Raw genomic sequence first — 72,089 nt, 5'->3', positions numbered from 1 at the left:
TTAACAGGTAATGAACTCGAAACATATCTGGAAGAAGTAGAGGAATTAAGAACAAAGTTCATGGAAGATTTGAGATTTTCCGAACCTGTACGTGAACTTGCAAGAGAGAAAGATAAATTTCTATACAGCCTCATGGATGCAAATTCAGCAATAATAAATCTCCCAACTTCGGATGATTTGGATTATTTAGGGCGTTTGGAATTTGAGATACGCAAGTTTGCGGTAGAACATCATGGATTAACAGGTAATGAACTTGAAACATATCTGGAAGAAATAGATGAATTTGCTCTTGAAGTTAAAAAAGAATTGGCAAAAAAGTTGAAACTGGATGTTGGTACGCAAAGGGAATGGTGTTAAAGGATGGGGAACATTGTTCTACGAACAGAAACTAACTGTCCGCTTTGCCGCTATGAAGCAACAATCATCATTTTTTAATATATAGCTTTAGTTTTATTTGGTATGTATTACTATGGTTCATGTAGCAAAAAAAACCATCTTGTGATTATTAATCTTAAATATCTTGTTTAAATACTGATGAAGTTTTTATTAAGTGATTTAATAATGAAGGTTTTCTATCCAATTAATTTCTGCTGTTTTTTTAATCTTTAGATGAAATTACAAAAAGTTTGGTAGTTACGTAAATCTTGTGCATTCCTTGTTCATATGCATCTAGCATCGTCAGAACATCTATAGACGAGAGATGCCGCTGCAGAAACTCTCTTAAAAGAGTAGAGTAGCATGCTGCACCCTATTAGAGGAGGTACGGAACGGAGTTTTACTTGTGAAATTATTAGATTAGTAGTAAGCTTGGGACCATTATCGAGTGCAACACAGCTAGCTAACCTGGTCGTATAGATTTTGACCTTAACAAATTAGCTTTAGCTTATGTCGGAGCAAAGAATGTGAATAGATGTGAACGATTCGTATTCAATACTTCTTGTGAGTACTACACTCTCGAAATTTGAAAGAAGGCTGCAGCTCCGGGAAAGAAGCTTGTCTTCAACTTTTCATAAGTGACCATGTATAGTTCTTGTCCTTCCGGACTTCTGATCGAAGTTAAATTGTTATCTTTTTACTGGGTTTTATTGAAAAGCATAAAGAAGCAAAGAATTCAAGGAAAAAACTGTTGGAAAACGATTAATAAAAAATGATTTTTAAAGTTTTAATAAAACTTATAATTTATTGTTTTATTTTGTGAATGAAACTTATTAGTCCCACATTAAGTTGAGCAACTACTACATATGCTAGTAGTAGGCGTAGTAGGGTGTTTTATCCAGGAGATATCCGTACTGTGAGGGGTATAGCATCACTCTTGAGTGTAGCCGGGCGCTAGTGTCTTAAGGGTAACATGTTGAACATGTGACTCATTCTGTTTTTAATTAAAGTTTTGCCTTGTTGCGGTTGCCGAGATCTAGGGAGCTTGTCCGTTTCCTCAAACCGATCACTTCCATTATAAAGGAGCTAATAAGTATCATAACTTTTTCTTATTTGATTTTTCCTTGTTTTCGATTATTGAACCCAACAATCTTAAGACATCAGAAATTTACAATAATTATGGATGTGAAAAACGACTAACTCAAGACGAGGTGATTTCTTCCGGAACCCTAAAACAGTCCTGGTTCCTTATAAACTTGTAACGGTGTTTGTTCATAAGGTATTCGTGTTCTCTGATCACGTTGTGATGATCACCGATCTTGGTTCCCCGGTGGTGAATATGCTGACAACTAATAAATAAGTTTTCTGGAATTTATTTCGGTGATTTGGAAGAAAAGATTAAAGATGCAAGGGTGGACGACATCAAAGAAAGTGGAGACCAAGTAAGTGAAGACCACGTTTAAGGTGCTACTGAAAGTCAAACTCGTGTACGTTGTGTACATGAATAATCCTGAATTTTTTATTTCAGTTGAAACAAGCTATGATTTTGGTGTCGTTAGTTACCAGGTCTAGTAAGCTACAGGTGCTAATGATGATTTACGTGGAAACAATTGTAGAGATGATAGTGCAGACCAACACTAAGTCGTTTGTTTCTGATTAAAGGTAGAATCTAGACATACTGTGAGATGATTCGTATTTGGAAGACACGTTTGACATATACTGACGTAAGGCTGGTAGTTTCCAACTGGATGTTACTGATTGGTGTTAACAGAGGTTGGCAGAGGTTCCGACATGAAACCACCTGTGTTTTGGAAAAGCTGACTAGGTGGAGGAACATTGATGTGATTGGGAAACTACCATCTCCCTAATCAGAGTATAACCGAAGATTGTGACATGAAATTGGAAAGGGACATGACTAACGGGCGCATGTGAATAAACACAAGTCTTGCAAAGATGATAAAGACGAGAAAATCATACACGGCTCTAAGCGTAGTCTTTATAAAAAAGGTATGTTTCGTAAACCTAAATCTGACATTACGTTGATTAAGGGTGATTATTATGTTTGTAAAATTCCTGGCCATACGGGAATAAATTGTAGACAACATAAAAACCTTAATAAGTAGAAATTTAATGCTAATTTAGTTGAAACAAACTAGAACAAGTTCAATGGCATGATGTCGGAAGTTATTTTAATAACCAATGTGAGAGACTGGCGGGTGGACTCTGGAGCCACTAAGCATGTTTGTTCAAACAGAGACATGTTCACCTCTTATCAGAGGATAAGTGATGTCGAGAAACTCTATATGAGAAACTCTTCTGCGACAGAGGTTGCATAAATGGATATGTCGAGCAGAAGCTCATATTTGTAATGTTCTCACATTGAATGAAGTTTTCATGTTCCGAGCATATGCAAGAATCTTGTAACTTGTTCCGTTGTAGATGGTAAAAGACAACGGTTATAAGACTTAGGGTCTATATATGCTTAACGGAAAAAATGATGAAGTGAACTTAGTTGGTTCTTGTGTTTTTTTTTGTGTGATGGTGTGTTTTGCACGTTATACTTGGAAACGTAAAATTATAAGTCAATGTATAAACTGGCTAGCGTAGGCTGCGTACCCAAATTTAGTTTGGATTTTTGAACACAAAAGTTAAATCTTCGTAGAATCAAAATATGCTATAAAACTTTTTAGCAAAATTGTTAAGAAACAAAACCAATTAGAAGCCTTGAACATAACAACCGTATCCTTAAGGAGATGAAATTGCCATGTTGGTTAGTTCAGGATTACCTGCGGCCTTGTGGGGGAAGGCAGTCCTCTTAACTAGTATATCCTGAATAGAGTACCCTTTTAAGGATCAGATGAAACTCCATATAATTTATGGAAAGGTAGGTGACCTTCTTATGAATGCGTCAAAGTGTGGGGGTGTTTAACTAAGATTGTCATTCCTCTTCCTAAAAGAACTAGATAGAAACCAAAAATATTGATTGTGTCTTCATATAGGGTATGCTGAGTATACTTTTACATTTAGATTTTTGGTTATCTTTTCTAATTTTTTCTGACTTTGGTGTGAATATTATTACGAAATCTAGGGATGCTGAGTTCTTTGAACATGTTTGTTTTTAATCATGTACCTCATTAGAGATGTGATGTTGATCCCCTAGATTTATTTTCAAATAGTCAGAACTTATCTTAAAGGAAGATGAAGCTTAGGTTGAGCCTAAGAGAAGTAAAATAATTAGACTTGAGACTTCTTATGAAGCCGAATTCATATCATACCTAGCAATCCTTGACATCTACTAAAACTCCATTCTGGCAAGAAGCTTTATTTAGTCAAATGGACTCAGTCTGTCGGAACCAGACCTGACCATGGGTTGTAATGAGTTTCTAAGAGGAAATGTAAGGTAGATTGAACTGTGGAAAAATATACGGCTATGTTGGTAGCTAAAGGCTATAAACCAAAAGAAGGTGTAGATTTAGTTGATTCTTACCTGTGACGAGAATTACTTCTCTTGAGATACTAATTGTCATTGCTCTCATAAACATCTTGGAGATACATTAGATGGATATTAAGACAGCTTTTCTAAAATATGAATTAGATAAAGAAATTTACATAGACCAACTTGAGGACTTTGTAGTGAAAGGTTATGAAGACAAAGTTTATAAGTTGAATAAATTTTTGTATGGTTTTCAAATAAGCACGTAAATAGTGACATGGAAAATTTGATCATGTGATAATGTGTAGTGGATTTAAGTTAATGAATCTGACAAGTATATTTACAAATAACTTGTTAAGGATGCGTGTGTGGTTTTGTGCTTGTATGTTGATGATATGCTTATACTTGATACAAACATAGATGTGATTAATTCCACTAAAAACATGCACTGAATGAGAATGTTGACTTAAAAGACTTAGGCCCTTTAGATGTAATCTTAGGGATGAGGATTATAATATAATCAAATATTTGTAGTCTTAGTCTTTCTCATTATGTTGAATTTGTGCTTATAAGATACAATCAGTCTGATTGTAAGCCTGCGTGTACTCCATACGATTATTCTTGTAGACTCAAGAAAAATAAAGGTAATGGAGTATCTTAACTTGAATACTCAAGAGTTATAGGATGCTTGATGAATTAATGAACTGTAAGAGTCCATACATTGCCTATATTGTAAGTAAGTTAAGTAGATTTACTTGTTGTCCAGAGCAAGAGCATTGGGATGCACTTAGTAGAGTATTAGGATACCTAAAATACTCTATTACCTTTTGTTTGATTTATGAAAGGTATCTTGATTTTATTGAGGGACTTTGCGATGCAAACTGGATAGTTGACTCAGAGGAGTCTGAGTCTACGAGCGGATATGTTTTCACTCTAGAAAGAGGGTTTGGTTTTGAAAGATTTCCAAACAGACATATATTGCTCAATTCATTATGGAATCTGAGAGTATTGCGTTAGATAAAGCATGAGAAGGGGCCGAGTTCCTAAGATGCTTTTTAGAAGACATTCCTCTCTGACATAGGCCTGTACCAGCTATATCTATACATTGTGTGAGAGAAGCTATAATAGCTAAAGATAAAAATAACTAATCTCAATCGGCGTTATTTCTATTGACTAGATAAAGTCCAAGGAGAATATCGCACAACCTTTGAAGGAAGGTTTATACAAAGAGATAGTTAAAAGTGCATCGAGGGGGATAGGGCTTTAAGCTCATAAATTAAACTTTCCATGAAGGATACTCAACCTTGCTGACTGGAGATCCCAAGATCAAGTTTTCGAATGAGACAACTAATTTGTGGTGGGTAAAGGTACACACTGTCAGAGAATTTCATTCTCTGTCCCTTCCCTATAGTGTAGACGTGATAGTGTGGCTGCATGTGAAGGATGACTTTTAAGAAGTCTTAATGAGTTCTATAGTTTCAATTTAAGATTGAAGTGGGGTGTAGCAGTAACACTCTTTATGGAAACTCACCTATCTGAATGAGGAAGTGGGGCCGCTTCCTATGAGAATATGAGCTTTGATTCTCTAGAGCATTCTGAGAAACAGGATATGTCTAGGGCCAAATTGGAAAAAATGTCACGATCTTGGCAGCAACCTTGGAGATATCATCCGTGGTTATTATCGCGAATCACAACAAACACTGGCAGTTCAAGACATAGTTCAGTGTCTCTAGCAAGTAATTCCATTAATATCTCACTAAGCAAAGGTTCAAGACCTCATGGACACCTCTGCCTAAAATGGTATTTCCTGCGTTTTTTTTTTTTATTATATGATTTTCGTTTTTGATGATTTTGGTATTATTGGAACTTAGGACCTAAGGGTTCACTAGTTCACTCTTTTTCACTTTGGTGAAAGATACGTTTAGACTCGCCATGTGAGAACTAAAGATGAAAGCTCTCTACACTATTATAATTTCTGCAATCCATAGTATGACCCTGGGGTCAACACACTTTTGTGTGAGGGAGAGGATGTAGAAATGACTAGTATGATTTCAACACTTGCACGATCTGTCTATCTGTTCAGTCTGTTTGGGTCGTGAGATTGGGATGTTGATTTACCAGGATCTATCTGTGTTTTCATGTTTTATTGAGTTTTCATTCATGTGGGGGATTGTTGGAAAACGATTAATAAAAAAGGATTTTTAAAGTTTTGATAAAACTTATAACTTTTGTGGATGAAACTTATTAGTCCCACATTGTGGAGTTTCCAATTTTTAGTAGCTTTAAGAGACTATATAAACCTTTTAGTCCCACATCGGGGAGTTTTTCTTCTTAAGTTGTATTTGTCAATTATATAAACAAATTCACTACTTTTATAAAATCTATGGGAAAGGGGTTGCTCTATATTTTAGAGGGACCCCAAGGAAATAAATATTTTATATTGTTTTCTCAAGCGTTAGCGATTTTCCTTAAGAGTTTTTTTTTCGGAGCTGCCAAGCTCAAGTTGAGCATCTACTACGCTAGTCACTACACCAAATTCAACATTTAACAACCCATATTAGCAACAGAACTAGAGTTGTTGCTAATTAGAACAAAGAAAAGCTGTTGCTAAATCTTAGCAACTGCTATTTTCAGTTGCGGATCTCGCAACGGCCACGGTAATGTTGCTAGTAGCAACTGCGGAGATCATAAGCATGCGATTCACATGCTTCTAGGTAACACTTTTGAACTCTTTTTTCCACCCATATTTTTGATATGCTTTCAAGTATGGATATACTTTTTCCCCCTTGACTCCTTGACCCCTTGACCTTAAACAATCGGGATGTCTTATACTTGTTTCTATCAAAGAGATAAGTTTCTCTTCAACCTCTTTCTTCTTCCTTGCTTGCAGAGCAGCCACAGCCGAAACCCTCTCTTCCCCAACCCTCTTTCTCTTTATTCCTCTATCTGCAGTTTCTCAATCTCTGCTCTTCTTTCAATCTATATATCTCGATTTCTTCTTTTATTTCTCATTTAGAATTTGATTTGTTTTTGATTCATGGTATTTATTGGAAACGATGAAGAACACCTAAAACCCAGAATACAGACTCTTCTCCAAACATCTTCATTGGTTGAAGATGATCAAGATCTGGGTTATATGGGGTAACTCTCTCTTCTCTATTATTTATATCGATTTTCCCCAAAATCTTCGATTAGGGTTTCCAATTTTATGTAATTTCGATCTTTTAAAATGATTTTGTCACTTGTAATTTCAATTAGGGTTTCATTAAAAGTCAGCGTTTTTTATATGCTTATTGTGGTTTGAGATCTGTTTTACATTATGAACGAGGTGAAGAAATGGAGACTAATAGTTATTTCTAAGTGATTATTCGTGTTCTTCAGTTTTAATGTTGGTTTTTATTTCTTCTTTTTATTTCAAGAGAAAAAGCTAGGTTGACTATTTCGATTTCTATAGAATGGGTTTAGCTATTTTCTTATTTTCTACTATGTTCAAACAAAATTAGAGTTCTGCAATTTTTTCATGGCTGGTTTGAAGCTATCATTTTGTTGTTGATGAAATTTTGTTAGGTTTGTATTTTGACTAAATGAAACTCTGTTGATTAGTTGATGAAAGATGGAGTGTGCTTGTATATTTCAGTTGGTATCTATACTTAACCTGTTTGAGTGAAGTCCTGGAAGGGTTTATTCCTCTTTGGATCTTTTTGGACTTTTAAAAATAAAAACATGGAACAGAGAAGTTGAAATTGTTTAGGTTCTTGCTGTTTAGAACAGAATTTGATATGAGTTCGAAAAGAAAGTATGAAATGTCTAATGTACATGGGATTTTGTATAAGTGCAGCAGTTGTAGTTCATGAATGAACATGTTTTGTAAGTTGATGAAAATGATGTGATGTCCAAGTTAGTATCACATCTAATTGAATTAGTATGAAACTGGACATTCATCTGCTAAGGATGACACATTTGCTTATTGCAGGTTTAACTGACTAGCAGAATGAGGATGAGACACTGGCTGAGGAGCAAAATGAACAGGTTTGATCCAATTACTAGTTCTATTATTTTTTTCCAAGAATTTTCCATTTTTACCGAGAAATTGTTGCTTGCATGATGTATAGGAAATGGGCCTGAGTGACAGTGATGATGGTAACAAGAAGGTATGCTGAAGAGACATGCTGAAGTTGCTAACAAGAAGGCTCCCCCTGGTGACCTCAAAAGTCAGGTAAAAATCTTCTACCATTTTGCTTACAATATTAGATTGTTACGTTGGTGAACGTTTTCTATAGTGTTCTAATTTTCTGAAATTTTGACTTGTTTACAGTTGGTGTAGAGATATGGTGAATTTGGGTGAAATATAATTGAGCCTATCTACTGTTATGTCTAATGCGGCATTAAGTGTGAAATTTTTATTTACGTTACTTTTTGGTGTAAAAAAGTTTAATTATCACTCTGCTTAGTTATTTTATTTTTAGATATTTCTTCTCACTGCCGTGGAAGTGTTACTGGTACAGTTAGTGGCGGAAATCATCCACAACAAACACAACTTCAGATGGGAATCCCATTCTGGTTAGTATTAGATCTTATTTGTTTGATTTACCTTTGAATTAGTGTTTTGATTACTTTACTTTACTTTAGTTTAGATTTTTTTTTTTTTTTTTTTTTTTTTTTTTTTTTTTTTTTTTTTTTTTTTTTTTTTTTTTGATTTAGTGATATAAGCTATGACAGGGATTGATGAACTTTAGTGTTTCAATTGGATTCACCTTGACTGTCTGCCTCACGTAATGTAACATGCATGCTTGCTGTCCTTAAAGGTAGATAATCTACTAAACGGCAGCTTAATTGGATACGGATTACCAAATGACAGCTTGTTGTGGTGGCGAAACATGAGTATAGGCATTCTTCTAATGTAATCTACTAATGCATGTTTTTCTTTTATGGCCTTAATAACAGTTGTTTAATGTAAAATCGCCAAATGGATTAATGACAGGGCGGGTAAAAAAAGTATAACATGTGAATGCTTCACATTGTTTACCGTGTTGGAGACTTGGACAAGACCATAAAGTACGTTTCTTAGGGGTATACATATCCTACTGCATGTTTATTAGTTATAGTAGATGTTTCATAGAAAAATAATGTATTGTTTTTTCAGATTCTACACGGAGTGCCTTGGGGTGAAGCTGCTAACATGATATACTTGAATAGAGATACACAAATGCTTTTCTTGGTTACGGTCCTAAAGATTCACATTATGTGGTTGAGCTCACTTATAGTAAGTAGTCTAATCCAGTAGCTTTCTTCAACATTATTTCGCAACTCTGCCAAATGCTAGAAGCAAGTGAATAACATTTTCATAATTTTGGAATGTCAACGGTGTCTTGTTGCCTGATCGTTTTATACGATTTTGTAGGTTATGGGGTCGACAAGTATGATATCGGAAATGGTTTCGATCATTTTGGTATAGCAGTTGAGGATGTAACTTTATCTTGCATAAAGTACATTATTTCTCAGTTATTTGCATATTATCTACGACATATGCTGCAAAGGTTTCTTATTTATTTACCTTGACACTTCCGTTATTCTAAAATTCAGTTTGCACTTACGAAATAAGCACTTAGGTATACTGAAGTAATGAGAAAAGTTGGTCTTGTCAAAGGTGGCAGTACTGTAATTGCGTTTATTGAAGATCCAGATGGTTACAAGTTTGAGCTTTAGAGAGGGGACCTACGCCAGAGCCCCTGTGCCAAGTAATGCTTCGTGTAGGTGATCTTGACCGCGCCCTAAGTTACTATGAGAAGGTAAGTTTTGTTCGTTAAGGACATGCAACCATTTTCAAGTTATGCTTTGAATGCACCATAATCTCTTAGTACATATTTATGCTTCTTGTAATAGGGGTGCGTATTCCTCCCCTTCACATTTACTTCAATGTCTATAATTTCTCTCTCATATCCTGTATATATAGTAAAAATATGCGTATCTTATGTTGTCCTATGCACATATGTACTTTGATGGTATTGTTTGTTGATCGCAAGTTTGTTACCCAAAAGTGTTGTGGATGAGAAACTTGCTACAATGTGTGTGTTTCCGTTTCTCTTAGAGGGATTCTTGGTTGTTTTAACTATCTCCTTGAATCAGAATTCAGTTTTAACTATCTTCTTTAAGTTAGCAGCGGCTGTGAACTTCTTGGCATATGTTCCAGTACAACACTTTGATGGAGGGATGGTCAACAATTTGAGTCATGGGAGGCTCACTAGTATGCAGTACAAGCAGCTATCAAGCCACAAAAAGACTTATTAATGGTACAATATTTCTTCTGCTAATGGGTGTCCTTAACTGAAAGCTGCTTGCTAAGGTGAGAATATTATAAACTGTTATAATAATGGAAAATCCCCCCTTTTTCAGTTTATAATATACTAAGATATTAGGTTTTATTAAATACTTGATTAAATGAGATTCATGGATTTTCCTTGATAATCCTTCTTATACTTGCGCAGAAATCCAATTCTTTACCTTTAGCCAAATGAACGAAGCTTTCACATGCGTACACAAAGCACAGGGCATCCGTCTTTCTTCCTTCCATTCCATGAGCACGAGGTGCGATTATTGAAACTCTAATGTCAATACATTCACTCCATCTCAGTTGTATTAGACCCTCAAATCTTAAATGACTTGAGATTATTTCCAAATGCATCATTTGTTTCATGACTCCAGTTCACGGCCTCATAGCCTTAACCTCAAACTTTACTCTTCCAGTACTAAGGGTCCCTTGATGGAAGAACTTAAAGTTATTTGGAGCAGAGGTATTCATACAGTATTTCATCTTAACTAAACAGTATGGGCAGGTACTTCATGTATTTGTATTTCAGTTATTATTTTTTTCTTAGAGACATCCAACAATGTAGAGTCCATTTTCCCTTTGAAACATTTTGTAAGATCCCTTGATGTAATGTTAAGTTAATACATATATCGAGATGACAGTTCTTGTTGTTTCATGAGTTTTGTGTTATGTTTCATAGTTCAATTATAAGTTTGTGTTGAATGTGAGGGTTATTTGATTGAACTATCACAACAGGAAGTATCACGGCAATTACAGGGAACTGGGGTATCGCAACACAAACTGGGTTGGGGATCGATTTTGACTAGGTCAACGAAGACATGACCTTTTTTTGTTGTTTCAAAAATTTAAGAACGGCAAAATCATGTTGCTAAATCTGAACCAGAACAATTATATCCAGTTCTCGTAAAACTAACCCAGAATAGCTCTAAATTTAGCGACAGATATTCTTGTTGGTAAATTTTAGTTTCGCAACAGCTCACTACTGTTGCGACTGCCGTTGCTGACCGAAATTAGCAACAGAGCTAGAGCTGTTACGAAAATCTGCGACATGGTGTTTAGCAACCGCAGAATTCTGTTGCAACGCCGGTCAGCAACATGTTTAAGGTGTTGCTAAACGTTAAATTTGGTGTAGTGAGTAGTAGGTGTAGTAGGGTGTTTTATCCTGGAGATATCCGTCCTGTGAGGGCTATAGCATCACTCTTGAGTGTAGCCGGGGGCTAATGTCTTAAGGGCAACATGTTGAACATGTGACTCACTCTGTTTTTAATTAAAGTTTTGCCTTGTTGCTGTTGCGGAGATCTAGAAAGCTTGTCTGTTTCGTCAAACCGATCACTTCCATTATAAAGAAGCTAATAAGTATCGTAACTTTTACTTATTTGATTTTTCTTTGTTTTTGATTATTGAACCCAACAAAAACTGACCTTAGATTGAATGCGACTCATGTAGGTATTTAAGAGATAGCTTAGACTTAGAGGTTAAAAGGCAAACTGTAAGCTACTGTTATTACAATACTAATCAATTGCAGCAAGGTTTTGTTTTCTCTTTCTTTCTTTCATTTATCTGATGCTTCCAGCCTTCCGATCACTCTACTGTCTTTACATTATTTTATTTTTTTTGATTAAATTTATTAAAGAGGAAGAAAGAATGTACAAAAGGTGGCTACCAGAGGTAACATCAAAAGGAAAGATAATTACATAAGAATGGAGTCCCAGTATAAGATAGCACATGAAAAAATATGCCCTGCAACCGAAGACCAAGATAGAACTAAAGACTTCGCTTCATTTGCCAAATCAGAGCAAGTCTTGAAAGTATGATTTTCTTCAAAAGTTCGATGATTTCTCTCATTCCATGAGATCCAAGTTACTGCATCTGTCTTTACATTATTATAAGGGCCAATTATAAAATAGTCATATTTTTTGTAATTCGATCACAAATTGATCAAATTTTTGTAATTCATTTACAAAATGGTCTTTTTTCATCCGATTTAACACTTTTGAATAAACAGTATTATCTTTTCCGAAAACACCCTCTCTCAAAATACCCTTCCTAGTTAACTAATTCGTTGAAGTGGTGGTGATGAAGCGGTGGTGGTGGTGGTGGTGGTGGAAGCTTAAGAACCTCTGCTATACCCTGAAGGGGAAGCGGTGAACCCTTTGGGTGAATGTGGTGTAACGAACCTGAATGCGGTTTTACGATCCTTAATGCGGTGTAGCGATATGTAAGCGGCACCACCACCACCTACAAATAGCACCACCGTCAAAAAAATTATAATGAAAGCAAAACTTAAAATTGTGTATGGAGGGATAAATATGAAGGACGCATACGTAATTTCATCAACATATTTAACTGTGAGTCACCAGTTAACTCTCTTTTTAACGAAATTATGATCATTTTATTAATGGTTTGTAATAGTATGATGCTTTTGTAAATCGGGTCCTAATGTTAGGACTGTTTTGTACATTTTCCTTATTTTAATATGATACGTGGTTTCGATCAATTCGTTTTGTGTCATAGCGGAGCACAATTCTACGACTTATTTAGTGTTTGGGCCGTAAGTTTTGGTATGTTTTAGTGTTTGGATCCTGAATTTGTCCAATTTAGTGTTAGGGTCGTTGACCCGTTAGTCAACTACATCTTGTGGTCAAACCGTTAGGTGAGTTAACATTCACTATTTACACGTTTGCCATCACCCAAAATCTGTTTAAATCTGAACTGAAAATTCTTGGGCATTCCAGCAAACAGTTTCAGGGCAATTCAAAAATCCAGTCTGAAATTCAATAATTAATCATCTTTCAATCTATATCTCAGAAGTTGATGAAATTTCTTAACTATAAGTATGCTACCATATACAACCATAAGAGGATCATTTCTTCCGTCCAGCATCAAAATTCACGGAGTACACCCCCTACAAATCTATAAATGTTCTCATATGAATTATTTTTATTCAAAGTTCAATACTGATCATCATAAGAAAATGTGATTTGGGGTGCAGAAATTGATGGAGTGGTCTTTAATCACCATAACTGTAAGTTTTGCTGCTAGTGCATCCAAAGCACAAACAATCAATGGATAGTTAATTCGGTAAACAGTAACCACCATCAGTACTGTTGTTTTATCAAAAAAGCCAGAAACACTCATTACTACCAATAGTTTAAATTCACCTAAAATTAAACTCTTAACAATTGTTTGATAATCACGAGCACATGTAAAAAGAAAATTAAATTTTTTATGGCACACGGATTAAAGTAGTTTTGATTTCAAAATAAAAACGTGTGATAAGAGTACCGAAGATTGATACAAGAAAGCAGAGATTGAAGAGTAAGAAAGTGAGTGACTAAGTTAATAAATTACTGAAATAAGCGGATGTCGTTAAATTTGAGAAAGAGGAAAGGAAGATTGATTCATACACAATCATAATATGGGATTTTCTCTCTCCTTTTCGCCTCTGAGAGGCAGAAAACAACAAACTCCGCCGCGAAAAAAAAAAAAAACCCTAAACCTAAATCAACCATGATTTCTTCCATCCTTCTCAGCTAATCTTCAATCCACCGGCTCTAGAGATGTTATATATTTGTTTTAGCTACTAATCAGTAATATGATCATGTTTCTTTTCTCTCAATTACAATGATGGTTCGGTTTCATTTGGTTTTTTGGGTTCATGGTGTAGATTTTTCTTGGAATCTTCGTGATGATGATCAAATCGTGCCAAAATCGGTAGTTTCTCTTCAACTGCAACAACCTTATTACGGGTCTTTATCATCAGGTAAATCTATTCAATCCCTAAAATAGATTTCACCATCATATTATTTCTTGAAGAACCAATCTCTTTATGTGTCAATTGGAGTGTATAATCCTTTATACCTTCACACCTTTTTTCAGATCATTAATAGCATCATAGAGTTGATTCTACCCCCACAGGGAAAAAATAAATAAATTCAATACCCCAATTAGTACTTATAATCCCATTCACAACCGTTCACAAGTTATTCTGTTAAATTCAATCCTATTAAAACCTTTCTCTCATCACCTATGTGTTGTTTATCAGTGACATTTCTTGTTTCTTTTTCTTTCTATTTAGATTTATCTTGAATTCTACTCACCATGCCTATCTTTTGGAATGGTGATGTTTTATCATCTCAATCCCTCAACAAATCACCGAACTTGAGCCTTGTTGCTTTAAGGAAAAAAAAAGAAGAGGTTTTCAATACTTACCCTTGTTCAGCACAAAATAGCTGGTTTTACTGTTTGATTAATGGTCTTGTAATTGCACTTTGCTTAGCTGTGCACTTGTTTTGCCGTCCTTGTTTTGTAATTGAAAAGTTCGGAGTGGATTTTCTATGAGGTTTTTTAGTATTTCTTCGTTATGTTCGGGTTTTTGAAATGGTTAAGAGTAGTAAGGAGACTATTTAGTGTTGTAATTGGGAAACCCTTTAAGGTACATCTGCGCGAGCCATCTTTTAACACCTGTGAAACTCAGTCAACTAGAGTAGACTATGAAGCACTTGGGATATTCGGAAACTTCAGCTGCTGAAGGATGACACTCCATTACCATAGAAACATGATCAAGAAGAATGAACTCTAATAGAAGATGTTGAGTTCGAATACCATAAATATATCTAAAGTTGCTCTGTAACTTATCTGCATCTCCATGGGCCGGTGGAAAATCCACCTTCCTTTGTGTCTTTAATTTAGTCTAGTGTCGCTTTTAAGTTTAGTTAGTAGCTCACATTTTCTGTACCTTTTAATTTTAGTTTCGTTTGTACGTCCTTAGCCTAGTGACTTGTTGTTCTTTTCAGTCTTTGTTTTTTTGCTAGTGTTTAGAGTTCTGTTTATTGCTCATAGTTTGAGTGTAATAGTGTTACTCGTATTATCGTTCAAGCCGAAAAACAAAGAAGTAGGAAGATATCACACGAGCATCTGGCCGCAGCATCAAGATATAAGGACATGACTAGCTTCTACAATCAATTGCTTCGAACACCACTACCACCACCTGAGTTCATACGGACACCGTTGTGTCCATTAAAAGTACAGCTTTTCTTGTGGAAAGCATTGACCGAAGACCTTTTGACCTTCAAAACCAACATCCAGCCCTGATGCAATTCAGATCCGAAGACCGCTATTTTGTTCCAATATCATATTACTGAAGATTTATGGCTGACCAATTTTATTGTAATCGATGAATCTTGGGGCATCATATACTCTCGTGTAATAATCTGTTAGTAGTTTAATAAATTTTATGCTTCAGAAAAAAAAAATCATAATATATTTATAGAGGAGGGAAGTGCTCTGCAACGTCATCCTGACGTTTGCATTCTAGTTCTTTTTTCATGTTCTCTGATTATCTCACCCTGAGACTCAATCTTGCTAGCACTCATCAATTTTTCATTCTCTTTGTGATTCTCACTATCAGTTATATCATTTACAAATCTCTATTACTTCCTACACAACTTCAGATATAAAACCAGTGCAAAATATAAATTTTTCAAACATTAAGAACTGCAAGTACTTCTTCTATTCTCTTGACAAAAATTGCATACATTTCATTAAGTTCAACATTAAAAGTTTCCAAAGTTTCATTCAAAGTTACAATCCATCAAACCCTCCAAACCTTGGAGTTTCAAAACATCAACATACCAAACTTAATTTTAAACATCAGGGGACTAACTTCCAAACCCCAGTCACTACAAACTTCCATCACATTCTCCAAAATAACTTCACCCCTTCAAACTATACATCCATAAAAAAAAACTTCCCTGAACATCATCACACATTTACTTCACCAATATCAAAAAGCAGAAAACAAAGCCGACCGAACTATCAAAAAAACAAAGAAGAAGCTTAGCATCACCAGCATCATATTCAAAAAGGATGGAACAAAGAAAATTACCAGAACAGTTGTTTTGTTAAAAACTTGTTGATCGTTTTCAAGCTTTATGCTCAGGCTGAAAATCTAAACTTTCCTGGTAATTCTGAAGAGATTACCAAAAATCTTCTTCATCAGTATCCCAACCCTCTTCCTCATAACGCTCACTGTCATCACTATCTGATGGAGCGGGTGAAGATCCATTCGAAGATGAAGTATCCTCACTTCCATCATCACCAATCTCTTCTTCAGTATCCTCCTCATCGGACTTGGAAATTCGCATCTTCACATCCTCTTTGCTTGCTCGCCTTCATTCTTGGTGCGTGCAAAGATTTTGGGATTGGAAACCTCATACTCAAATCGGATTCTCACCTTTCTCTCATGATATACCTCCATCTTTCGCTTATCCTCTGCGGTATCAGAATCAAGGTCACTGGTATTTACTTCTTCCACAGCATACTCAAAACCGTCAGATGCCTCAAAATTACTTTCTGTTGCACTACCATATTTTGGTGCTTTGGCATGCTTCTCAGCCAACTCTTCATCCTTCCGTTCACGCCTTGCAAAGTACTTTGGCTTCCATGCATCATACAGATCCCCGATTCTTCTATCCTTCCTCAGACGAGCAGCTTCCTCTTCTTCCCTCTGACGAATTTGTTCTCGAACTCGACGATCTAACTCGGCCTGAACATCGAGTATCAATTTCTATAACTCCTCGGTGCTTAAAGAAGGAAAAAGATGCTCCGCTTGTGCATACTCTTGGTATTCTGGTTGTTCAATGGGAAGCATTTCATCATTGGCATTTGGTGGATTTTGATCAGATGGATCAACCATTCTCTAATTTTTTTTCTCTCTAGATCAAACCTTTCCTCTTCTGTGAAACACCCACACAAAAAAAACCTGAATATGATAATCTCCAGGGTAAACACCCCTTTAATAAATTGTGCCTATTAAATCCCATTTATGGCGCTTGGTTAAGGGTCATGTCGCTTTGGTTACAACGCCTATTCAAAACCATGCGTATTATCTTCACTCTTCTGATCATAATTACCCTGTGCATACCTATTTTCAACACCTAAAAATCATTATTACTTTTACCCCCACTGGAACTTCCATTAAGGGAGGTATGTGTAGGTCACCAAATTTTGAGGTTACATGTTGGGGTCTAATTAAATTTTTATGTTTTATGTAGATTAGGAGAAGGCAACATCAGTTGGGAGGCACCATTGCAGTTTGGGGCATGTTTTCCAAATGAGTTATCTCCAACTCAAGTCTAGCCAGTAAACTCACTCTCATTACCTTTCAATACACATCCAATCTAAGCCTCAAACCATCAGAAAATTTTCCCACCATTTCTTTAAATTTAACCTACACCACACAGTACATTATTCTATTACCATTATGGCTCTTGGCGGTTTCCTCCACTGTATTCTTGTCAACACAAAAGTGGAAAAACACATTTATGGTTCACCAATCTCTGATATTATCATGCCTACGTACCAAACTCAGATATCCCAACTAGGGGTTCAAAACATATTTGGGTTTGTTTGCACTTGGCTCATCCAGTACTTACTTCACGTGAAGATCAATACTTTTCTTCTGTCCGTAAATATAAAAAAGGGTAAAGATAAGGACGTCTCATATGATAGATCTTGTCTCCAACGAGGAGGTAGCAGCATAACAACAACAACCTTACACCATTTCTCCTCTGAAACTCTGTCATACCAAAAATAACACCTCACTCATTCCCTCTTTAAGGTTCAAAATTTTAACAAAATACAAAACTTCTGTCACATCTTCATAGTTTGTGAACTCTATAAAGGTAACACCAGTAAAATATTCCTTTCTATTCATTGTTATAATATATGTTTTTTCTATACCCATCATCCCCTTAATGCCACATTCATATATATCCACTTCCCATACCAAATGGAACTTCATAACCCAGTTGATAACTCTCAAGATATCCAAAATTTATCCACTCAAATGGCTGAAAAGTTAACTTTACCATCAACTCTTGTTGAACCAGTCTACATAGACAAAACTGTAATTCTAGCTGAATATGATATAATTGGAAGTGGTGTATGGTTGGATATATCTGCTGTGAAACTTTAGATCCAACTTCTTCAATCCACTACTACATCTGCAATCAATGGCCTCTATCTCAAACTCCCACTGTTTCTACCTTTAATGGCATGCGCAACAAAGTTCTCATTAGTTTCTTAGCTGAAGATGATTTCAACAGAATCAATTCTCAGAGACCCTGGTTTGTATGCGGTTATCTGATGGTTTTGAAAGTGGTTCCAATTGAGGGTTGGCCAGCAAATCACCAACTGTCTTTCACTGAAGAACTAATGTGGTTCATCCTATGCAACATTCCAAATGGGTGTACAGAATTTGAAGATTTTAAAAAACTAACCTTCGAATTGGGAGAACTTATCGAAGCTAATGATACCTTTGGCAAACACCCTCTAAATAAAAATGTAAAGGTGTGCATCAAGATTCCAGTTCAGAAATCCCTACCAGTAGGCATCCCTTTGTTCACTAGTGGAAGAACCCAACCTTTTCTCGTTGAATGTAGATACATGAAAGTCCCAAGGTATTTATGTACCTCTTGTCGTGTTCTGGATCATAAGGATATCAATTGCCCCGCTTGGAAGTTGAAATGGAAAGAAATCAAGGAAATGCTTGCTTCTTGCAGTAACTATGTTCTTCCTGCAGTTTCAAGACTCATGATGCCATCACCACAAGTAAACACACATAATGCTTCTACCACCTCTGCAACTTCAAATACTATTATGCAACAGATACAAATCGTGCCAGATTCTCAGATTGAGTCCCCAGCTGCTCCTATTTGCAACAATGGAAAAGCAAAGTTGAATGATCAAAGTATGGAAACTACTACTCAAAAAGTTGCATCCAACTCTTTTCAAATGGGACCATTCGTGAATAGATCCACTGCTCTTAAGATTTTTGATATAGGACCGATCCAGCAAAACTTGACTCAGTAAAACAACGGATTACCAATCAACTATAAACATGTAACTACGCAAAATGTTAGTGTTGAAGCTTCGATCACTAGTACTGAACTAACTAGTAGTGGACCGATTCGAACCACAAATTCTTCAAGAAGATTCAAAACAGCTTTTGTTTTCAAAGTCCAAATCCTATTATCACTAGAGGAACCATTATCTCAGCTGAACATGATGCCCTTTAAAACCTCAAAAGAAAGATCAATCCCAGAGCTGATTTGAGGAAACGAACTAGAGATAACTCCAGCTTAGCTAGTTTAGTGGTCATCCTAGAAGAACAGGATAATTTTGAACCTGATTATGCTCAACTGTGTCCCACTATTACAAAATTGGGGGAATTACCTTCTCTTAATTTGTCTAACTGTTCCCTCAACACCCATCCTGTCATTGATTCTTATGGAAAATACACTGTAACTGCTGATTCTGCTCCAAACAACAATGGTGTCTGCAATAATTCTCATCTCAATGCTTTCACTCCTAATCTGGATTCTTCCCAAGACTTATCTCTAAGTGGTGCTTCTTCCAGTGCTTCTCTTGGTGGTGGGTCTAACTCCACCACTCAGGTAAATTTTACCCCATCAACTCCTTTAATTAATACTGCTATCCCAATAAACCAATCCCCTGTCAACAATGTCAACCTTATAGCTTGGAATATTAGAGGTTTAGGAAAAAAGTCTTCCAACAAGGAACTTATCTTGTTATGCGAAAATGTCAACCCTGACATTATTTTTCTATCTGAAACAAAAATGAACAAAGACCTGGATGCTAGCAAGTTAAAAAATATGGGTTTTCCCTGCACTTTTAATGTTTCCATCATTGGTATGAGTGGGGGATTGGTTCTGTCTTGGAAGAAAAAAATTCATCTCAACATTATTTCGTCTAGATTGAGGGGTGTCTATGTCACATCTACTGACATTATTCATACTAAAACTTTTCATATCCATTTCATGTATGGTGAACCAAATAGTAGATTAAGACGGGCCTTTTGGGAACAACAATTCCATCATTCTAATGCTCCTTTAGATGAACATGTTTTCTTTATAGGAGATTTTATTAGGAACTGAAGATAAAAATGGTTGTCTAGAGGTTGATGATTCCGATTTTTTAAACCTTAGGAATTTCTGTTATGTGTTTAACTTGCATGATCCTGGTTTCTCTGGACCTACATTTATTTAGTCTAATATGCAACAAGGTTCTGATTTGATCCTTGAGAGATTAGATAGATGTCTTATCAACCAAGTTGCTGAAGACCTTTGCCCCAAACTTTGTGTCAATAATTTACCAAGAGACCCTTCTTACCATTGTCTCATGAATATTGGTTTTAATCATGAGGATGTTTGTATGCCTAGACCTTTCCATTTTATGGCCATGTGGATGGAAGATACTACCTGTACATATATCATTGTTAATTATTGGTCTGTCAATGTGGTAGGTTCTCCTGCCTATAAATTAAAAGCCAATCTTTGAAATACAAAAAAAGGTCCTAGAAACTGGAACAAAACTTCCTTTGGTAATATTCAATCTAATATATTTACCATCAGGAAGGATTTGGCAGAGATCCATGTAATAGCCCAACTGATACCAGTTCTACTTCCAGAATGAACGCTAGATTGTACTACCAATACAATCTAGAAGAGTTATATTGGAAGGATAAATCTAGGGAGGTATGGCTTCTGGAAGGTGACAGAAACTCACCTTTTTCCATAGAGTCACCATCTTTATGAGAAAAAGAAAAGCTATAAGTTGGATTAAGGATGCTTCTAATGTTATTCTAACTGATAGAGATAGTATTGGAACTTCCTTCATAGATTACTTCAAAAATTTTTACTCTTCTCATCCCCAACAATTTCAAGATGAAATTATGGCTGACCTCCCCATAAAGTTTACTTCTGAGGATAATTCTCTTTTAAATCTTCCTCTTACTGCCGAGGAGATAAAAGATGTTGTTTTCCAAATGGGGGGTAAGAAGGCCCCGGGTCCTGATGGTTTCACATGCCTGGTTTACCAAAAAAATTGGGATATTGTAGGTGAGGCAGTCATTCATATGACTCAAACCTGCTTCGGAACATGGCATATTGCTAAGGTATTTAACCATACTAATATTTCCCTGATTCCTAATTAAAGTCCCTCTTGCTGAACTTGTCTCTTAATATAGACCTATAGGACTTTGTAATTTCATCTACAAAATTCTGGCTAACAGACTGAAACTTTTTATGAATAATTTTATATCCCAAAATTAAAGTGCTTTCATTCCAAAGAGGAGTATTTCTGATAATATTCTCCTGGAAAATGAAGCTATATATGTTGTCGATAATAATAACAAAGTTGAGGGTATTGCTGCCATAAAAGTTGATATATCTAAGGCTTATGATAGATTAGAATGGTCTTTTCTTGAGAGTGTTTTGAAAAAAATGGGTCTGTCCATTCACTGGATTAAACTTATCAATCAGTGTGTGTCTATTGTTTCTTATTATGTCCTCCTCAATGGTAGTCCTACTGGTTTTTTCCAACATGAAAGAGGCCTGAGACAGGGAGACCCTCTATCTCCCTATATTTACATTATTTTCTCTGAGGATCTATCTGCTTACATTGACAGCCTTCAAAATAAGGGTATTCTTGAAGGCATCAAAGTTTGTAGAGATGCTCCAGTCATGACACACCTGCTATTTGCTGATGATTCTCTCCTGTTTTCTAAAGCTACTACTCAAAATTTTCATGTTATAAAAAGTTATCTTCAAAAGTATTATCTAGCTTGTGGTCAAGAAATAAAATTTGAAAAATCAGGTATCTTGTTTAGTAGGAAGATACCTGAACATAGAAAAGGCTACTTTAGCAAATATTCTTGACATTCATATAAGAGATTTAACAGAAAAATATCTTGGCACCCCAACAGTGTTCCAAGCTTCTAAAATCCAAACCGATATGGGTATTCTCCAAGTTGTTGATGTCAGAATTTCTATCTAGTTTCATAAGCTTCTATCTCAAGATGCTAGAACTATTTCGATTAAACATATTGGTCAATCCATCCCCCTCTTTCAAATGGGGGCTTTTCTTATACCTAAACACCCATGTAAGCTTATGGATGATCATGTTTGCAAGTTTTGGTGGGGGGAAACTTTAGACCCCAAGGATAGGAAATTACATCTCTTAGGGTGGGACATCCTTTGCTCCCCAAAGGCTGAAGGTGGTTTAGGTTTTATAAAGGCTGAGTTGAATAACCTGGCTATGTTGGCCAGGAATGCCTAGAGGATATTAGAACATCCTGATAGTCTCCTAGCTACTGTCCTTAAGGCTAAATATTTTCCAAAAACTGAATGCTAAGTGCTAAGCCAAGTGTTATTGGACTTGGAAGGGTTTACATGCTATTAAAGAGCTTATTAAGCCCTTTATATCTTGGATTGTGGCCGATGGTCAATTTATTGATCCCTGGTGTGACAAACGAATTCCCACTGTGGGCTCTGCTACACCCAACCCCTTAGTCCCACCTGATCCTAGTATCAAAGTTTCATATTCCATTGATACTCATACTAGGAGTTGGAATTTATCCAGACTTAACACCTATTTTGAGTAATACTTCTGTTCAGAAGATTGTCACTACTTAAGCCAGCTTTGCATGCCTGATATGAGGGCTTGAGATCTTTCGAAGAATGGAAAATTTTATTTTAAATCTTCCTATATGGGACTCATAGGGCCTAGACCTTCTCCTTGTAAGAATATTTGGAAGCGTATTTGGAAAGTTAGAGTACCCTACAGAATTCAAGTCTTTCTTTGGAGAGCAGCAAAAAATGCTTTACCCTCTAGGACTGTCCTGCACACTAGAATGCCTATGCACATTGTTGATTGTGCTAGATGTCAAGACCCTCATGAAACTATTATGCATTCTCTGGTTCTCTGCCCCTTTGCTAGCAGAGTTTGGTTCTTGTCTGATTTTAGTATAAACTCTCATTTCTTTCAGAATAAATCTTTTATTGATTGGTTCTCTTTCTGGTTAACTGATCCTTCTTCTAAGCTTCCTGATGAAGCTCAGTACCTGTTTGTTACCATCCTATGGTCCCTTTGGTCTAATAAAAACAACTTTATTTTTCAAAACCAAAAAGAGTCTCATATAGAAGTCTTAGCTAGGGTTAAGGAAATGCTTCTTACTAGGAAGTCTTGTCCTATACCATCTGCTTCCTGTTTTGTCAGTATTTGTGATAAATGGATGCCCCTCTCTTTAGGATGGATTAAATGTAATACTGATGGTTCCTTTGATGTCATTTCTGGAGAAAATGGTGCAGGATATGCGATGATGGATTTCTCTTGCAAAGCCTCCTTTTATGCCTCCTTGACTTTTGAAGTGATGTCTGCTAAAGAAGCTGAAGCCAGAGCGATTTGGGAAGTTCTGAAGAAAGCAGTGGAGAAGAAGCTAACTCATGTCATAGTTGAAAGTGATGCGAAGACTCTCATTGATCAATTTTCCGCTGGCTAGCTGATGTAATTTTTCAAGTGGTAAGAAAAGTGGTTCGTTTAAAGACTTGTGAAGATTTGTTTTAGACTTAAAATAAAAACTCAAGATGAAGTTGGTTTCAAGATTTTAAAAGCACTGAGACTCGGATTCCACCAATCTCCAATTTTATGTGATTTAATCTAATCAATATTTATGCAACTCTTTACGTTTAAAATGATTCTAATAATTTCACCTAGACAAGTAAATTCTCAAAACAATAGTTGTAAATCGAAAGCACGGACCATCAAAAGACTAACCTAAGCATGACCCGTCAATTGAGAACACAACCACTTAATCGGAATCATATATTCAATTTCATTTCAGGTGCAAATAATCATAACAATATTGTAAAAATTAATTATATAGAAATTACCACATAGTAATTGGGAAAATGGCTTCCTCCGTCGCCTCAGCAAAAGGGTTTATCTCCTCATATTATTCACGTGCTCAAAATAGTTGTTCATAGCTCAAATAGGTGAAAAACAAGAGAAAACTAATAAAGCAGACAGTTTGCAACGCTGCAACGGTGTTACAAACAGCTGTTACAACGGGTTGAACTGTTACAGAGAAAAGATGACAAGCTTATGATATATGTTATCTGTTATTGTTGAACAATGATACTTCTGTTATGTTGTTTGAAAAAGACTTACTCTGCGACTGTCTTCGTCTGTCCAATGTTCTTCAGCTTCGTCTTCTTCCTCCTGCTTCAGCAGCAGCAGAGAGCTTCTCTGCAAGTTTTCTTTCTCGGATTCTCTGGCCTCTGACTAGACCCCTAAATCCCGATCTCTCCCCTTTTTTTCCATGTGACTCGTAATAACCATTTTATAAAACAAAGGGTAATTAAATCATGAGAATCTCTATCTTTTCTTTAAAAGCTACAGGAAAATATTTCCTTTCTTTTGTTTCACGCGGCTTCTGTTTCAACTGAAATTCTTCGTATGGGATAGAGTCGAATCTAACAGGGAATATCTTCTCTATAACCTTCCAAAATAATCAAAACAGGACCAAGTTTATCTGCCTGTTGCCGTAAATAGCTTTTCTCTCCCTATTTTATATAACTACCACATATAAGAAGATTTTGATTCTTTTTTCTACTCCACAAAACACGTCACCGCTCCTTTATACTCGTATCAAGCCCATATTGATCCATATCCAAAAAGAAAGCTCGCTAAAGTCTCTTCCAGAATCAATCCAAACTTTACGCTTGTGAATAAGTTTCTTCCCTGTTTAGCCAAGAACCGATTATCCAACCCAGTTTGATCCGTTAAATCTCTTATAATAACCCTGTTTATTCAAGTGTAGTCCAACCCAAACATGCTTCGTGATTGAATCTCTGCTAGACAAGTCCAACTCTGCCAGTAAAACATGCAGGAGAAGAAAGCAATTTCCCGCCAAAACTCGTTTGAATGATTGAAGAAGGACTGCCCTGAATCCAAAGTTTAGGAGCCTTTATCCACTGGATGCCCTGGGGTGTAAATAGCAAGTGGATGTCCCTTAGTAACTGAGGTTCCCCTTATCCAAATGAGGGGTGCCTTTAGTAGTTTTCTCCCAAGAGCGAAAATACCACTTTTCGAGACAAATTCTCTGCAAAAGCTTATTTTTCCAAAAACACCTACAAAGACATAAAATGCCAAAATAAATACAAAATCGAGCACTAATAATATATACAATTGGGATCAAAATAGACACATAATTGTGTCTATCAAATACCCCCAAACTTATTATTTTCTAGTCCTCGAGTAAATCAAATCTACAAAATAAAATCTTAACTCACTGTTGCAGGCATCGTTGATTGTATTTAGCGTATGCAATAAGCCTTTAAACCCCTAGGTGTCCCTAGTTGGCGGAGTGTTGTCTCCGGAGGGATTACCAGAGATATACCCACAAAACCTTTACTCTCCAAACCCTAGATATCTATACAGAACCTTGGAAGGAACTAAATAATCTCCTTGGGTGGTATACTTATTGACTACAGAAGGAAGTACCCTGATGGGAAATTCCAATTGTTGTACACGAGTTCGCACTCAAGCATACTAAAATTCATATGAAGTGACAGAGCTCTACTCATATAGTCGCACTATGGACATCAATATCCGAAGTCAAAACTAATCACATGGATAAATCAAGAAGATGGATATAGAAAAACATAGATGGTTTTGATGTTTACTAGGTGAACGGTGTTTCTCATATCTGTCTGAAGTCCTCCGCTAAAATGAATCTATCCTAATGGATTGATATACTAGTCTGACTAATATCAACACACTGGCATATACAAGGGAACCAGTGATTGATAATCCTAACTCTAGGTCAACTCAGCTTCATATACAAGGGTACCAGTGGTCAACTTTATTGAATTTATTCCGGTTGGTCTGGTAGTCTGGTCTCGATTTTTATTTTATTTTATTTTTTATTTTTTTGTGTCTCAATCACTCTAATTCACCCTAGCATTGGTAACAAGTTGAATCGTGAGCCCCACCTAATCACTTAGAGAAACATAGTTTAAAAACAAAACAAAATAAAAATAGAAGTGAAAATGACTCAACGAGATATGGTGAAACTATCATGTTATTTCTAACACCTGAGCTATGTGCTTTTATGAATAGGCTCTTTAGATGTTGCCATCTAGTCAGATTGGTTCCTCAACTCCTACAACCAAAATGCTTCCATCCACTTAGATTGGTTAGTGCCATCCTTAATAGGCATAAATTTCTAGGCTCTGGAGTTTAATTATGCAAATAAAAAGTTTCTCCTATACCCCCAAACTTAAATCTAACATTGTCCTCAATGTTCTAAAGATCAAATTAAAAGCATGAACAAGGAGACATTGTTACCATTTGAAGCAAAAGAGATAAGGAAAGATATTACCGTGTTGCATGAGAATGGGTTACCTCCCAAGAAGTGCTACGTTTAATGTCTTCATCCAGACATTACGTACCCATGAAATGTATAATTACCTTTTCAAATCGTATATCAATAGTCGAAACAACTGTGGATCATCAAAACCAAATAATACTGCCACTAAAATGAGACAACTGTAGAGGATCAGAAAAATGAACAAACAGAGCACAACCTTATCCAAAGTTTCTTGCAAGACAACTGTACCTATCTGGAATGACCAATTGGGATTCATATGAGTGTCTTGACAAACAGATTCATCCGAATAACGGGTATCTAATAGCTTAATTTCTTCCTGGACAGTATCATGGGGATCGGGTTGTGGAGTCTGAAGAGACTCAAGTAATACCTCAGATGTGTTAGGCTCAAATCCCAAGTTAGGGACTTCTAATGGGGATACTTGACGATCATTACCCCCAAACTTATTATAACCACTACTCTCCGTAAGCCCTAGCACTATTGCTTGAATTTTCGGATCTTCAGAGTCTTTAAAATACTCAAGAGCGTCTTCTAGATCACTACCCCCAAACTTAGGGTAATAACTTCTCTCAGAAAGACCTAACACTATTTCCTGAATTTCTAGGTCTGTAGAGTCTTTAAAATATTCGAGAGATTCTTCTAGTTCTAAAGTCTGGTCATCTAACTGACCTAAGAGAATCGTCTCATCAAATTCATCTAGAGAATCACCAAATAAAGTGTTATCCCAATTATCCTGAACTAGATCCTGAACCAAAGTGCTAATCATGTTCACTTCCTCTAAATCATCAGAAGGTTGTCTAGTAACATTAAAGACATTTAGTTCAGTGGTCATATTACCAAAGGATATGTTCATAAGTCTGGTCCTACAGTTGATGACAGCGTTAGCTGTGGCTAAGAATGGGCGACCTAAAATCACCGGTATTTGAGCACTAGGATCCTGAACAGGCTGAGTATCTAGAACAACAAAATCCACTGGATAAATAAATTTATCAACCTCAATCAGAACATCCTCTATGACACCACGAGGTACTTTGACAGACCTATCAGCTAATTGTAATGTCATTTTAGTCGGTTTCAACTTACCAAGACCTAGATGGTTGTATACATGATATGGGAGTAAGTTCACACTAGCTCCTAAGTCAAGCAATGTCTTATCTACTAAATAATTACCGATCACACAAGATATAGTAGGGCATCCAGGGTCTTTATACTTATGGGCTGTTTGATTCAGAATGATCGAACTTACCTAACCAGCTAAAAAGGCTTTCTTATGGACATTAAGCTTACGCTTTCGTGTACAAAGATCTTTAAGGAACTTGGCATAAGAAGGCATTTGCCTAATTGCTTCTAACAAAGGTATGTTAATGGTTACCTGCTTAAATATCTCCATTATTTCGTTAAAAGTCGACTCTCTATTTGTTGGAGCTAACAACTGTGGGAATGGGGCTTTAGGCATAAAATGAGACCTATCAGGAACCGAATTGGAATCACTAGAAATTTCGTCAGTCTCTTCAGCTAGTGGCTCCTGCTGGTCCTCTTAGGGACTAGAATGGGAACTAAGAGGGGGATCTACAGTATGTCCACTATTAGGCATGGCTACCTTATTGTCTACCGTTTTACCATTTCTAAGGGTTGTGACAGAATTCACTTGATTAAATGTTTTCTCTCCTCTAGGATTGGGTAATGGTTGACTAGGGAACTTACCTTTTTCTCTTAGAGAATCATTGATCAGACTAACCTGGTCTTTCAGTTCGGAAATAGCCTGACTGTTTTGTTGTCCTATCCTATTACTAGCCTGTAGACTCTGTTCTACTGATAACTGAAACTTTGCAGTATGCTGAGTTAACAAGGCGATAGAGTCCTCTAAACTGATGATCTTCTTATCCGAAGGGTTTTGAAACTGTGTTTGACCTAAAGGATTCTTAGTATAGCCAGAACCTGGGGGAGCATTAGAATTACTAAACTGACCGTGACTCTGGCCCTTAGACCATGAAAGGTTTGGATGGTTTCTCCAACCAGGGTTATAGGTTTCCGAATATGGGTCAATCTTATGAGAGTTATCAAATCTAGTGTTATTGTAAAGAGCATTGGCTTGCTCTTCCATAGCTCGGCCTTCCCAAAAAGGCTCTATTCTACTAATAGTATGACCCAATTCTAAGGCTTCTAACCTTTTTGCTATCACTTCAATTTTGGCATCTGATTCATAGTCTTCTACATTATTAACGTTTCCTCTACCTAGAAGAATTGTTTTCTGAGGTGCCCTACTATTTTACCACTGCTGGGTTTTTCGGCGATTTCATTCGAAAATTCCATCGCTGCATCAACAGTTTGGTTTTCAAATCCACCAGTGCATAGAGACTCAACCATGGTCGTTGTGGAATAATCTAAACCGTCATAAAGGATCTGAACTAGCCTAACCTTTTCTAAACCATGATGAGGACACTGGGATAATAAATCGTTGAACCTTTCCAAATACCTATATAAAGATTCTCCCTCTTGTTGTGAAAATGTGCATATTTGCGTCCTAATAGACGATGTTTTGTGCCTAGGGAAAAACTTATTGAAAAAGGCAGATGTAAGTTGTTCTTATGTATGTATTGACTCGGAGTCCAAACTATATATCCACGACTTGGCCTTATCTTTCAGGGAAAATGGGAATAACCTAAGTTTCAAAGCATCATCATCTAAGCCTTTAATTCTTAGAGTACTACAAATTTCCTCAAAATCCCTAACATGGTAATAGGGGTTTTCATTCTCTTTCCCTGAAAAGATTGGGAGCATCTGTAAGGTCCCAGGTTTCAGTTCATAGGTTTCCTCCGTTTCAACTAACTTAATACACGAAGGACGAGTCGTCCTAGTCGGATTCAACAAAGCTTTTAAAGTTGCCATTTCTGGCACTATCAGAATATTAGGGATTGTCTCCTCAAGCGGACGTTCAAAAACGGACTCTTCGAAAATCGTACTTTCTAAATTGAGGTAATCGAGACGTTTAGAACTACTATGTTTCTCTACCTAGGGTGTCTCTTTTACGTTCATCCATGCAAAAGAATAAGGAAGGGGATTCTATTCAATCACAAAACAAGGCTGACTCAACCGAATCAAACCTATTGATTTCTAGCAAACAAAAAGCATGATGTCTCCACTTAGATTGTTTGTAGACCAGCTTCTAATCCTTCGAAAGGGAATTCGTTACAATTTAAGCAAACCCCTCTGCAATCAATCTGAGTTAAAGTAAGTTGAATAGAGGCGAGGGAAGCTCGGTGGAGCTTTGATACCCAAGGCCTCACAGGTATTACAAGGCGGCGCAGTCACGCATTCAACTTACAAAAACTGTCAAGAACTTCGAAGTATGCTTAAAAGAGTAACCAATATTTTTTGAATGACTTTCCTGTTAAGCTCGTTACCCTATCGGTCTCGTTCTAGTCAAAATATTAGGATTAGGTTCGCGTAGGTTACGTGTTCCTAAAGCGGGCAAGAAGAGAACGGTGATGAAATCCGAACCCTTAATCTCAAGCCAATATTACGATTCCACTCAATCACGATAGAAACAACAAGATCAGATCACGCAACTACAGAGAAAATATTTGGGTCTGGCTTCACAATCCGAATGAAGTCTTCAAGTCTTTAACCTACAGGGTCTCCAGTAGAAACCTAAGGTTAAAGGAGAATCGACTCTAGCTGTGGGGATTAGGTTTCCCAGTTGCTAGAGCACTCCTTTATATAGTCTCCAAATCAGGGTTTGAAATCTAAGTTACCTTGGTAACAAAGCATTCAATATTCACCGTTAGATGAAAACCTGATTAGATTCAATCTAATATCTTTCAACCGTTAGATCGAACTTAGCTTGTTATACACAAATAAAATGCACGTTCATTTAGGTTTGTGTAACCGTACTTAAACGTGTACACCTAGCTAGTTGGTTAAACAGTAGTTAACCAATGGTTAACCATATGAGCAATTTCATATCAACCTTATTCATCTTCACCATAACTAGTTCAAATGACTCAAAAGAACTAGTTAGAGAGTTGTTCAATTTCTTAAATCTCATAGAAGTATAAGAGACACAATCGAAGCAAAAATAATTTTGATTCACACGAATCGATTCATGAACATTATGGCCACGATTTGCAAAGACTGCATTCCTTAGTTTATATATGTCTTAGTTCACGAATAAACCGTTTTTAGAAAATAGCCCACTCAAGTATGCATACCGGTACGCATACTTAAGTACCCGAATTGAGTTTTTTTCAGTTCACAAACTCCAGCAGAAATTCTCGGGATGTGAACTTCCGGTAGTACGCGTATTTAGCTTCCGGACATCCTGAACCAGTAAAGTACGCATACTTTAGTTCAAGGATTTTGGACTTACACAAGTATGAGTTCACATACAATATTTATATCCATTCAAGGTTATATATTCAAAACTGTCATTTCAATCATTGAAACATTCTTAGAGGATGTTCAATAGAGGTTATTCACACACTATTTTTCATTAAAGCTATTTTCAAGATATTGAAATAATCAACATGACTTTCGTCATTTTTTAAAGATGAACTCAGCCAAAGCGAAAGCTTACCAACACATATTTCGAGAAATATATAAGCGAGATAGACTCGGCTCGAAATATCAAATGTGTATAATCGAAGTCTATATAGCAATACGACTTTTGTCTCAAGATAGAAGATAGAGTAGATAGACTTTTGAGTGAGTTCAAGTCTCCACATACCTTTTAGTCGATGAAGTTCCACCAGTTCCTTGAGTAGTTCTTCGTCTTTGCATGATGAACGTCGTGGAGTCTAGAGCTCAACTTCACTTTCAATCCTAGTCCGAGACTATGATACATCGCCTTCTATATTAACCGGAGGATCATAGCCTTTAACAACACGTACCCATGTTTGAAAATCACGATCTTGAAGAAAAGCACACATAAAGATTTTCCACCATAAGTAGTTTGAGCAATCGAAGAATGGTGGTACGTTTATGGGGATACTATTTCTGTCCATAGAGTCAGATCGCTAGCAATCTGCGAGTCTAATTGAATACAAGAGAAATTAACTTGAACGGTATCGATGACCAATGTTCAAGGAAAAATCAATTTCAATCAACAACCAAAGTTTGGATTTACCAATTTATCGATTCAACGTAAAACCTGTGATATTTCAATTATATAACAAAATATAATGCGGAAAAAGAAATAACATAGACACAAGAAGTTTTGTTAATGAGGAAACCACAAATGCAGAAGAACCCTGTGACCTAGTCCAGATTGAACACACGGTAGTAAGCTGCTACATACACTAACCTACTACAAACTAACTTCGGTATGGACTGTAGTTGAACCCCAATCATTCTCACACCGATCAAAGGTATAATTGCGTTCCTTACGTCTCTAATCCCAGCAGGATACTACGCACTTGATTCTCTTAGTTGATCTCACCCACAAATAAGATTTGATACTGTTAGAGCATTGCTCGGTCAAACTCGCATGCATTGCTATATGTCAATGTTAGTGATCAAAACTATAAGTCTTGATTTCTAGCCTATTTGTAGATGTCTCGGACTAGGACATAGATATTGTAGTTTAGCTTAAATCTCTCGACATTCATCTCTTGAAGACGAGGAACTACTAAGGGGAGCTTGTGGAACTTCTTCGAAAAAAGGTATGTGGAGACTTGAACTTATATATCACTTGGAAAGTCTATTTCTACTATCTCCTATATTGAGACATAAGTCATGTTACGATATAGTTTTCTCTATACACATTTGAGATTTCGAGCTGAGTATATCTTGCTTACATATTTCTAGAAATATGTGTTGGAAAGATTTCGCTTCGACCAAGTTCATCTTATATCATGAGAAAATTGTCGAGTAACATCTTACATGGTTTTTGTGATACAATCATTTGGTGTAATACTTGGAAGGTTTCAATAATGATTATTTCAATATCTTGAAAATTTCTTTGATGTTGATAGTGTGTGAAAACGGCTACTAACATTATAGAAGAATTTTTCAATGATTGAAATAAAGAGTTGATGATGTAATCATCTTTGGATATAAACATATATAGTGTGTTCGCACATTAGTGTATAAGTCTGTAAACCGGAAGCCAAGAATATGCATATGTGTGTATACGGATGTGGTGAAGGAGGAAGGTTAAATATGCATACCCGTACGCATACTGAAAGAAGTTCTCAAACCGAGAATTTCTGCTGACTTTGGTTTTGGCAAAACTCACAAACCAGTCACCTTAAGTATGCGTACCCGTACGCATACTGGCAGAAGTTTTTGAACCTAAAATTTATGCTGAGTTTGGAAACTTCACAAACTCAAAACCGGTTGCTTAAGTACGCATACTCGTACGCATACTCGCACGCATACTTAAGCTGGTTACTTTGTCAAATCGGTCAAGTTCATGAACTTAAACATTTAAATCATAAGGAATGCAATCTTTGCAAACCGTGGCTATAATGTTCATAATTGATTCAAGTGAATCAAACCGATTTGATTTCAATTGTGTTTTCTAAACTATTAACAACTCTTAACTAGTTTCATTCGAGTCATTTGAACTAGTTATGGTTAAGATGAATAAGGTTGATATGAGAGTAATCATATGGCTAACCTCGGTTAACTATTTGTGAACCAACATGGTGTACACGTTTAAGTACGACTACATAAACCTAAATGAGGGTACATTTCATTTGTGTGTAACAAGCTAAGTTCGATTTAACGGTTAAAAGATATTAGCTTGGTTGAATCAGGTTTTTTATCTAACGGTGAATATTGAATACTTTGTTACCAAGGTAACTTGGATTGCAAACCCTGATTTGAAAACTATAGAAAGGATAACTCTAGCAACTGGGAAAACTAATCCTCACACCTCACGTGTGTTACTTGTTGCATAACTAGAGTCGATTCTCCTTTAACCTTAGGTTTTTTCTCGAGACCCCGTAGGTTAACAACTTGATGACTTCATTGGGATTGTGAAGCCAGACCCAATTATTATCTTTTTAATTGCGTGATATGATCTTGTTGTTTATATCTTGTTGAGTGAAATTGAAATAATTGGCTCGAGATTTTATATCTCTGATAGGCAAGATAGAAAAGTAATCACAAAAAAACTTCGTCTCATCGTTTTTGATTCCAAAATAACTTGTTTCGCTAGTCGATTAAGTTTATTGTGAGATGATTGATAATACTAGGATGTTCATCGAGAATATAAGTCCGGTTTATCAATTGGTTCTTGTTCACCTTGATTTATCAAAAGACAGAACAAAAACTCTTGGGTATTTCTGTGGGAGACAGATTTATTCAATCCCATAGACTTTTCTGTGTGAGATAGATTTATCTATCAAGTCTTCGACTTTGGTTCATAGCGACTCTTATTTGTGGGTGAGATTAGCTAAGGGAATCAGGTGTGTAGTATCCTGCTAGGATCAGAGACGTAAGGAGCGCAACTGTACTTTGAATCAGTGTGAGATTTATTAGGGTTCAACTACAGTCTAGTCCAAATTTAATTGGTAGTAGGCTAGTGTCTGTGGCGGCTTAATATAGTGTCTGTGTTATTTCTTTTCCACATTATATTTTGTTACATAATTGAAATATCACAGGTTGTGCGTTAAGATCAATCAATTAAAATATCCAACCTTTGGTTGTTGATTTACATTGATTGACATTTGAACATTGGTCTTTGGTACCGTCCAAGTAATTCCTCTTATATTTAATCAGGCTCGCAGATTTTTATTTGATGATTGCGGATTGAATTAAGAGTTAGAGATATTAAACTCTTTGATATAATTTAATCTAGATTGAGTCTAATTGTCTAGTTGATTCTCTGAAAAGTGTATTAGAGTAAGTCCTCTCAGATTGCCAAACGAATTGTTGTGACTACTTTTTATCTTGCCTATCGGAGAAATTAATCTCAAGCCAATCTTACGATTGCACTCAATCACGATAGAAACAACAAGATCAGATCATGCAACTACAGAGAAAATAGTTAGGTCTGGTTTCACAATCCCAATGAAGTCTTCAAGTCGTTAACCTACAGGGTCTCGGTAGAAACCTAAGGTTAAAGGAGAATCGACTCTATCTAATACAACTAGTATCACACAAGAGGTGTGGGGGTTAGGTTTCCCAGTTGCTAGATTTCTCCTTTATATAGTCTCCAAATCAGGTTAATCTAAGTTACCTTGGTAACAAAGCATTCAATATTCACCGTTAGATGAAAACCTGATTAGTATCAAACTAATATCTTTCAACTGTTAGATCGAACTTAGCTTGTTATACACAAATGAAATACACGTTCATTTAGGTTTGTGTAACCGTACCTAAACGTGTACACCTAGCTAGTTGGTTAAATAGTAGTTAACCAATGGTTAGCCACATGAGCAATTTCATATCAACCTTATTCATCTTCACCATAACTAGTTTAAATGACTCAAAAGAACTAGTTAGAGAGTTGTTCAATTGCTTAAATCTCATAGAAGTATATAAAACACAATCGAAGCAAAAACGATTTTGATTCACTCGAATCGATTCATGAACATTATAGCCACGATTTGCAAAGATTGCATTCTTTAGTTTATATATGTCTTAGTTCATGAATAAACCGCTTTTAGAAAATAACCCACTCAAGTATGCATACCGGTATGCATACTTAAGTACCCCAATTGAGTTTGTTTTCAATTTACAAACTCCACCAGAAATTCACGGGATGTGAACTTCCGGCAGTACGCGTAGGGGTACGTGGATTTAGCTTCCGGACATCCTGAACCAGTAAAGTACGCATACTTTAGTTCAAGGATTTTGGACTTACACAAGTATGAGTTCACATACAATGTTTAGATCCATTCAAGGTTATGTATTCTCATTTCAATCATTGGCCAAAGCGAAAGCTTACCAACACATATTTCGAGAAATAGATAAGCGAGATAGACTCGGCTCGAAATAGAAAATGTTTATAATCCAAGTCTATATAGCAATGCGACTTTTATCTCAAGATAGGAGATAGATTAGATAGACTTTTGTATGATAGATAAGTTCAAGTCTCCACATACCTTTTAGTCGATGAAGTTCCACCAGTTCCTTGAGTAGTTCTTCGTCTTTGCATGATGAACGTCGTGGAGTCCAGAGCTCAACTGCATTTTCTATCCTAGTCCGAGACTTAGTTATAAGTAGACTAGAAATCAAGACTTATATTTTTGGCAACTAAACTTGACAAACAAGATTGAGATAACAACGCTTGCGAGTTCGACCGAGCAGTACTCTAACTGTTTTCATGCTGAAAAACCTTATAGAAAAATTGAGCATAACTTCAATTTTCATTACAGTTACTTTTTTTACACGATCAACATCAGAATTAAACCCGCAATCTATACGTTGGGAGTCCGACCCCTGGCCAACTAGACTAATGCCAGTTGGTTAACTTTCATTACAGTTGGGTTTTGGAAAGTCTAATTAAATCCAACTGTAAATAATATTTTGTACTTCTTTTTTCCATGTCTGATGTATTCGTATCTTTTAGTATACTTTTGGGTGAACGAACAAATTTAGCTCAATATTAGGTAGAATAAATCAAGAAATCTTAAAATTGAATTCATGTTGTTAATTTTCAGGTGAAAAACAAAGTCAGGATTGGGTACTCGGGAAAATTTACGGTTAGGTTATGGATAGTCCAAACATTACTATAAACTTGACAAATAAATTATGGGTGAATTACGATTGAGTCAGCTGCAACAAGGACCAACCGTAAGTATGATAAAATTACTTCACCAGAGTTATGGCAAGGTTTGTGAGCATGCCAACCCAACCGTAATTCTGAGAATCCTCTTTTGTCCTGATTTTTCCAGAGATACGGTTGGGTTCGTAAGATTTTAATTACACCTAAACTCTTCAACATCAGCCATCGATCTACACCTAAACTCTCACCATAATATAGTAGATTATGGCTCAACAGAGGGTACAAGTTCCTAATTTCACTCTGGATGAAGATTTATGCCTTTGCCGAACTATGTATTATGTTATCTAAAAAGAGGAGAATAACGACATCAACATTGTTTAGTGACAGTGAGTTATTAGAGAACCATTTATGAGAAGTTTTATTCTAAAAATGCTAATCCTTATAATAATGATGGAGCTAAGTTATTTTGTTATATGGAGATATATACAGAGATAACTTAAAGAATTTATGGCATCAGTTCGTTTTAAAGGTAAAATACGAATTAGAGGTGAAATTGACTCTGATGTTTTAGAGAGTTCTATTCAACAATGAAGAAGATGAAAAAGGTCAAAATTCCAATACTTACATTCATATTTTTGACATCTTTGTTGCAGATAAGTAAAAAACATGAAAAATTAGGGTTTCTGAGTTCAAGTATAGATGTTTGAATCCATAAGAAATAGGGGTTCATGTGTGTGGTATGTGTCTATATCGAAGATGGGTTTTTGTTGGATTGAATATTGAGAGTAGAATTGGATATATTCTTGAGTTACAGAGAAGAAATAGGCACGATGCTGCCTGAGATCAAGGAGATGATGTCTGAGATCGAGAAGATGCTGCTGCTGGTGAAGATTAAAGAGGGGTTATGCAATTACGATATGATTCTGCTACTGGTGAATAATCATTCAATGATAGAGGAGACGATTGAGATTCATGATTTTTGTAATTAGAGTTTAAGAATGAGTTTTGGCTAGAACTCGAATTGGTTTGGATTTTGGGAAATTTGTGGAGTTTCTTGAGCTGAGAGTGAGTAGATTTGATGTTGTTATCCAAGATTGTGGGTTGAACCTGTGTTGTGAGTTGTTGCTGCTTGATTGCAGTCGATGGAGATAAGGGATTTGGGGTCTTTGATTTTGTAAGTTGTATACGATGGATTTTGGGATATGAAGATGGTGTTTGCTATGGTGTTGAGAAGAATTAATTGAGTGGCTTTTTCTATGAGATTCAAATTTTAAGAAAGAATGGGTTTGATGAAGTTCATCTGGGATTATAAATGAATGAGTTTATCTCGGATCTAATTTGAATTACGATAAGAAACGAAAGATTTAAGATGGGTTTGATCCGATTAAAATAAGGGAAAAATATTTAAAAGCCATCTTGGAATTTCCATTCTGCCTATTTAATGGTACAAGGAAAAATCGATATTCCGCCTATAAAATAGGTACGAAGGGAGTAGTTAGATTCTCTCTCAAAGTAATTAACAATTTTTTTCTATTTTTCTTTTTTTGTTTCTTTTGTGAAAAGGGGAAAACAAATTCGTAAAAATAACAGCGAGCCCATATATGTATTTAATTCCAAGTGTTTTATGCATCCGAATTTTCGTCGTTAGGCATATTTGAACGATGATCGTCACTGCCACTTGTAATGTTTATGATATAACAAAGGACCAAAACCTCGGCGAATCGGGAGATTTTTTCTGAGTCAACTCAGTCTTAAAATTTTTCAAACTCTTATGTTCAGATCTTAATGTTTTGCATCGAATCTTGATTTCTCACCCCTCTTTTCTGATTAAAAGGATGCTAGCTTGAACATCCCTTGGATTTTTTTTGTTTTGTTTTAATCTTTTAACTAGTTTATTCAAAGAAATTTCATTTTGTTGGTTTCTTATTTAAGATATGAGTAACTAATTTCTTCTTTTCTCCATAATGTGTATGCAGTTTTTCATGTCTTTAATGGCGTTTGCCTGTTTTGATGTTGTGATTGAAGCGTTTGCAGAGTTTTTCTTAAAGCTTTTGCTTGAAGGTCCTGATAGAGATGTTATCCTTGGTTTCAGTGTTGCTATGTTGAAAAAGTATCTATTCAGTATCAACTACCTATGAAAGAATTCTAACATTTCAAAATTCAAAATCATAGACAAAAAAGGAAAGTCAAATTACTCCCCAGTTTACTCCTTTTTGGTTGTTTACTAGATAGCTGTCATAGTTACCATATTTTGAAAGATTCCCATTCTACAATTAGTTATTATGACTGCCAAAAAATCAGTTATTCCCATTCATTTTGTTACATTAATTTTCGAAAAAATATATCTTCTACCAGTCAGTTTCTCTTATGGAATCAATTCCTTTATAAACCCCATTTATCTAAACCTATTCATTTACATCTCAACAATAGTCTTCCTAATTTCAACTGTAAAATGGAAGAAGGTAGTTCAAGCAATCTGGGAGAACTAGTAAATAAGTTCAAGAAAGCAACTCTAGAGCTTGGAGATTCAAATAAGGTTGTCATCTTTCAGCAAGTTAATGGTACAGAAAAAGAGGTTAAATCCAACTGGGAAGCAAGTGGGATAGGAAAAGTCATTATTGAAGGGAGAATGAATTACCAGACGGTGGAGAATTTTATCAAGTTCACCTAGCCATTCATATCAGAAAAATATATGAGAATAGTAGAATTTGAACCAAATCTCATGATTTTCAAATTCAACAAATGGGATTTGTTGATCACAGTCATTGAGAAAAGGCCATGGAACATCAACAAACATCTTATGGTGGTTCATGAGTATATTCCTGATATGGTTTATACTGAAAAACATTGGGGTTTCCAGATGTTTTGGATACAACTTAAATATCTTCTACTAGAGCATATGAATATTGCAACTGTTACAAAAATGGGAGAAGTCATGGGGGAAGTTTCCGGGATTGAACCAAAAGATGCAATTCTTGTTGGAACTGATCCTTTTAAGGTCTATGTTAATGTTGACCTATCAATTCCATTAAGAAGAGGAGTGAAATGTATTACAAGTGATGGAGTTACTAAATGGCAACAATTTTTCTATGAGAGGCAGCCTAAAAGCATTTGTCCTGAATGTTATATTATCAAAGTTGCTTGTAAGGAGGCTGCAATTTATCTGGCTAAGGCACATGAAAAGCCATATTTTTTTTTTGGAAAGGCCAACCATATAAGAAGGAATATCTCAACTATTGCATCCAACACTGTTCCTACTACAAAGAAGAATCAGAAGAAATTTTTCAAAACAACAGTCTTTGTTCCTCCAAAGGATGGAATTCCAATTAATATGGATTTCCTTCTCAAGCAGCAATTGCCAGAAGACTCAGAAGATAGTAGACTTGGGAAAAGACACAGAGTTGATAGAGGTTTGACTGATGATGCTGCTGTGCTTGAAAGTTCTTCTCAACAAAGCAACTTGGATAACAACTCTGCCAGCCAGAATACTCTCATGGTCACAACTGGAGACAAACAAGCTCATCACACTGATATGGAGAATCAGGTTTCTACCATCACTTTTTACTCTAAAGTCTTACCCTCTTTTACTTTATTTATCTAAATAATCTCATATTTTTTGGAAAAACTTATTCTCTCAGCATGAAGTTTCTGTCTTGGAATCACTAGTACAAAAATTAATATCGGTGACATGTCAGAACTGTCATGGTATCTGTTTTATAACGGTTTTAGTGGAATCTGTAAGTGTCACCAAAGCCAGTGTCACCGTAGGGTCCATCTTATGGTGACAGTTTTTAAATGTCACATAACCTTTACTATTAACCTCTAAAACTGTCATCTGATATATAGAACCGTCATTGTAAGATACAACCATAACAGCTTTAAAGAAAAACCGCCACCTTAACAGTGTTACAGTGGCAGTTTTCCCTGGTAAGCGTCATATAACATCCTCAAAAGTGTAATGGGATGTCTAAAAGCGTCGGCATAAGATACATTTGCCAACGTTCTGTCCCTGTAAACGTCATTTTATAATACGATAGTCCATTTTTTTCTTGCCAAAGTGAAATTAAATATCAAACCAAATTAAAACCAGAATGAACTTGTATATCATTATTGAACTCAATTTACATTTTCATTTGAAAATAAAAATACATCTTATCCACACCACATTGGGAAGTATTTGGAAAAATTACATGTTGCAACATAAAATTTAATATATAAATTTCAGTATGCACTAGTTCGGAAGTCTTTGACCAGTAGACAAGATTGACGCATCGCAAGCAAACCCGAAACCAGAGGAGCTTGAAGTTGATTAAACAAAGATGAAAACATTCCATCACTCTGCAAAAAGTATTTGAAAACATTCCATCCCCAATTACTCATAGTCAAAGAAAGACTGTAATATTTACTTAATTTTCTTTGAACAATAAATTAAAAAATGTAAATTTCAAAATTTATAAGCTCACACTCACAGGGAAAGTATTGGGCATTATATGATTCATATTGCACCAATTTAAAGTCAATGCCTTGAGCAGTAGGTGGGACTTAAGGCCTTTGAATGTCAACCTTTCTTGTTAGTACCTGAAAAAGAAAGAGACAACCATATTCAGCCATAATAATGTTGTTAGTTCAGTACATAAACAGAAAACAGTCTATCAACAACAATGCTCATGTACTTCTAATGGGATAGACGTAAATGTCAAGGTCAGTGCTTAAAATTTGTGTATATATATATGTTCATAAAATATTCCAAAACCAAAATCTTGACAGTAAATAATAAGCTAGTTGGAAATATCAACAAAAGTGGGCACTAGCACGAACCTAGGATGTCAATATGTTCCGCCTTCCATTTTCCCTTCAAGCTAAGGAGTGTATAACCATCACACTAGATCTAGTTTTTGTCCAAACAAAAATAAAACAGTTAGCAGTTTGGCAAAAATAAAATCTTATCCTATTTGAGAGTAAAGTGGTAACCTTGTTCATAGTCAATTCTAAAATTTCTAAAAACTGAGTTGAGGTCTGCTTATTCTGTTGTTTGCTTGACATCCAATACCGGCTTCCGAGGAAGACTGTAATTGATTAGTTCATTCTCCCATGGCTTTGAAACATCAATGAAAGCCCTATATAATCGACAGTGTGATAATAATTGAAGCTTGCAAGTTGCAACCCATCGAGGTTTATCTGCTAGCCTTAGTTGAATTGATCTGATTGATGGAGATGTATTAAGAGTTTCATTCAAAATAACTCAAAAAAATAGAATCAATGAAAGCGATCAATAGCTAATCATCGTACTACAGAAAATGGCTGCCCAAATAAATCTTCAATTTAACAACAAATAAGAAATACATGAATTAATCTAATGATACCAGTTTTTAGCAGAGAAAGTGAGGGAGAAGGAGATAGGAAAACGAGAGAGATCCATAGCCGCGGAGATTAGAAGATTGAATTAGGGTTTTAAGTTTGTTTTTTTTTTTCTTTTTCTTTTTTGGTATATATAATCGTATCCTTTAGTGGCCATCTCGGTGATAGTCTCAACTAGATCTAACGGCTCTAATTAGTGATACGTGCATTCCGCACATCCCCTAATATTTTGTAAAGTCCTTATTTATGATTTTCATTTACTTCCGAGTTCGGATTAATATCGAGAAAATAAATAAAATTTCAATAAAAAACTCTGGAAGATAAAATAGAATTTTACAATCGATTTTTTCATCCGCAGCGGTTTTGATAAGAAAACATTATCTTATCTCCTAAGCTAGCTTGACGGTTCACTGAAAAACCATTACGCTATAGAGAATATAGCTGACAGTTCATAAATGTCACTGTATAGTAGGTATATTGTAACAGTTTATAGATATGCCCGTCATAGTAATCACTACCTGTGACAGTTTATACAACTGTCAGATTTATGGAATTAATTAATGACGGTTCTTAAGGAAACCGTCACCTAATTTTTTATCAGCAATATATAGTGACGTTTTTCACTAAAACTGTCATGAAATAAAATTATGAATTGTCACCAAATCGCACATTTGGCCTGGTGTGGAAATTTTGGAGAAGACAAAGATGAAAAGTGAAGAATCTATAGAGAAAGCAAGAATCATGACGATACGAGGAGGAGGAAGGAGTATACAGTGTAATTCTATAACTAAAACATCAATCTCCGATGCAGATTTTCGAGCAGGAATAACAGGAAGAATTCACAAACGAGATTACAACGGAAAGAAGGTGATAACAGTAGAAAAGGAATCCCCATTAAAGGAATGGGAGAAGAAGCAGATAATGTTTGCAGCAGATGAAATTCCGTAAGAAAATTTAAAACGAACAGATCCGTTAGTAGTCATAGTAACGGCTGAGTGAAACAAGAATGATGAAAAGACGAAAGAATCAGAAGAATGGGCGATTAATAGAATGTTGGTGGATACAAGAAGTGATGTTGATATCTTATTTTATCGTGCATTCAAAGCCACATGATACAAAGATGCAGATATGATATATCCAACTTACAATATACATGGATTTAATAAAACAGTGACAAAACCAAAAGGTGAGATAAGATGCGAATACTGTTGGGAGAGATACAAACGAAGATAATATTATGTGTGGTTGATACAGAATCACCATACAACATGTTATTGGGGAGACCATGGGTGCACGCGATAAAGGATGTAGCGTCAACACTACATCAGTGTATTAGATTCCCAATCCCAAGTGGAATAGGGGAAATTAAAGGAGATGTTACGAGTGCAAAGATTTGCCATCAAGTAGACGTAATAAATTATGAAGGACGTGCAAAAAAGCGAAAGGATCATTGGAGAAAAATGAAGGAATTAAAGAAGGAAGAAGAATTTCGGGTATACATGATTAGAGCGAAGGAAGGAAAAGGAATACCAAGCGAGATACCAGAGAAGGAGGGTGAGCCAACTCAAGAGATTAAGGAACCAACACCAATGGGGGAACCAAGAGCGAATTTCACTGCAGCAGAACCAACAAAAGAAATAAATGTTGGAACGGAAGAAGAGCCAAAACTATTAAAAATAGGTACCACAATAGATAAAGAAGAAGAAGAAAGAATAATAAATATTTTGCGCGAGTATAATGACATATTCGCATGGAGTATGGAAGAGATTCCAGGAATAGATCCAAATATCGCATGTCACAAATTGGATATTAAAAAGAATGCAAATCCATTTAAGCAAAGAATAAGGAAGATCGCAACGACATATGATCCTCAAATAGAAGCAGAGTTACAAAAAATGTTGGAGGTAGGGATTATAAGACCGGAAAAATATCCAGAATGGATAACAAACATGGTTGTGGTACCAAAGAAGAATAACGGGGTAAGGATTTTTATAGACTTCCGTGACTTAAACAAAGCATGCCCGAAAGATAGTTTTCCTTTGCCAGACATCCCGCAGATGGTGGATCAGCATCAGGAAATCACAGACTCTCGTTGTTGGACGGATATAAGGGTTATAATCAAATTCCTTTAGCTGAAGAAGACCAAGAACATACTGCCTTTTTCGCACCAAGAGGATTATACTGTTATACGAAAATTCCATTTGGATTGAAAAATGCAGGTGCGACATATCAAAGAATGGTAGAAAAAGTGTTTGTCAAGTGAATACATACAACACTGGAAGTTTATGTGGATGATATGCTAGTAAAGAGTAAAGAAGCAGAGGATCATGTAGATAACTTGAAGGAAATATTTGAACAAATGCGAAAGTTCAATATAAAGGTAAGTCCAGAAAAATGTGTTTTTGGAATGTCGTCGGGAAATTTTTTGGGATACATAGTATCAAAGGAAGGGATTTAATTTGATCCTGAGAAGGTAAAAGCAGTGCGAGATATGCCACCTCCTGTGACAGTAAAACATGTTCATAAATTAAATGGTTTGATAGCTTCTCTGGGGAGATTTATTTCACGTTCTTCTGATAAGTGCAAACACTTTTTCAATATATTAAAGAAAGGAACAAAATTTGAGTGGATAGAGGAGTGCGACAAATATCTACAACATATAAAAAATTACTTGATGAATCTATCCATTATGCAGAAAGCAAAGCCAGGAGAGGATCTGTTGTTATATTTGGCATCAACACCGTATGTGTTAAGTGTTGTTTTGTTACGCTCAGACCAAGGAGTAGAAAAGCCTATATATTATATAAGTAAAACGTTCAACTCTGCAGAGAAAAAATATTCCAAGATTGAAAAATTAATTCTCGCGCTGGTTTATGCATCCTTCAAACTTCGCGTATACTTCCAGGCTCATAAGATTAAGGTGATCACAAAGGTACCAATTGAGTCTGTAATGAAGAATTCAAAAAGGTCAGGGATAATTAAAAGATGGAATGCTCAAGTTGGGAATTCTGGGATTAGTTATGAGGTTTTATCTTCACCTAAGTCACAGGCTATTGCAGATTTCCTAGCAGAATTTCCATTGGAAGAAGATGAACATGCAGAAGATATGATGGATGTAGATGAAGAACATGGGAGTCTTAAAGATTTATTGACATACCATAATTCAAAAAGATGGGAAATACTAGTAGACGGATCATTTAACGGAGAAGGAAATGGGATTGGAATTGTCTTTATCTCACCAACAGGAGCGCGAATGGCCTACTCATTTAGGTTGGAGTTCTCATCCACAAATAATTAAACCGAGTATGAGGAAGTTGTACATGCATTAAAGTTATCTATCGAAATGAAGATAAAAGATGAGCGAGTAACTAGTGACTCACAGTTGGTAATTCGTCAGATATAAGGAAAATATAGTTCAAATGAACTATCTTCGCAGAAATACAAAAGGTTGGTCATGGAGTTAGCAGAACGAATTACAAAACTAAGTTGGAGACACATAGGCAGAAAGGACAACATATTAGCAGATGCATTGGCTTTCATACCTTCCATGTTAGTATATCCCGCTGCGCGAGATATAAAGATACAAACACTCTTTTTATCATCTATAAAGAAAGAAGAAGAAACAGGAGCAGATGTGATGATAGTAGAAGACAAGGAAGAGGAACAAATGAACGAAGACAAAGATTGGAGAGATGAACTTCATTTATATTTGGAAAATGGAGAGGTACCAAGAAAAAGGTTAGAAGAACACAAGTTAAAAAGTCGTGCGACGAATTACGAATTCAAGAATGGTATTCTGTATAAGAGATCATTTCTTGGACCTTCGCTTAGATGTCTTACACGAAAAGAAGGAATGGAAATTCTAAAAGCATTACACTATGGGGATGCTGGAAATCATAGCGGAGGAAGATCACTCGCATACAAAGCGAAGATACAAGGATATTATTGCCATATATGCATGAAGATGCAAAACAAGTATCAAGGTGATGCGAAGAATGTCAACGTCATGGAAAAAAGATACATGCACCCGGAGCAATGCTAAACACGTCAGCGAATGCATGGCTATTTGGAAAATGGGGGATTGATACTGTCGGTCCGTTTATACCAGGTACAGGAAAAAGAAGATATTTGATCGTCGCAACAGACTATTTCACAAAGTGGGCAGAGGTAAAAGCAGTTCAACATATTCGTGATAAAGATATAATCACGTTTATTTTTGAGAATATCATATGCAGATTTGGCATCCCCGCACAGTTAGTCTCTGATAATGGAAAGCAATTTGAAGGCGATAATATAGAGATGTTACTTAATGCATTTAAAATCCAAAGTGGAAAGTCTACCCCTCTATATCCGCAAAGTAATGGACAGGTAGAGGCAACTAACAAAACAATCGCAGATATACTGAAGAAGAAGTTGGAGGGACATAATAAAGGGTGGTGCGAACAAGTACATAATGTAGTATGGGCATACAGAACAACGAGGAGAGAAGCAACAAGAATGTCACCCTTATGTTTGACATATGGGGTAGAAGTAGTGTTACCAACAGAGGTCATTATCCCTGCAACAAAGAAAGAAGCTTGAGAGAAGAATCTAAGTGCAGATTTAATTTTAACAAAACTTGATGATCTGGAAGAAGTTAGGGAGGTCGCTCTACAACATATGGAAAATTATCAAAGAAGATTAGCTCGAGAATACAAAAAACGAGTAAAGATAAGAGATTTTCAGCCAGGAGAATTGGTGCTGCGAGAAATACCGATTTATCAAAAAGGAGGAGATGGGAAAGTAGAAAATAAGTGGGTCGGGCCATATATAATCAAAAGAATAGTTGGTAATGGAGCTTATGAGTTGAAAGATCCTGAAGGAAGAGATGTAGGACACAAATTAGATCGTCCTTGGAATATATTATATTTGAAGAAGTATTATCCATAAATACTTGCGATATGAATCGCACAAGTGAAAATGATGTGAAGTTACGCATATGAGTTCATATTTTGAATATGGATGTAAAATTCAATTCAAATGAGAAAAGTTTGAAGTCTTCGCATGGTGCCAAGAAATTATTTTATAAGACAGAGGCAAATGTAATACCTTGAAGAAAGACCTTAATTAATAGAAGGCAATAGAAATAAAAACTCTAATTAGGGAGGCTAGGCATCCGAATGTGGCGTGCATCCTAGTTCGCATAAATACAAGAGGCAAAAAGTAAGACCTATCACACATCATAGTCGGGGAAAAACTGGTAAAGCATGACTGAAGGGAAAGCTACATCGACCCTTGAACTTGAGTCATGGAGATTTGGGGTGAGAAAAACGAAAATGCCCATCCAAGAAAGACACCTAAATCGAAAGATTGGGGTAATAAGATCTTTCCTAAGGAGTGCAGAAACTCGATCAGGGCGCCGAGGTACACGGTTGGGTCAAGAGTGCCCGGGGCGTCTGGAGCGTACCTTGCCACTCTTGAGAAGTCCTGGATATGATGCACTCGGTCCGAAGATACCCCACTTAGGGTGCAGTCTAGTAACCATAAACCTTATCGGTGGAGGTATAAGAGGCTGTGAAATCAACTGGTTGTTGTATTACCGGATGGGAGGATCCAACCTTAACCCGGTAGAGGTAAGATTTCTTGAAGGGGAAACCAGGGGGAGATAAGGACGGCATCCTCCATTATGTCAAAAGACATAAATGTCATGAGGCTCTTTACTCACGGGAGTATTAAGGCTTGTCATATTTACGCATATAAGAAACCTGAAGAGGTAACAATACAAGAATATGATAAGGCGAGATAAATGGGTCTTTACATTTAGGTGGAATGACTGCCTGCGATCTCGTCGCACAGAGATAAAAGATACATTCAGGCAAAATAAGACCTTTACTTAGGAAGGAAAAATAAGACCTCAAGAGAAAAGTTATATATAAACTAATGTTGTTTTGCAAGGAATCAAAGACTTCGAAGGAAAAAATAAACTCGTACACTTGTTTCTTACAAGAAATATAATAAGAGGCAAGTATGGGAATTAAAACAAAGTGATATTATCCTTCTTGATCAAGAAACAAATTCAAAATATGTCAACCAGAAAAAGGGGAATTCAGATAGTTAAAAAATAAAAAGACTAAACGTTGCAAGAAGTTAAATCTTGTTCAATCAAAGACTTTTCAACATTAATCTTGCTTGAATTCGGGTCTTTAAATTCAGCACCAGCCTTATCAACAGACTCCACATTGTCAGATTTGTTCTTTTCAAGTTGATCCTCATCATGAAAATTGATTTCATGATCTTTTTCATCATCGCTTACAAAATCGTAGTCACTATCTGCCACAGGATACTCTTCGTCTTCGCTTACAATAAGTGGAGGGACAGTTACAGGAGAAAGAGAATTGCTCAGAAGGATCTGGTTAACAAGAGTTTGAGCCTTAACATGAGCTTTGCCAATAACTTCTTTCTCAATATATATGGCATTAATTTCCATGAAATTTTGAAGATATGCGAATCTTCTTCGCGCCCGGTCCCGTGAAGCATTGAAATAAACCTCCATATTTGTATAAGATATCTCCAGGTTCGCACGATCTTTGCGAACTTTAGCTAAGTCAGACCTCAAATGGGAAATAGTAGATTGATTCGACTTTTCGGAACCTGTAAAAAGCAATATGAGATCATGATTAAGAAACAAGATTCACATTAGTAAAGTATACGATAATAAACAAAGAAGACAAGCAAAATAAGGAAGTCAACCTTAGCTGACTACCTTCGCAGAGTTTAAAAAAGGAAAGAGTACTATGCTTCATACTTTCCATAGCTTTATCAAAATCATCACCAACTAAACCATTGAGGCGGGATCGAATCTTCTTTTCATCAGCAGAGAGGGATTTATTCTTTTTCTTAAGGACATCATGAGAATGCTTCAATTGATCATATTGTTCTTGAAGTTGGTTCATCTTCACAGTCAAGTTTATTTTACTTTGGATGATTTTTTCATTCTGGGTATTTAATTCTTTAAATGATGCTTCGTGCTGAGCTTCTAGAGTGCAAAAATCTTGTTCTCGATCTTTATTTATTTTCTGAAGAATTGAGTACTGAAGCGAAAACATTGCTTCTTTCTTTAGAAATAAACGTTTATCCATCGAAAGAATATGGTTTTCTTCTGATAAGGTTTGAAATCTTAAATCAGCGCTATACAATAATTTAGATAAGTGGGAAATTTGAGCATTTAATATTTCAATCTCTCGAGTAAGATGACTATTTTCATGAGTTAGATTGTTAATCTGGTCGAGCGAGTACAAATATTGGTTATCTAATTGGTTTAATTGGATATGAAACTTCTCATTATTCGCACGGGTATCTTCAGCAAGAAATTTAAAAGTGAATCTCTCCGCAATTCTCTTCTGGTTTAAATCTTAATAAATACATGAATAAGTTTAAAAGAAATGAATAAGCGAAGACATGTACTATAAGATGCAGTGAATAAAGAGAAAAATACCTCTAAGTTTTTGGTATTTGTTGCGAATATCTTCGGAATCAAGAATTTCAACTTGAAGTTCTCCTTTCAGTCTACTAATTTCCTTTTGTAGAAGATTGTTCTGATGTGAAAATTTTAACTGGGAGAAGCTAGATTCAAAACGTCCTTCAGCTAAAATCATTCTACGATGAGATTCCTGAAGAAAAATTAAGATAAGGATAAGTGATAGGGATGATACGATCAAGAAAACATATATATGAGGCACTTACCAAGACATCTAGAGTAGTATGAAAGCTTGGATCAATTTGAGAATGAAACTCATCCCTAATAGCTTTGTCAGAAGGAAACCCACATAGTAATTTACTCAAGGCAGAGAAAATGCGAAGTCGGTGAGGATCGTTAGTAGACGATTGAGCAAAATTGATAATGCCAAGTAAAGTTTGAGAAGCAAACCTTATATTATCCAAATCTTTCTTATCAAGAAAAAGAGGTTCCAATAAAAAAGAGGAAGATGAAGAAGCGGAAGAAGAAATAAAAAGAGAAGGAGTAGTAAAATTTGCAGGGTTAGGAATATCATTTTGTATGGTATCGGTGTTTTTTAAAGTTGAAATAGTTTGAACAACGTCCGAATAAATCGCAGAGGAAGAAGTAAAGGTATCCTTTATTCCTTGATCATCATACATTGGAGTAGAGGTATCCTTTGTTCCTTGATCAGCAGTATTCTCATCGGAAGGAAAGATTTCTTCGAGAGTAACGAACGATTTCGCATCAGCAGGATGAGTATTAGCTTGAGTTGTCTTTTCTGCGAGAATAGGAGAGGAGACGTTCGCAACACCAAACTCAGGAATAACAATATTTGATTTAAGAGCTAAAGTCTTGCGATTTCTCTTAAGCTTTGGTCTTTTTCCACCACCCATCTCACAATCGGAATCCTGAGAAAATAACGCAGATAAGAAATAGAGGCAACAACATTGTTTGATAAAAAATAAGATATTTCTTACTCCTTTGTTATGCGAAGTCTTCCTCTTGGGAGATTCTTTGTCTTTGGTATTTGAAGAAGACTTGGGATTGGGAACAGTTATTTTGAAGCCATCTGAAGATGAGTTTTTGTTGCAAACAGTATGGGAATAAAGTTAATCATAAGATCAACAATTGTGATTATCAGAAGAACAAGGGATTTATTTTGATAAAATATGCAAACCTTGAGTCGAGATCCATGAAGATAATAATAAAAGAACAGCAACAACAACAGCAGAACCAATGAATCAGAGAAGCAGTAGCAGAAAGATGAAAATCTCGAAGAAGTTGGAGAGAAAAAACGAAATCAGAAAAGAAGAAAAAGTTATTTCTCTAGGATAAATTAATAAATAGGTAAAAAGATGAACGGTTAGAAACCTGGTTTATCGGTAAAAAGGAGAAGAATTGGCACGTGCAGATAAATAGACTCAAATTCCGGAAGTGTGTCGGCAAAGTAGAATATGAAAAGTTATACATATGCGATATTTTAGGATGGAAATTTCTCATATCGTTCACTCTATAAAGAGAACGAAATGAGAAGAGGCGGAATGTAGGAGTGAAATATCGCACATTCATTATGTTTGCGAAGTAAAGGTTATGTAATGTAAGTGAAGATCATCGCACATAGTAAAATGGAGGTGACGTATTTGATGATGTCAGCATAATCACGAGTAAAGTGTGAAGATCTGTGCGAAGATGAAGGAATGTACATGAGCGATTGTATCGCACGGTGATTCCGAAAATAAGGGATTTATTAGCTGTCATCCACTATTTAGTATCCTATATAAAGGGAAGGGCTATCATGTAATAGGGGGATCCTTAGGGTGTGTTAGACAAGAGATCAGGAGAGAGAAAGTTTATTTGGAGAGCAAGTAAAACCTTTGTATCATCTTGTATCCAATTTAAGATTTTAATGAGTAAATACATGATTTTTAACATGTTTTCTTAGTATATTGTTCAGATTCTTACACAAAGTGTGGTTGTAGGATTTCCTGCAACTACGTATACATAAGGCTTTAAGATTTGCATGGCTTATCTTCATTTCTTAATCTGTTTGAAGCTATTGGACTCATATTGTAAGTTGAAAGAAACACGCAAGGATGTGTTAGGGAAGCTCATTTATGCTGTAGTGTGGAATATATGAAATGGTAGAATTTTTGGTAAAAACAGTCTATTGTTCTTGGGCTGACATCACCTCGATGTAAGACCATTTTGTTTACCTGGGACTTGTAATGCAAGTGTCTTAACCTTCTCTGAAATGAACGTATTTTCTCGTTGAATATACTGTAAAAAAATTATTTTGAAAAAAAGTTTCACAACAACTTTTTTTCTTTCTTTCGATATGTGAAATAGAATTTCATCAAGAATATATGGGAACAGTTTCTAAGGGAGACAAAGAAAGACTCTTCATGGAATTCTCTGAAATTAATCAAGTGAGAAATGGATTTTAGTCCATGCTTTTTATAAGATGAACCCATATTTTCTGGAATCAAATTTGTTATTAAACATGGAAAGCATTGCTACTTCCATTAATTGTTATGTGTTCCCACATAGATGTTCCCTTGTTTAGTTATTTTACTTTATTCCGGGTTCCTATACATATAAAAGCTCGGTATGTTTGATAAGGAGTTCAAGCCCGTCATTGTACATGTGACTTAATTGCAGCAGCATTATGGAACACAGCGATATGTAATTGTAATGTCAAGCACTATTCAGAAAAGTACCGGCATAAAGGAGAGGGACCATGGTACACGTGACTCCGGTACCTTCAGTATAGCGACAGCTTTTTTACAACCTAGCGGCGGCGTTAGCTGTACGATCGGGATTCTCACCACGAGAATTAGGGGGCCCTGGTATAAATCTCAGATGAAAGGAGTAGACAAGGGACCAAATACAGCGAACCCTAGAGCTAGAGCCTAGAGAGTGACAAGTCTTTATCGGTTTGCCCTCATTTCCCTCTTCAACGTCCCTAATCAGATGCAGTGAGTAGTCCATCATCTATCCATAGCGATCGGTCTGAAATCTGTTCATGTGTTGTTGGGTCCATCGCATGCTTTCGTTATCAATGTAAAGTTAAGACACTCAACCTCCCAAAAGCTTTTTCTTCCGCTGGATAATCCAAAAAAGATAATACAGATGAAAGAAATTTATATGTCTTCGTGTTGATTTTGCTTTCTTTCCATTTTTTGTACAGTACGATGCTTATCCTCACCTATTATGTTGGCAATATATATGTATAACTTAAGGCCGGACTTTTCCAAACCAAATTTCGACGCCCACTATTACTGCTCCTAGAAAAGACCAAGCCAATTCTACAAACCATCATCATTTTTTCAATCAAAGTTCCTCGAGTTCTCACTCAAATCATCATCGATGCCAACGGTTTCCTCAGAACAATCTTTTTCGTGGGTTGATAGATCTATCTTCGATCAAAACCCGTCACCTTTTAATGAAAACGATACAGAAGAAATGTTATTGTTTAATGTTTTAGCCGAAGCCGATCATATTCAGCAAGAAATAGTGGAAGAAGAAGATAGTATAGTTTCATGTAAGTTAGATGAAGAGATTAAAACAAAGGAAAAGGCTTATAGAGGTGTTAGAAGAAGACCGTGGGGAAAATTCGCAGCGGAAATAAGAGATTCTACTAGAAATGGAGTTAGAGTTTGGCTTGGAACATTCGATAGTGCCGAAGCAGCTGCTTTAGCTTATGATCAAGCTCCATTTCCTATGAGAGGATCCATGGCTGTCCTTAATTTCTCTGCTGAACGTGTAAGTCATTCATTGAAAGATATCAAACATGGTTTCGAAGATGGGTCTTCACCGGTTTTAGCTCTTAAAAAGTGTCACACTTTGAAGAAAAAAAAGAGCACTAGTAAGAAAAACAAAACAAGAGAAGTAATTAGATCAAGATCATTACCATCTTCTTCATCGGCATCATCATCATCGTTCATAGATCACGACTTGCTTGAGTTTGAGGATTTAGGAACTGAATTTCTGGAGGAACTCTTAAGTTCTTATCAAAGTTGCAGTACAAGTAGTTCTAGTAATTCATCATCTTGAATTCCCTCATTAATCTTACCCTAGCTAGTTAATTAGCTTATTTTTCTTAATTATTCCACCCTTCTTACTTATATTTTTCATTTTCCTTTTTGTTATTGTTGAATCTTATTGTGTGACGAGAAAGGAAGAGCCTTGGGTGAAATAAGGATTTTCTAAAGGGGTTTTGTGGATGTATGTTTCCCATAAAAAATGGATTTAGAGAGAATTATTGGTGATTATATTTATAGTTGTAAATTATATACTACAAGTTGAAAGATAAATATGTTTTTATTATTATTGTAGTGGAAAACTCCATTATTAGTTCCAAATAATGAATTTCAGAACAGATCGACTCATCCATTTTTTCTTGCTTAAACTTTTGCGCGAAATGTAGGTGACTTGTTTTGATTACACAAACCATCTTTTTTTTTTTTTTTTTTGATTCAAAATGGAATTTCATTGATCTAATTCAGTTGATTACAATTGATGATATCCTCCTTAGCCCAATCTTGGATATACCGACGAATATTACTATCATACTCAAAACCTACTTGATCAGTTCTAATCTTTTTATCTATTTTATCAGCTAGACTGTTTTTAAGTTTATTTACTGATTGACACTTGAAAAATTCATGACCTTGTAATAAAAACTTGATGTCAAGGATAGTTCCTTGATTCATCCAATGAGCACAAGAGTTTTGTTCATTTATTGACCTTACTAAAATTTCATTATCAAACTCTAAGATAACTTTGGTGTAGTCTCTTGTATTTGCCCATTCAACTGCCGGTTTCATAGCCAAACTCTCTAGCTGCTCCACCTCCTGATCAGCTATCATTCCTCTATTGAAGAATTTTCGCTCCAAATCATTGACCTGCCAAATTCCTCATAATTAGAGCTATACTACCTGTATAAGTAATTTTATCAAAAGATGCATCAATGTTGAGTTTAATGTAATCTCTATCTGGTGGATCCCATTTGATAATCTGCTGCTGAAGATTAGTATCAGGAAGATTATTACTAATAACAACAGTCTTGCATCTATCAATCAGAGATACTATATTGCTAATGGAAGCCATTTTATTTGGTTTAATATTTTGGAAAACAACATTACATCTGTCCCTCCAAATTGTCCAGAGAGTAATCATAAGAGAGTTTAATTTATACTCTTTATCAGCAAAAGAATCAGAACCTGAATGACTCCCTGTATCAAACCATGTTAGAATCCAGAGCAACAAATCACCATGAATGGTTAAAATATCACTTACATTAACATGAACTCCAAGCCATAAAGACCTAGCATAAGGACATTCTAGAAAAATATGCTCAGTTGTTTCAAAAGCACTATTGCAGAGACTACAGTGTGTTTCTATTTCTGGCTTATATCTAAAGATTTATCTTTTATAGGAATGATATTTTTAAGAGCCTTCCAAACCAGAAGTTTAACTAAGTGAGAAGTTTTATTTTTTCAAAGAGCTTTCCAAGTCACACTAGTAACCACCTGAGGAACAACATTATCATTATCATGTCCACACATAATTTTATAAGCACTTTTGACAGAAAATAAGCCTTTTCTGTCAGGTAACCACACCAAAGTATCAGTACCACCTAGAGGGACCTGCATAGACAAAACCTTATTAACAGTATCAGTAGAGAAACTATCTTGTACAAGATGCACATTCCAGTTTTTTGTTCCAGGCATGAAGAGATCCTTAACAAAAGTAATATTAGGCACAATATCCAAGCTAACTAGCTCAATAGGGAGATCTAAACTAATGATCCATTTATCCTGCCAAATTTTGACCTTGTTACCACATCTAATGGCCCAAAAATTATTCTCCTTAATCACTTCAATGCATCTATAAATGCCTGTCCATATCCAAGAGCTATTATCTTTAAGCTTCTCTAGGTGCAGAAAGCTATCACTCTGAAAGTATTTTGCCTCCAGAATTTGTATCCGTAACTCATCTTCTTTTGAACTAAATTTCCAAGATAGTTTCATGATTAGGGCTTTATTAAAATGTTCAAGATTCCTAAAACCTAGACCTCCTAATTCCTTAGGCTTGTTGAGATTAGTCCAAGCTAAAAATTTAATGCAAAGTGTCAAGATTGTCAATAATAGTTTTAGGAATCTTAAAACCTCCCATTTGGTAAGTGGGAAGAGAGTTTAAGACAGACTTAACCACAGTTGTTCTACCAGCTAGATTAAGATTTACACTTACCTAATTTTTGAACCTAGCTTCAAAAGATTGAGCTATAGGAGCAAAAGATTTAACTTTAGAGTGACCCAAGAGCAAAGGAGCACCTAAACAAGTTTCAGAATCAGTCACCTGTTTCATATTAAGTTTCATAGAAAGATATTCACAAGCACATGGATTAAGATCTCCACTGAAATAAACACAAGATTTGTCAAAATTGAGAGTTTATCCAGAGACACTGCCAAAATCATGCAAAATCTTTAAGATGTTATTAATGTTTTCAACATCATCTTTGGCAAATATTAGAATGTCATCTGCAAAAAGCAAATGAGATATAGGAGGAGCTTTCCTAGAAACTGTGATACCTGTAATAACCTTGTTAGTTTCAGCAACCATTAAACTCCTAGATAAGAATTTCATTGCTAAAATGAACAAGTAAGGAGATAATATATCACCTTGTCTAATACCCCTAGTTGGCATGTACTCTTGACAAGGTGATCCATTAAGCAAAACACTTATGCTAGTAGTAGCAATACATTGATGAATCAGGTTACAAAAGCCATCATTGAAACCAAAGTGAGACAAAAATTTTAAGAGGATAGACCATTCTAGTATATCAAAAGCTTTAGAAAGATCTACTTTAAGTGCCATGGTACCACTAACACCTTCTTTTCTTTTCATGGTGTGAATGAGCTCATGTGCAATGATGATATTATCATATATAGCTCTACCAGGAACAAAAGCAGCTTGGTATGGGGAAATAAGCTTTTTAAGATGTGGTCTAATCCTATTAGCAATGATTTTTGATATTATTTTGTAGGAAACATTATAAAGTCTTATTGGTCTAAAGTCTGAAGGCTTAGTAGGGTCTTTAACTTTAGGACAAATGTATGTTTTATTCAAGCATCTAGGCATATGACCAAAATCAAAAAAATTTTGAACAACATATACCACACCATTTCCAACAATTTTCCATTGGGTTTGATAAAAACCAGTCTGGAACCCATCTGGGCTAGGTGAACTCCAAAAGGGCATGGAATTAACAACATTAACAATATCTTCAGCAGTAGGTATAACAAGCAAGGTATTATTATCATTATCAGAGATAACTTGAGGAATAATCTCAAAAATATCATCATTATGCACATGATTACTAGTACTACCAATAGAACTAAAATGAGCAATAATCAATGTAAAGACCCTCGATCTCGTCAACGCTATAAGCTATTAGACTAGTCAAGAGATAATTTAGCCGATAATAACTCGATTAGTTTAACACGAATGCTAATTAATAGAAATTAATCTAACAACGATTTAGGTACGAAACTAGTACGGTTGAATAGATCTCGAAAAGTTACGCGAAATGGACTACTTGAACGTGTTATTCGGATACCAAATGAAGAGAATTTATCAATTTGTAGTCGGAGGGTAAAATAGTAATTGTGGATTTTATCTTATGGCTGCACGTGTCGAAATGTGTGGATGTCTCAGCAAATTGGCTCGGCCTTATCTTCACCTACCGAGAAGATTATTTCTTATTCTTCTTCGTTCTCTTCTTGTCTTTTTCTTCTTTCTTTCTCGTTCTTCTCTTTCCTTTTTCTTCTTCTCCTCTGTGCATTTTCTACCAAAATTTGAGAAAACAGATCGGCTATTTTGTGATCAGTAGGAGATGGAGAATATGATAGATTAGTTGATAGTGAAGGTTTTGTTGTGTGTTGCTGATTCAAACCCGAAGGAGGAGGTGAATTAGAAGTTAGGGTTTGAGTAAAATTAGTGTTGTTTATGAATTTCTGATAGATGTTGAGGGAAGGGGTGGTTGCTATTTTAGTGTCATCGAGATTTTCTCAAGTTGAATCGAATAATTAAAAAGTTAGGGTTCTGTTCTTTCCTAATCGGAAAATAGGGTTTCTGTAAGTTGATTTGGAATTCGATTCGATTAAGTTATAAGATGAAGTTGATGTTCTAGGGGTTGATTTGAGATGGGTGGTCGATCTGGTTATGATGGTGGTATTAATCCAAGTGTTGATTCAAAATCAGGGAGAATTAAAAAGGTAACTAAGGTTCTTTTGAATTGAAGATTAAATTGTGTTAATATGAGTATGAACCACTGATATACCTCTTGGGTTTGTTATAATTCAAGTATGAAAGACTGTGTGTGATTTAAGATTGTTCTTTTTGGTGTAATTGAGTATTTGTTGTTGGTGACAGATTTAAGATTTGGATGAAGCTGGATTTGGTTGTCTAGTTGAATTCAAGTAGGTGTATAAGAACAACAGTGGCAGGACTGGGAAGTTAGGAATTGCAGGGTTCCTGTGAGTTTAATTGGGAATGAAATCCTATGAATAAGGATGTTGGGGTAATTGAAATTTATTTGGATTGTGATGTGCTGAGGCTGGTGGTGGTTTGTTGAGTTAAGATTTTGAACTGAAGTGATAAGTATGGATGGTTATTAGGTCTAATGGTTACTGCAAAGCAGAGTTGAGTTAAATGGTGAAATGTAGAAGTTGTTGGTGGAGCTGTAAGTGTAATTGAGTTGGTGATTTAGGAAAGAATATTATAGTTTGTTATGATGGTGCTGAATTGAGATTGAGGTTGGCGGTATGTACTGCAATTGGGTTTTGTTATAATGGTATTGGTCTTAGTTGAGTTGGAACTACCAAACTGAAGGGAGACTTGTGATGGTTATGTATATATGTCTGAGTTGAAGTTAGATATAGGAATTACAAGATTTATGAACTATAGAGAAAGTATGAATGTGCTAAGTTGAGTCTCTCTTGGAAGCTTGCAGCTACTGCATTTGTAGGTAAGCTTGATTATTGTAAATGCAGTTTGAAATTATTTTAAATGAATGAAATGTGTTTTAATTGAATGAACTTCTGGTCTTGAAAACTTAGGCCTGCTAGTCATCCCAGTTAGCTCAGCTGAGTTAGTGTATCTGACCGAGTCAACTCACCTGACTCAGTCTAATGTACTGAGTTGATTCTTTTGACCGATTTAGACTTGATCATTGGACCAGGACTTGACCTTGGCTGGACGTTTACCGTTAATTTAACCTTTGACTGTCTTTGACCGTTAGTTGATACTGTTGGATCAGGCTTTAGATTATTGGGCCGAGTTTAGTAAACTTGGGCTTAGAGTTAGTTTTACTAGTTTGATAATTTGGACCTCTGATGGTCCGAATTAGCCTACAAAGGTGTAGACATTCATAAGACTTAGCTAATAGACTATAGAACCAACCTAATGGAATTAGTAAATCTTTAGATATGCAAGAGATGGATAATGAAGATGTGTTAAACCACAAATGGGCTTAGAAACATTAGATAGACTTGTATGATTCTTGTATGAGCCTTTTGGCTAGATTCTTAGACTTCTTGTGTAATTAACAGTTAGTCTATATTAACAACGATTGATTCAAGGACGAACCAGCGGATCGTGAATCTCGAGGTAGGTGTGGCTTGTCATCAAAAGAGGTGGGAATACATTTGACTCTTTTGTAACCATTATTGTTGCTTTTACAAAAATTTATGCTTAACAAACTCATGCATTTTCGGTTTATGCATTTCATGCTTTATTTTGAATATGCATTATGATTACTCTATTGATTCTGTTAATCTTTCCATGGTTTGGAAAGGACCTGTAATGTTTTGTTGTCAATATGAATTGTAATGGAAAATGAAAATTTCCACGTGTGGTATATAGGATATGTTCCTTCACATTTATATCTACATGAATTCAGCTTTTATGCTTAGAGTGGGTCACCATGGTTTTGGTGATATCAATAGCTAATGAGTGTGGTTAGCACGAATATTATACATTGTTTGAAGAAGGAGTTAGTCCATATACATGTTTGTTTATTTTTTTGTGAGGATATGTTCTTTCACATTTATACCTACATGAATTCAGCTTTTATGCTTACTACGGGTCATCATAGTTTTGGTGATATCAATAGCTAATGAGTGTGGTTAGCACGAATAGTATACATTTTTTGAAGAAAGAGCTTGTCCATATTCAAGTGTGTTTATTTCAGTGACTTGGTCACTTTTTAATGTTTGGGAAAACATTAATTATTTTTTTTCCAAATCTTGCCATGATTACTTGAAAGTTAAATGATATTCCTGCTGGGCACCCCTTTTAGGGATGATGTGCTCACCCATTCCCACTTTCGGTTTCAGAGACAGATCAGAGTTGCGCAGTGAAAGCTTCGAGGCGTTTGTTAGATTACTTCTGTTATGTTTATTATGTTTTCTATTTGCAAACCATGACTATTGTATATGTATCATTTGACAGGACTTCTTATATATATATATATATGTTTTAGAGTGGGTCTAGTTTTTGGGTTAAGTTCTCTAGAAGATTTCTTATTGAATGTTTAAATATTTGATTTAGATTCGTAGTGCATCTTTATTTAGTTAATCTCTTGCATTAGTCAGCTACTAGCTTTGGGGGCGCTACAATCAAATTGGATATATCCTCTCTATCCTTAATCCAAACACCATTAGAATCACAAAAAGTAGTAATATTGTTTCTATGCATTCTCTTATTTACCGAAGAATGAAAATACCTAGTGTTATCCATATCATGAAAATGCTTGTCCCTGGATTTTTCTTTATAGAAACTAGTTTGTATATTATACCAAGTTTCTAGATCTTTAATGATTTGTTTCACTTTAGAGAATTGATTCACTTAGTTAGGTTCACTTTGAACAGATTCTAACTGATTTTGCAGACTAAGAATATTTTTTTGAATATCACCAAATTCCATTCTGTTCCAATGAGAAAGAGTTGTCCTAGCATTTTGTTGTTTATATTTGAATTTATATGCAGGACTACCAGTTATATTCACATTCCATGCATTTTCCATGTTATGTTTAAAAGAATCATGCTACATCCAAGTTCCAAAGAATTTAAATGGTTTCCAAAGATTCCTAGGTATAGGATCAGTAATTAACAAAATGGGACAATGATCAGAAGCAATGTGGTTAAGATGAATAATCTTAGCCTGAGGAAAATCAAGAAACCAATTATTATTCCCTAAATCCATATCCAATCTAGACTTCCTAGAACCTGTACCATGACAATTGCTTGTCCAGGTAAAATCTTTACCCTCATATCCCAAGCCTAAAAGACCAGAATTACCAATCATATTTTGAACCCAGACATCTGAACTTCTATTATCCTTATCTAGGTGAAAATTAAGGTTATCAATCACTACCCAAGGCTGAAAGACTTCTTCACTAAGACTTTGTATGAAAGTCCATTGTTTTTTCTTGGGATCATTATAGGTAGAACCATACATGAAAGACACTAGAACTTCAGGTTTACTAGGATCTATTTATAAGAGCATGAATAATATTATCTGCAGTACAAACTATGTCACATGATATGCCATCTTTCCACATAAGAATTGGTCCCCCTGCTCTACCAATTCTACCAATACAATCATAATTGTGGTAATGGACAGACTGAGCTAGGGAAATCATTCAAGAAGTATCAACTTTAGTTTCACAAGAAAATAAAATCTGGACTTTAAGTTTTCACAAGATTTTGAAACTGCTGACAAGTGAATTTATTAGCAATACCCTGGACATTCACTAGTACAAATCTGGGCTTTGGTGACAGTTCAAAATTCAAAACCATGATAGTTCAAGTTTTAACTGTTAAAAAAGCGTTAGCTATGAGATATTGGTAACAATTTCTTATCAAAACTGCCACCAATGGTGGTGAGCAATCGTGACAGTTTTCAACTGTTGCTGAATAGTTATATAGTAACAGTTTTTGTAGAAAAATATTATTATACAATGATGAATGATAACAGTTTTAAACTGTTACTATGCATAAGAAATTGTATCTGTTTTACACAAAAACTGATATCTAATTGGGAAGTAATAGATAACAGTTCTTTTAATTACCGCCACTTCTATTTATGGTGACAGTTCTGATAGAAAACTGCTATTATCCATCGTAAAGCATTTTTCAATATAAGATTTAGTTGGTTTAAGTCCTCTATACTGAGAGTGGGTTCTTGGCAACCACCCACTAACTTCGCATCTAGAAAAAAGAGCAACACGATCTCACTTTCTCTCGTTTCCCTTCGTGCACCAATTTTCCCAATTTTCTCTATACTGAGAGTGGGTGAAATACAGATGTACCCCTGTTTTTTTGGGCGCATACAGATGTACCCCCGTTTTTTTCACATTTACAAATGTACTCCTGTTTTGACCGTTTTTTTGAAAAAACGGCTAACGGAAAGTTAACCTCCATGTCAGCAGTTAAATCATCCAACTCACTTGCCAACTCGTCTATTCTTCCACGTAAGTTGTGTACACGTTGCTGGTCCCTTAACAATCAACAGTGCTTCAAAGAGAACTGTAATTCCAAACTCAAATTGAACTTGTGTAAGTCTCAGCATGTGGAGAAGACAATCAATCCTTACTATTTTCAAAATTGTTCACTTAACAATCAACAGTGCTCCAAAGAGAATTGTAATTCCAAACTCAAATTGAACTTGTGTAAGATGCAATAGTTATAGAAACAATAGTATATGAAGTATGCAAGGAATTCAAGAAAAATCTGCAAATGTAACTGCAATAGTAATAAAAGACTATCTATTTCAGTAACTCTCCACTGTCTTATCTTAACATAACATTCCAGAAATTGTTTTAACATTCAAATATAAAATAGAGTCATCATAAACACAAACCAACATAAAATAGGTACATCTAAAGCTTCATATACTTCTTTGCTCTCTTCTTTCCTTTTGGGTTTGGAGCTGTAAAGGTTATGTTGTTGCTAACAGATCCAACATGGGTGTTGTGCTGACTGAAACTGGGCTGAGAACAAGATTCATCACCTGCCTTTCTCATGACACCTTTGGATTTTGCAGAATATGTTCTTTATCTAAGTCAATGAATAACTTCTTGTTTGCTGCCTGACATTGGTTCTTCTTCTTAGATAGTCTAGGAATTGAGGAACATAAACTTCTTCTTTATCTAAGTCAATGAATAACTTCTTGTTTGCTTCCTGACATTGGTTCTTCTTCTTGGATAGTCTAGGACTTGTTCTTATAGGAATTTGCTTGGTTTTTCTCACTGGTTTCTTTGGTGTTGAAGACTTTGTTGGTGTCAAATACTTGTGTGGAATAGCTACCTCTGTTAACCCTTCAGAATACTCATGTGGAATGATAACTTGCATATGCAGTGTAGTCCAATTCTCATGTACTTCTGCATTATCCCAAAACCTCTAAAATTCTTCTTCAGTAAGCAATGAATCTGGTAAACAGGGGTCACTATAACATATTAAATCCACTTCCTCATTAGGCTGCAATCTAATTAAGGGCTTGATCTTTTCTTTTAATTGAAGGAGACCCATGTCTGTTCTAGCTAACCCTTTGAATTCAAAACTCATCACAGTGTTCATAACCTTCACCTTTATGTCTCTTTTAAGAAACTTATCTTCAACTTCAGGTATGCACCAAATGAATAAACATAGTATTAGTTCAAACATACATATACATGGATCATTTACTTCAAACTAACCTCACAAATCAACCAATTAGAGCCATATAGTCCTAACATGACCAATACATTCTCAATTGAAACTTAAACTTCAAAAAAACAGAAACCCTAAAATCTATTCAAAAAACTTTAATCAATCCACACAATCGAAACCCAATCATCAATTACTGCAGAAACAAAACCCATATCCTTAAGAACTGAAAACCCTAAAATCAAACATTTACAGCAACCCAAAATCAAACAAACAAACCCAAAATCTAAAAAAAAAAAAACAGAAACCCTAGAAAAAAGTTTAATCAATCAAACACACAGACCCAATGATGTTTTTCACTTACCTTTCTTCTCCTTCTTCTTCTTTTTCTGGTTTCTTCTTTTCCTTCTTCTTTCCGAGTCTTAACTTCACCATATTTACTTACTCGTTTACAAACAGAGAGTGGAAAATCGACGTTTCTATCTGAAAAAGAGAGAGGAACAGAGAAGGGGCGGAGCAACAGAGAGAGGAAAAGAGGGAAGAAGAAGAAAGGGTTTACGAGATTATGACGCTTCTCTCTTCTTTTCCCCCATCTTCATCTAAAACTCTTCCATCGAATACCGTTAATTTTCATAAAGATGTGCTGAAATTCAGACCTATAGTCATCACACATCCACGTGTTGCGTTTCTGGTCCAGCATGCCCACACGTGTTGGCGGAGAAAACAAAGTAACTACACGTGTTGGCGGAGAAACCATAGTAACTTAGTCGATACCATCAGATATCTTAGGGATCTCCTTGACCTAGATGTGTGTCCGAGATCTGTGACACGTAATACTTAATTATAAACAAACATGTGGCCTCATTTTCACAAATACGTGGCATCATTTTCTCATCTCGGTCAAGATAAATTGACATATGACCGAGAAATTGACTTTTTTAACGTTTTTGGATGGAAAACATCCAACAGAGGCATATTTATAAATGGAAAAAAACGGGGATACATAGGTAAGTCGGATGTAAATATAGGGGTACATCTGTTTATAACCCTTGGTTTAAGTTCCTCTATACTGAGAGTGGGTTCTTGGCAACCGCCCACTAACTTCGCATCTAGAAAAAAGAGCAACACGATCTCACTTTCTCTCGTTTCCCTTCGTGTACCAATATTCCCAATTTTCTCTCTAACACTCCCCCTCCACCGAAATCTCCAAAGTCCTTTATTCTTCAATCCACCTCATTAGAAAAACTAGGGTTTCGGTTCACATCTCTCTGTGATAAGGAAAACAGAATTAGATGAGTAGTTTCCACTCGATATTGGTTTTTTAAGTTAGGGTTTAGGCTTGATTTCATTTTAAAGTTGCATCATTGTAACAGTGCTACTTAGTTCGATTTTAGCATTCAATCCTCAATTTATTTTTTTAACAGGAATGCAATGTTCCAGAATATAATTCTTGTTGTTCCGTTTCTGCATTTGAGTATTAGAGTTTCAACTCCAGTCCTTAGAAATTGGTCTTTTTTAGTTTTTTTGATTAAATTGGTACTTTTTACTGTTCTTGATTAACTCTGGTATTACTTCGGAACATGGGTTTCTTTCAATTTTTTCTTTTACGTCTTTGATTAAATTAGATTTCTATTGGCTATTCCAGGGGAAAAAACCAAAAATAGAGAAGAAGACTACGCCAAGGTAATCACACTCTTCCATCTATTGTTTTGTTTTAAACTGTAACTTTTTGGTTAAACCAACATTGTTGTTTTATACAGAATGGAAGATCAAAAAAACGAAGAGCAAGGGTCTGCACTTCGATTCCTCGGCTACTGGTAAAACGTTAAAAGTATTTTGTTTAAATTCAAACCTCAATATTTCTTTAGTTTCTGACAAGGTGTCGTAATATGAGAAATTCATGTGTCTAACTATAGACATAACCCTTTGTACTAATCTTTTGATATTTGGTAAACGTTAGATGTAATTGCGGTAACAAAGAGTTAAATGATGGATAGATATTCCCCAAAACTCGATCTGTCGTTAAGAGAGTTGTTTCATATTCGCCAGTGAGTTCATCTTTTATTATGCATTGATAAACCTCTCCGGAAGATTTTCTGCTTCTCCTCCTGGATATATTAATTATTCATCGGCTATTACTTTGTATTCTCGGCCTCTGAGAACGACCGAGATGAATTGGTTCACCATACATGAATTGGTAGTTTGCTTATGTCCAACACTGTTGAACAAGAACCAGAGTGTTACTTGAAGTCACTCCACAATACTCCAAATTAAGTAGGTTCGATTAGAAGAACATGTATAGTTAAATGTAAAAAAAATGTTAATTTTAGAGGTTTCTAGTAGTACAGTTTTCATGGTCCACAAATACTGATCTCTTGGCCAAATGCTCGTGGACTATGTTAAATTTGGTAATGTTTTCTATAAGCTATTGGTGGTCTGTTTGGTACTCATGTAAGGAAGTAAATCCTATCTTGTATGTGCTCTAACTCTATAGAAATGGTACTAGTATATGACTAGTATTGCATGATTTGGTGGCACAATCTAGCTTAGTTATTCCCATATTAAATGTTGCTTTTAGTCGAGGATTAAGTGATTTTGTCTATTTTTCTAAGCAGGTCCTGTCCCTAAAGCGGGATAAGTTTGAGGCGCTATCGCATCTTTCATGAAATCGGATCCTAAGGCGCAACACGATTGGGAATGGCCAAAATTGACCTAGAAAATACAATCAAACCCAGAAACACTATTTTCGGATTGCAGTGGATAAACTTTGGGATATGCAACAATGGGAGGCGATAAGGAAATGGTTCTTGGAAGAACTTAAGGTGACCATACTTGAATCCTTCAATTTTATCCTAAGATATTTTTAGAATTGTGTACTGCTAATAAAGTAATAATAACATTTGGATTATTTAGAATTCCACTGATGGTGCTCATTGTTCAGATTATTTAGAATTTCTAGTTACAGGTCTTATATACTTACTCTCCACGTTCACTACCGTCATCTCCACCTCTACTATAATGATTTCCATGTTCACCAGCATACCCTCCTTTGTTCAACACCAGTATCACCATAACCACCACCATTTCCACCACTACTATCTACACTACCATATTAACCTCTAACATACCCTCCTTTGTTCACAACCAGTATTTCACTATCACACTACCGTCATCTCCACCTCTACTGTAATGATTTCAATGTTCACCAGCATACCCTCCTTTGTTCAACACCAGCACCACCATAACCACCATCATTTCCACCACCACTATCTCCACTACCATATTAACCTCCAACAGCAGATTAGCAGACCCCCCCCCCCCCCCCCCCCCCCCCCCCCCCCTTCATTAACACGACCACCCTTGTAATAACTAGCATGTTTCAACTCCAACACCATAGTCAGACCACTACCAGAATCATTAGAACCGTCTCCACTATCAGAGCTTATACCATGTTCAACTCCAACACCACTACCAATACCACCTCCTCTACAGAACCATGCTCGCTGAGAATGATACATTAAGGCTACAACTTTTTTCTGATAATGAGATAATAAGCTTTATTGCTGGCTATCTACCTTGCAGTAATATTGAGTTGATTAACACCTGTTTGTTTTCTTAAGGTCTACCATCTCTCGATGATTTTTGTTGGTCAAATTTTTAGATGTTAGTTTTCATTTGGTTTGCAGGACATGGCCCGGGAATGGACTGCTGGATTAGGTGTACTATGGTATAAGTTGTTGTGTAGCATGCGATAGTGTTTATCTACCTAGTGTGAGGGTTCAATTAGAATACGATATATATTATTTAATATTGTGTAAAACTTGAGCATTCACAGCGTACTGTGGCTGGATTCACAAGCGGGACAGCAAGAACTGACAAAATCATGAAAAGGTAAAATTGATTTCAATATTCATAAATAATCTCTCTTCATATTTACTTAAGCTGATTGTATCCAGGGTCGTTGAAGGGATGCCTAACAAATAGACATTTAAATGGTCCCATTTTGTTTTGTTGTCCACAAGTAAGCTCACTAACTTAAATTGTATCAGTAAAACATTATTAACCTGTATATATATTCTGAATATATAGCATATATCTCGCCACAACACAATAATTGGGGATCTTTTGTCATGTTATGAATGAAAGAAACTATTCAACGGCAGCTATACTTGAATAGCACACTAATGGTAAATTCATTTTTGGAGTTTTATTTTTTCCTTCTGAAATTCATCTTCATATGTGCAAATTTTGTTAAGCAGTTCTTCCGATCTTGTCTACTTTTTGTGTACAAGCTTTGTATTCCTTGTTCATGATATCACCTTGTGTGTTCCTTAGAAAAATAACTGGTGGTAAATTTTTTGTATTTTTTTTGCAGGGAAGCTGTGTCCCAGTTATTGAAATATAGATCATTGAAGTATGAAGAGAATGGATAAACTACATAAACCATGCTGACATGATGCCGCAGGAGTGTACATTTCGAACGGTGAAATGTTACATAAACAGATTAGATTTTGATAACTTCTCAAAACTGGGATATGGTTTCCAAATTCGTTGTTAATTTCTTTCCAGTCAGTTCCGAGAATACTTCGTATTATGTTGTACATGCAGTAACTTGTAATTAACTTATTTGGGTCGGAATTTCTGTACTACTTTTACTTATTAATTCGAAAACAATTTAAACTTTATTCTCCATAGTTATTGTTATCTTAATATTGATTATCTCACTTAGCATATTGCCAAGAACTGTCACATGAATTCAATCACAGCAAATAAGGATGTACGATGACAGTTTTGTCTAGAAAGTCTACCTGCTATGACAGGTTTTTGAAGAAACTGTTACAATCGTACAAGAAATTGACTTTTAGATAGCAGTTTAAATAGAACATGTTACCTTAACTTGTCAACAGTGGCAGATTTACGTAGAACCTGTCACCTTAGTACAAAATTTTTTGTTTCTGGTGACAGTTTTGTTTAGAAAACATCACAGTATATGGTCAACAATAACAGGTTTTTGGTGAAACTGTCATCTTATACCCATGATACCGTAACCGTTTCTTAAAGACCTTTCGTAACAGGGGCTTTGGTGACATTGCAATATTTTTACAAAACTGTCACCTTAATATTTTGGTGACAGTTTTTAACTGTCACCTTAGCCCAATTTTGTACTAGTGTACATTCCTTCATCTCCGTGCACTTTACACTTCGCACAGATCTTCACACTTTACTCGTGATTATGCTGACATCATCAAATACGTCACCTCCATATAAAGGAGAACTCTAACAACTAGGAAACCTAATCCCCACACCTCCTATGTGATACTAGTTGTATTAGATAGAGTCGATTCTCCTTTAACCTTAGGTTTCTTCTCGAGACCCTGTAGGTTAACGACTTGAAGACTTCATTGGGATTGTGAAGCCAGACCCAACTATTTTCTCTGTAGTTGCGTGATCTGATCTTGTTGTTTCTATCGTATTTGAGTATAATCGTAAAATTTACTTGAGACTGATTTATCCGATAGGCAAGATATAAAAGAAGTCACAAACGCCTTCATCTCATCGTTTGTGATTCTACAATATCTTTTTCGCTAGTCGATTCAGATTATGTGAGGTGATTGATAATTCTAGGCTGTTCTTCAGGAATATAAGTCCGGGTTATCAATTGGTTCCTACTCACCTTGATTTATCAAAAAACGGAACAAAAACTCGTAGGTATTTCTGTGGGAGACAGATTTATCTATTATCGTAGACTTTCCTGGGATACAAATTTGTTTATTAAAGTCTTTGACTTTGGGTCGTAGCAACTCTTAGTTGTGGGTGAGATCAGCTAAGAGAATCAAGTGCATAGTATCCTGCTTGGATCAGAGACGTAAGAAGCGCAGCTGTACCTTGGATCAGTGTGAGATTGATTAGGGTTCAACTACAGTCCAGACCGAAGTTAGTTTGTAGTAGGTTAGTGTCTGTAGCGGCTTAATACAATGTGTGTTCAATATGGACTAGGTCCCGGGATTTTTCTGCATTTGTGGTTTCCTCGTTAACAAAACTTCTGGTGTCTGTGTTATTTCTTTTCCGCGTTATATTTTGTTATATAATTGAAATATCACAGGTTGTGCGTTGAATCGATCAATAAGAGACAAATGTATACTTGAGAATCATCACAGAAAACTCTAGATTAATCTTGGTCCAACAATTAGTTATTAACAATGGCTTCCAATATTGGTGTTTCCGTCTGGGAAAATTCAGTTGTGAATACCAGTTTCTTGTCCACTGGTAATCAAACTGGCAATCCTGGTTCACACGCAGGCAGCCAGATCACTGGATTTAACGAACCTGCCGGTAATAATAAAGTTGTAGTTATCATCAAAAGTACTAATATAAGTTGTAGTTACAAGTGCGTTTCTAGTTATTTATATGTAATATGGAATACGATGAATTTTTCAAGGTAAAAGTATTCAACAACAATAGCAGTAGCAACATCAGCACATGATGAAATTTGGACACGACTGAAGAATAGATTGTTCAGTACACGAGTGATTGGGCCGACCGAGCGAAGCGAGGGAAGACCCTATATATGGTGACTTTGTGTCAATGTGAAGCGTGACATTTTTTTCCAATTAGACACAAAAGACTTGATTTGGTTCAACGATGAAAGGACGACACTGCCCCTCTAAATCAAAATTTTCTTTTTTCCTTTAGACATTTTCGTAAATAAACCCAAGAGGAAGGGCAAATAGGTATTAGACATTTTCGTAAATAAACCAAAGAGGAAGGGCAATAAGGTATTAGACATTTTGGTAAATAAACCAAAGAAGAAGGGCAACTAGATATAATAGCCAAATTTTATTATAATTCCTCATGTATCCTATTTCTTTAGAGGTATAATTGGCAACTAAACTTTAATATATAACATATAAAATCCATGCCTTGGAATTTTACAAATTTTATATTGTTGGATAGGTTTTAAAAAAATCTACGAAATGAATACAAACAACAATAACAAATTTAGATTTTTTACGAAAAATTCTGAGGTATTTATCATTTTAGGCACAATTTTGAAAATAAATGTCTATCCATTATGCAAACTAACACAAATGATACATAATACTTTGTGTAACCATATTTTGATTTTATGCATCAACTAATTTTCTTTTGGAACTAATAAAATGATATAGTTTCTCCGTTTCAAGAAAGTGATACTTTCACTTTAAGCGCAAATTTTCTTTTACGGTCCAATTGCAGCGGTGTTTCCTTTTTTCTTCGATCGGCCTTCCCCACCGTAACAGCGGTCTTCTAGTATATATATATAGTAACAAACTTTTAAGTATTTCATCTAAAGATTTAAGAATTATCAGAATCAACTGGAAAAGAAGACCTAAATTATGAGATCAATTCATAAAAATTTGATTACTATTTAAACAAAAAATTTAAGATTAATAATCCCAAATTTAATACATGAACCATAGTAATACCAAACAAAACTAAAACTACATATTAAAAACCTGACTACATATTCAGATCGAGTTATCGTCATAGGAGGTTTTGTTCGTAGGAAATCCTTCCCCATCCTTTAAAACCTTTCCCTTTGTTTTGTCATACCAATTCCATTTTCAACTTTTCTTCTATTTCTTTCTTAACTTCAAGACGAGCAAATTTCTCTATTTTTCCTAGATAGATTTCAAGTTCATTACCCGTTAATCCATATTGTTCTACAGCGAACTTGTGTATCTCAAAATCCAAACGTCCTAAATAATCCAAATCAGTTGGAGTTGGGAAATTTATTGTTGCTGAATTTGAATCCATGAGGGGATATAGAAATTTAGCTTTCTCTCTTGCAAGTTCGCGAACCTGTTCAGAAAATCTTGAATATTCCATGGCTTGATTTTGTGAATGCGCGTGTTGACACTTTCTTATGCAAAGCGTTTACGGAGTCTAGAAAAGAGTGGACGAGGTTCTCTTATATAGGCTGTAAAAATCTTTGTACGTCGGTTTTAGGAAATCTAGTTGGAATTGAATATTAAATCCGAGTGGAGCGTGGAGTGCTGCTGGTTTTATTTTTAGAAAGAGGACTGAAATACTGAATCATTCTCTTTCCTTAATTTGCTTTCTTGTTATTGAAACCCATTCGGATCACAAAAAGCGCTAAATAAGGCTGGAATTATGCAATGTAAAATGTCAACTGGTAACCATTATTGGGATCTAATTCCGGCGTCAGTAATATGGACTCTTTGGAAAGAAAGGAATGCTCACACCTTTGAAGAGATGCATACTGTAACTACCGGAAATCCAGTAGCATACCCAAGTAAGAAGAGAAACAGATCTAAGACATGATAAAGATTTTGGATGAGAAATTTTTTATTAATTAATCACTCCAAGTAGTGAAAAATACAAGTTCTCGAGTACAAGGAAACCCTAATCTCTCACCATAAGCAAAGCTCTCACCCTCTTCCGAATTCGACCCCCTTTACATTACCCAAGGACCTCTATTTATAGACCAATCAACCCTAATAGTGTATGGCTCATTTTACTTCGTGAGCATCTCGTGGAGATGCTTTATACTTCGCCCAGATCGTTTTCCATAAAGTTTTCTCCTTTCTTTCGCTGAAAACTTTGGATGTTTGTCGGGACAGCTGTCTATATTCTTGCTCCATAATTTACTGACTTCGCCAATTATCTTTTCAGCCAAGTAACCTTATTTCGCCAACCTTTATTTCGTGATTGGTATCTTGCCAGGTACTCCAATTGATCCTTCGCAACTTAGAATCTTCAAGCGAGTTACCTCGCCTCAATATGATATCTCGCGCCTGGTTTTTCATTTCGTCAATCATTCAATAATGACGATCCTGACTTGATTTGACAAGTCACTGACGAGGATTTTCGGGGATGGTGTAAGATCTTTCGGCAGGATCCCCTTGAATGTTTCGTGTCTTCTTCTACGTCCACATGGAGAATCGTATCTTTGGTATCTAAATTTTTCCTTTTCTTATTCTACTCGAACGAAGTGAGGGTGGAATAAGAACCGTCTGAAGTTGTATAACCGCCATATCTCCCCTCTCCTTCTCTCCACGTGGTCTCTTTCCCCATGCAACCGCTGATTACCGGTTCGTATTCTTCGATCGTGGGTAGCCTGGTTTGACCATTTATAAATACCCTCGTCCTTTTAGAATTTTGTTTCTAACCTTTCTTCTTCTCTCCCTTTTACCTTCTTCTGCAAATTTAGGACTTCTTTCATTCTTCTTCAATGGCTCCCAAGAAAATCCCTAACCCTACCGTATCTAGAACTTATGAGGAATTCAAAGTCGACTTCTAGAAGATGGGTTTCTCTCTGTCCCTAGCGATTGATTCTTCTGCTTCTCCTCCGGTTACAGCTACCAAATTCATGGAGCTCAACTACCGATGGATTCAGACGGGGATTTGGACCCCTACGAAGATGCTGATTACCGTCGGTCAACTGAAAGCAGGCCTTTCTTTTCCTTTGTAT

The 72,089-nt window shown here is 35.7% G+C and overlaps 1 protein-coding gene, 4 long non-coding RNA genes and 1 pseudogene across 9 annotated transcripts; 5 read left to right on the top strand and 1 right to left on the bottom strand.

The window, feature by feature from the left end:
• Window positions 1-6,692: 6,692 nt before the first annotated feature.
• LOC113341670 lies at window positions 6,693-10,764 on the top strand. 2 transcript variants are annotated; one of them, XR_003356080.1, is made up of 11 exons: window positions 6,693-6,949; window positions 7,782-7,837; window positions 7,921-8,024; window positions 8,124-8,368; window positions 8,790-8,863; window positions 8,952-9,071; window positions 9,210-9,345; window positions 9,456-9,597; window positions 9,969-10,151; window positions 10,294-10,393; window positions 10,553-10,764. It is a non-coding gene; the product is annotated as an uncharacterized LOC113341670 (long non-coding RNA). The 2 variants fall into 2 exon arrangements; XR_003356079.1 differs by having other exon boundaries at window positions 8,753-8,863.
• Window positions 10,765-28,816: 18,052 nt separating this feature from the next.
• On the top strand, window positions 28,817-28,916 carry LOC113341678 (annotated as a pseudogene).
• Window positions 28,917-40,308: 11,392 nt separating this feature from the next.
• LOC113341648 lies at window positions 40,309-41,508 on the bottom strand. 2 transcript variants are annotated; one of them, XR_003356076.1, is made up of 5 exons: window positions 41,431-41,508; window positions 41,039-41,268; window positions 40,886-40,955; window positions 40,537-40,645; window positions 40,309-40,405 (listed from the first exon to the last, which is right to left on the bottom strand). It is a non-coding gene; the product is annotated as an uncharacterized LOC113341648 (long non-coding RNA). The 2 variants fall into 2 exon arrangements; XR_003356075.1 differs by having other exon boundaries at window positions 41,039-41,502.
• Window positions 41,509-52,071: 10,563 nt separating this feature from the next.
• Window positions 52,072-53,267, top strand: LOC113341667 (ethylene-responsive transcription factor 1B-like). The gene has a single exon (XM_026586456.1). The coding sequence runs from the start codon at window positions 52,269-52,271 to the stop codon at window positions 52,953-52,955; it is 687 nt and encodes a 228-aa protein (XP_026442241.1). The 5' UTR covers window positions 52,072-52,268; the 3' UTR covers window positions 52,956-53,267.
• A 3,417-nt stretch (window positions 53,268-56,684) lies between these two features.
• LOC113341640 lies at window positions 56,685-59,415 on the top strand. Its single transcript, XR_003356058.1, has 3 exons — window positions 56,685-57,933; window positions 58,517-58,600; window positions 59,303-59,415. It is a non-coding gene; the product is annotated as an uncharacterized LOC113341640 (long non-coding RNA).
• Window positions 59,416-63,706: 4,291 nt separating this feature from the next.
• On the top strand, window positions 63,707-67,306 carry LOC113341646. 3 transcript variants are annotated; one of them, XR_003356074.1, is made up of 6 exons: window positions 63,707-64,297; window positions 64,375-64,431; window positions 65,230-65,436; window positions 66,301-66,341; window positions 66,450-66,801; window positions 66,990-67,306. It is a non-coding gene; the product is annotated as an uncharacterized LOC113341646 (long non-coding RNA). The 3 variants fall into 3 exon arrangements; XR_003356073.1 differs by having other exon boundaries at window positions 66,301-66,505; window positions 66,704-66,801; XR_003356072.1 differs by having other exon boundaries at window positions 66,301-66,801.
• Window positions 67,307-72,089: the final 4,783 nt, after the last annotated feature.

This window comes from Papaver somniferum, unplaced genomic scaffold (assembly GCF_003573695.1).
Source record: "Papaver somniferum cultivar HN1 unplaced genomic scaffold, ASM357369v1 unplaced-scaffold_30, whole genome shotgun sequence".
NCBI classification, from domain to species: domain Eukaryota; kingdom Viridiplantae; phylum Streptophyta; class Magnoliopsida; order Ranunculales; family Papaveraceae; genus Papaver; species Papaver somniferum.
Note: the sequence above shows the minus strand (reverse complement) of the source record. Positions and strands in the feature narration are given on the sequence as shown.

Bases quoted from the DNA above. Each gene is read 5' to 3' on its own strand.
- LOC113341667 (XM_026586456.1), top strand. From the start codon at position 52,269: ATGCCAACGGTTTCCTCAGAACAATCTTTTTCGTGGGTTGATAGATCT.